General features: G+C 44.1%; 1 protein-coding gene across 3 annotated transcripts; it reads right to left on the bottom strand.

Moving 5' to 3' along the window:
- Nucleotides 1–33728: 33728 nt before the first annotated feature.
- TMEM260 (transmembrane protein 260) lies at nt 33729–68922 on the bottom strand. Of its 3 annotated transcripts, none has more exons than XM_065685059.1 (16): nt 68617–68922; nt 63600–63631; nt 62680–62831; nt 50269–50446; nt 47350–47463; nt 45212–45391; nt 42747–42787; nt 42292–42375; nt 41805–41922; nt 41462–41634; nt 39637–39808; nt 37816–37964; nt 36831–37007; nt 35864–35917; nt 35352–35442; nt 33729–34274 (listed from the first exon to the last, which is right to left on the bottom strand). In XM_065685059.1, exons 1-16 carry the CDS (start codon nt 68894–68896, stop codon nt 34002–34004), a joined length of 2268 nt encoding a protein of 755 aa, XP_065541131.1. In that variant the 5' UTR covers nt 68897–68922; the 3' UTR covers nt 33729–34001. The 3 variants fall into 3 exon arrangements, with proteins under 3 accessions (XP_065541131.1, XP_065541132.1, XP_065541133.1); XM_065685060.1 differs by lacking the exon at nt 68617–68922 and adding an exon at nt 68485–68592; XM_065685061.1 differs by lacking the exons at nt 62680–62831; nt 63600–63631; nt 68617–68922 and adding exons at nt 57105–57175; nt 58810–58914.
- Nucleotides 68923–72089: the final 3167 nt, after the last annotated feature.

Genomic DNA, 72089 nt, shown 5'->3' with positions numbered 1-72089 from the left:
CACCCTCACTTCTGTCAAACAAGATATGTGCTCTGATCTGCCATGACTGCAATTTCATAACTTCAGTAATACACCGCCACACAGCAGTGAGGACGTGTTTTTGCTAAAGTCAACAAACCCAACAGGATACTGTTTTAGGCTTCGTGTTATTTTTCACTGTGGTGTTAAGGCTGTTTGTTTGGTCCTCTCCTAATAAACACATTTATTCATGTTACACAGATTTGAAATTTGATAATTAGGTAAAAGCATGCAACTCTCAAGTGTAGCAGGATCCACAATAAAAAAGTAATAAACGACTGAAATTTCGTTAAGATAAGGACATGCAAAGCTAGAATTAGGACTGTCAAAAAACTAAAACCAGCCTCCTTACCTCCTCTTCTTTCTGAGAAACAACAAAGCAAGAGATGGAAAGAGATAGAAATCTCGAGAATTCAGCTTCTCCACACCATTAATTATGGCAGTTAGAAGAATCAAGCGCTTTGGACAGACTTTGCCTGGATTCAGGAAAGCGCTTTAACATGGGTTTAAGTTTACCCTCTGTTTGGAAAGTACTTAAGTATAGGCTTAACTTCGAGCAGACGTTTAAGTCCCCTTGACTTTAGCATGTGCTCAAGTGCTACCTACAAAGGAAGCATTTTCCTGAAGCAGGAGACCATCTTGGCTTAGGCACTGGATTAGCTGTCAAGAGACAGGAATTTGTTCTTGGCTCTACCCCGGCCACTGACAGGGTGAGCCCAGGCAAAAAACTCCGTGCTTCAGTTTTATCACCTGTAAAATGGAGCTAACTGCAAAATACTCCAATGTTGATGCGTGAAAAGCATTACATTTAAGCACACGTTCATATCATTATACTCAGGGCATTCTTGCACTTTCCTTTCAAACAACTGGTGCTGGCAACTGCTGGACAATGAAGGATCTCAGTTGCACATCCTCCTTATCCTTCCCTATTAATTCAGAACAACAATTACTGTATTGACTGATTTCCACTTCTTATACCCCTTTTAGAAGAATCTTTTTACATATTTTATTTTAGCATTAAAAATTCCATCGAAGTTAAAGGGTTATTAAGTTGTTGGATGCATTTTACACCTTCATACGTGAAGAGAGTTTGGATTTTCATTAGTTAGAGCTAACACCAGTTTTCAATAAAATATTAACCAAACACACACAGTAATAGTTCATGTGGATCTATCCACTACTTCAATAAAATTAACAGACTTAGATATTTACTCTTGCCCCTGCAGTAATATTTTCCCACATTACATTTCAAACAATGAAATGACACTAAATTCATTTAAAACAAATTTATATTGTTGTTATTTTAAACAATACTTAATTTAATTTCAGTGTTTGGCATGCAAAGTTTGAAAATATCAATATTATTGTTTAATATATAAAAAAATAATTCAGCTACAAATTATTAGCATATGCAAGCTTCCCAAATGACTTCCAGGGCTGCTATTTACATTAAACTGAAAATGAGCAAAACCAGCCAGATGTAACTGTGCCATTCAGAGAAGGGGATGCTAAGATTTAAAAGGAAAAAAAACGGCATTCAGTCCCAGTTTCAGTCCTTTCACCTGCCCTTGGTAGCTTGTCCAGGGAAGTGTCACCACGTGTTTGCTGTGGCTGAACTGAGCAGAGGAACAAAAATGTGAAGAGAGAGGTGGAGACAATCCATACATTGCTCACTGCGGAGCTTTTTTGGGGCTGCATTTGTCACCAGCAAACCTCTAAAAATGTGGCAAATTGCATCATTTCCCTCACAGATGGGGAAACTGAGGCACCACAGCTCTTCTTACATGGAGGACACTGGAGATATGGCCACACAGATGGGGGACACAAGCCTGTTCTCACAGCCACAGCCCAGTCCTCACCTCCCTATCCCCATGGCTTCTTGCACAGTAAGGTCTGGCCCCAGTGATGACAAACCAAGAGTGTGGTGCTGGCTACCTTAATGTGTAGATAAATTCCACTTCAGGCAAGTGCCATTTGAAACAGCAAACGTTTCAAAGCCTGTAAACCATGTGGAGAGTCAAGGTAAATAACATGCACACATGTCCCTGAATGCTCCACCAACAGGAAGGAGATGCTCCATCACTTGGAAACAAGCTGCTCCCTGAAAATTGCCAGGATGGCTCTTGCTGAGCTTTCCTGCTAACGACAGCAAATTGGTAGAGCCTGGGAACACCTGCAACAAGCCAGTGACTCAAGACAATCTTTGAGAAAATCACAAAGTATGTTTAGATTTGATCTTTACCTGCGAATGTGATCCTTTAAACCCCTTTTAACAAAGAAGCACTTATTCTTTGAGGATGCTTTCTGCATGTTCAGCACTCAGAGGAGCTCTGATTCAGAATAAAACAAGTGGCTGGAAGAGTGCGTGGGTATTTAGGTAATTATATGTTTGGTAAATTTGTGTTTTAAAACAATGCTGCTTGTCTCCTCCCTTTGCAGAGTGCCAGTTCGCCAGTGTTTCCCGTGGATTGGCAATTAGGTGTAATTAGGTCTTGTGATTTCTACATTTGTCTTCATGTCACAAAATTTACTACTGAAAATGCTCATTTTGATGGTAGGTGTTTTCTAATTGCTTACAGCCTGGAGCAGTAATAGAAACCATTGGCAGCCACAGCACCTGAGTTTCCTGTTGGATCAAGGAGCTACTCGCTGCTCAGCTTTTCAGGAGGATTTTGCTTCTGAAGAAGTCTCAGCCAGTACTTTGTCTGGGTCAGCTGCACTGAAGCCAAAGACGGGGACTTACACCTGCCTGCTGGCTGACGTGTCAAATCAACTAGTAACCTGGGAGGAGGGTGGGAAGTTACAGACCAAATTCCATAGCTGCTAAAAATTTAGAGAGGAGATATTGAGCTCTTTTTCCCAGAATAACGTCAGTGTTAGAGGAATAATCTACAAAACTTTTGGAATTCACATCTGTGAATGTTACTTGGTCCCATACAAGACATTTTTGAGCAGTTTGTAGAAGGGACAGGTATGGTGTGCGCTTCCAAGGTGGAAAGGACAGGAAGCAATGGGATTAAGAGCCAAAGGAAAATATGAATTAGCCATTAGGAAAAATCTCTGCAGGGTGAGAATTGTGAAGCAGTGAACTAGGCTGGTGGTGGTATAGTTTCTTCTAAACTGAAGATCTTTAAGAATGGATAGGGAAATAGCTAGCAGGAGTAATTTTAGTTTTGTTGGGTATTGGGTCTGGGAGATCGCCTAAATAGCTTCCTAAAAGCCTTCTGAGCCTTATTCTTTGGCTCATTCTTATGAGTACCACAGATCTTTCTCAGCCCACCATTGTTTCAGTCTGGGTGCATTTGTCATGTAAGTCGTATGGGCACCAGTCCCCACTCCTGGCTGGATCTTCTAAGTTCTTAAATGCATTCCCCTGAAGAGTGCATAGCAGAAGGGCGCATTTGACAAGCACAATTTGAGATAAGCAGCCCTGAGGAGTTTTAGGACACTGAAGAAAGAAAATAATCTTCTGGTTTCTTCTTTGCACAAAAAAGATTTAAAATAACTCCATCCCCTCTGGTCTGCAGAAAGAGACACTCTAAACCAGATAATCTCCAGCTCTTAGACAGAATGTTTTCTCTGTTCATCTGGAAGATCTTTGCAAGGAGGTCAGCAGTGTGATCCTGTTTTGCTGATGCAGACAGGTGTGCAGATCTGAGTTGTGGCCATGCTACCAAGTTAGCAGAGACGGGAGCTGTTTGTCTGTTCAGAGGCAGGTCTAGGCTGTGCTCACACCTTCTTGCGAATGGAGAGCACGACACCTCCAGCCTCTGCATCTGTGTGGGCACACCAGCTGGGCCCCAGCAGAGCTAAGCTTGCCATGTCTAAGTCCATCAGCAGACACCATAAGACCAGCTCTTTCTTAGCACACCTCAGGTGCTTTGTGCCTCACTGACTGCTTGGCAACATGGACGAGAGGCATGAGCGGGTCACAAAATACAGTGATCTACTCTTAGTCCTCTTCCTCACTATGTGTAGACATATAACTAGCAACTGGCTTATGTTCACCCCACAGGTCACAGGGTGAAGCAGAAGCAGAGCTAAAGACATCACCTGGTTGTCCTGATGCTTTCCAGCCATGTGTCTTTGCCTGGAGCAAGCACACATATGAATGACGATGCATGTGTTTGTGCACATTCCACCTGCAGAGACTGCAGCTCCTTGTCTAGCAAATGCTGCTTGACAAAACTGTTCCCTGTCACTCTCTTTTATTAAATATTTGCTACAACACTAGCTCAATGCTTTTCTCAAAGTCCACAATCTTGGATTTAGGATTGACAATAGAGAAGAAGCACAGAGTGTATGTGTGCACAGGGATAACTCCTAAAAATTCAAAGTCTGATGGCCCTGACATCACATGAGACTTTGTTTCTTCAGTTAAGCTTTGTGAAGAAAAAAAAAATGCCTAAAAACTATCTTGTTTATTTTTGTCTGGAACTGCAGGGCAGATGAGTTTTCCAGAAGGGATAGAAGGCTGCCATTGATTTTATTATTGAGTCAGTTTTAATGAGTCACAGTATTTTTGGAAGGCTTTTAAGATTACTGTAAAGTGCTTAGTTACAGTGGCTACAGGTGCCAAGGCAGGAAAGGCAACAACAAAAAAACGCACAGCAGCTGTATTGCTACACTTCTCAGAACTGGGATCAGCAGAACGACACACATGGAAAATGCAAAAGAAAATAGGAGAAGATGTAAGAGGTAAGTCCGCATGGTCAGTTGCTATGCTACAGCAAAATGCATTTTATTTAAGGGACTGTCCAATGCCCCTTAGCCACTAGTTGGAAAGGGCCTCTGACAGACTGTGGATTGCCAAGACATTCAGTGAACTGCATGTTTGCCTTTCAAGCTGTCCTTTGGTTGCAAGTCATTTGCTCCCATAGCTGTCAAGCTCTACCACTGCCATCCTGTGTTGAATGAAACTGGAAACATCTCATTTAGCAGATGAGAGAAGAGAAGGTAGAGAAGGGAGAAAGAGGTGGCATGAAGAGAAAAAAAAAATGTATTTTTTGTTGTAACTGGAACAAATTCCCTTTTTTTTCGCCTGCACCCTTCTGAAATACATAGGGCACAGCATTCAAAGAGCTCACAGACATTATCTTGTAAGGCAAAAAAATATTCATGTTTTCTACTAAAAAGAATGTACTAAGAAGTACATTCTGAAGATCTGGGGATGCAAATCAAACAACCTCAAAAATGCAGGGATAGAGAAAATGTTTCCAGTTATCATATAATGTGCCAGCTAGATTTTCAGATATTTCCAATGATAACTGCACTCAGAGTTAAGCAGAAACAGCAACCATGATCTCAGTGAACCAGCTCTGACTAGGATCCACTGAACATGCACACATCTGCCTTTTCCTTGGCATACCAAGTGACTGAATACACAGCTGGACACTTGCATATGCAAATACTGGTTTGTATGTGCAGATAGCTGTGTGCAGCCCAGAAATCAGTTCTGACTTTGGAGGCCCATTTCAGCCTCCTCCTGCTGCCCTACCCCCTTCACCAGATGGGCACACACAGAATATTCTCCAGGCTGCAACAACAGCATCACAAAGGGTCACCACCGACTTCACAGCATCTTCCAGCATCCTCAGCAACCACATTGCTTGCCCTGGAGATGCCACATAGCAACGTGGGCACCAGACACCCTGCGTCTGCAAACAGGCATGCACGAGAAAGGCAGGGAGAGCAAAGGAAACTACTTATTGTCTCCGGTGGAGTGGAGTCACAGCAGATCCAGTCCTGCGTCTGCTCTTCATGCGTGACTGGCATGAGTCCCACCGCTAAGTCCTTGGCTGACGGCCATGTGCAGAGTGGCAGGCACCTGTCCCTGCTGGGAGACCTGGCGACCCCGACCTGCCCTAATGGTTAGTTCTTTTCTAACATCACGTCTACTTGAATTTACCTCAGGATTTCCCCCCTCTGGGTGCCAGGGAGCTAGGCTGATGCCAACTGCTTCACCATGGATAAAGCAAGGAGTGTTCCCAAGCTGCATTTGGGCACCCTTGAAGCATTCAGCTGTACTCTCCTCACCGGAACAGATGGGGCACATGAAGGTGTTAGTGTCTTCCACCACATCAGCAAAATACCCCAGCACTGGGATAAAGTCAGGAGGGAAAAACAAATCCCAGCGGGGCTCCCTCTCCACTGTCCTTAAAATGCAGTTTGAAACGTGCTGAGGAGCTTGCCTGGCCCCATGCTCCCAGCTTGGGGGTGGCAATGGGCCTAAGATCTCTCCCCCACATCCTTCATACAAGGACATTATCCTGTACCCACAGCTCTGAGAGCTATGGGCTGTGTTTTTGTTCATTCTCTTTGGGAAGCCTGTTCCATCTTTTCCCTGTCAGCTCTTTTACTCCTGCAGCAGCGCCTTGCAAATACAGATCAAAACCATTCACAAGTGGCTCTGCTGGAAAGGAGAACATGGAATTTCGTTGCACAGGAGACAAAACGGAGACCAGCCAGAAAGGGTTTTATTTGCAGAAAGTTTAGGGCAGAGATAGGGCTAGGACATGGATGTCCTTATCCTGCAGCCTGTTTCTTACATAAAACTCCACTTTCTTCAGCGTTACAAATGTGAGTGGAAATATTTTCAAAGCGTGGAGAATTTTTGAGTGATCTCCCATTATTTCAGCTTTATTTATGGTCTCTTGTCCCAGTATAGGCACATTTCACTTATCCGGCTGAAGAAAAAGAACAGAAGCTTTTGCTTTCTGACAAATAATCTGCATTGGAAATTGGCAAGCTCTGTGCACCTCATCCTCAGTTTTGGTGGCATGAAGTTCATCAGACAGAAAGAATGACAAACGGGGCTGAAGAGACCTTATTCTGCATGGTTGCCTCTTGCCAGTTAAAATGGAGCTGTACTGTGTGCAACAGGTGTCTGCTCTGTGACGAGGAAGACAGGGTGGCTGAAGCAGAGCACCTCAGCTCTACTGCCTTGTTTCAGGCACTCAGTGGCTCTCAAGCTGCCTTTCTCTTCAAGCAACCATGGGCCACAGGTTTCTTTTGTCTGTCGCGCTCCCCCTGACCTCAGATATTCCTGGACCAAGCGCTCATCTGCAAGAGGGATACAGTACCTGCCAGCTGGAAGCTTTACATCATCAGGCTCCACTGCAAAAGAAATAACATGAGGAAAACTAAAGATCCAGATCCTCTCTCTTAGAAATCAATGCTCGTTTTGTATTTAGGTTCACAGAGGTTCAGAAGCCAGCATAACCAGGCTGGAAAATAGAAAGGACTGAGCAAAAAGTGTTTTGTGCTAGGGCCACAGACCAAGACTGAAGTCAGTAATATTCTCAGGCATGTTCATCTGTAAAAACAGGCTAAAAACAGCCTACCAACAGTGAGATGAAGGAAAAGGCATCATTTAGGGCAGTGGCAACTCATTAACCCAAATGACCTGCATCTCTGGTGAGCACTGACCCAAGGACTTGCAAATTTACCTCCACTACCCAATAAACTGTCGCTGCCCAGCTTCTCTAATTAAAATAGTCCTGGATTTGCAGGACCTACCCAGAGAATAAACTGGAATTTATCAGATTAGCTAAGCCAGATCATACGTAGAGCATACAGGCTGGCCAACAGCCTACTTTGGACCAGATTAACCAGCTAAAATAATTAGGGATTTTTTGCAAAGTCTGCTCCTAAAGACTGGTATTAAAGAAATGCACCAAAGGCTGAGCATATATTGCAGCCCATTCCTTTTTACCCTATTTAGTTCTTAGCTTGTGTTCTTTGGCAATTGCTGGGAATCATCTTTTTATCTTTCACTAACCAGGGAAAAAATATTCTCTCTCTGCAGCTCCTTCAGGTGATCTGTGTCAGTGGGAACTGGTGAATCTCTGAAAGGGTAAGGAGGCTATGTTCAATGTATCCTTTACTCCAAAACTCTGTTCCCCCTATTCCTGTGCTCTGGTCCCTGAATCGTCAGCCTTGTGTAATGAGGAATGATTAGAGGGGAGTCTGTGGACTGACTGAGAGCAGAGCTGCGTCTTGTCCTGGTCATGTAAGACGTCCCTGCTGGAAAAGGATGAGGAGGTAAGAAAGTCTTGCAGCCTGAAAAAGACAGAACCCTGGGGGCTACATGTGAAACGCAGGTCTTTCTCCTGATCTCCTCGGGGTAACGTGGTGTACTGGTGCATCCCCCACCCGCTCTCACCCAGTTACGTGCACGGGAGCCAGCAGCGACATTCTGGCAGATGTTTCTTCAGTGCAATATGGGCTTTGCTGCCACTCAGGCAAAACAGGTTTTGCTACCAGAGCCAAAGGATTGCAGCCACGGGGAGGAGAAGGAGGAGGAGCAGAGCCAGGAGGCACCTGAGAGCTGGATTTCCTACTCTTCCCCCTTCTCACTCTCCCTTAGCAGCCTCTGCCCAATCCAGACAGCAGAGCCATGGACATCTTGTTCCCCTCTGTGGGCGCAACCACCCACTTGGCTTGTGCCTGGAGCAGGCCTTGGGCATTCTCAGCACTGCTTTGAACCTATATACAGTCACTTCAGAGGGGAATCAAGCCTGAAGCCTTCTGGGACGTTTATACAAGGCTCTGCTTTTCTGTGTCATTGGTTTCAGCCTTTCCCTTTTCCTTCAACATTTACAGATTTTTTTCCACTACACAGAAGTCATATTTAAAAAAAAAAGTGTAAAACATCCTAAAAGGAATCCAGGAACACTGCATTTCTGCTGACCTCAGCTGTGAGATGTACCAGCATTCACTCACCTCCGTTCTCCTTATCAAGGATCTGTCTGAGCACAGCCAACACCGGAACAGAAGGCAGCAGGTGACAAGTGGGGAAATAAGATGCTGCTGTTCTTGAGCCAGTGCTGGTCTGGAGTCATTGTCCCTGAACAGCGAAGCAGTAGAAAGAAGGGTAAGTCATTAAAGGAAAGAAAAAGACCTGTTCCCCCTAGTTTTGACTTTGTCAAGGACACCAGGAGATTCCTGTTTTGTTATAAACTGAAGAGAGAAAAAACACCCAACAGTCAGTCTTTTCATAGAAAAGAGCCACACCTTCATCAAAGCTGTGACCGGTTCTGTCAGTGGCTCCTATATCATCACATCTCTGCCTACCCTGTAGGTCGCTCCTCCTTCACTTGTCACTCAAATGTACTGGTTTGAAAAACATGAAAACTCCATGCCTCTCTCACCAGCTGAAAGCACACTTCCTTTCTCAGGAGCACACATCCATCCGAGCTCAGAGCTGCAGGTTTATTTCAGCTGTGGCATTTGCAGCCCTGTATGTACAACCTAACTTTTCTGCACCCGTAATAGCCACTTCAAAACAATTCTGCACTTCCAGGCTAACGTAAGGGAATCTGTTGCTTGCTGCTGGTTAGAGGATATGACCTCAGGCAAGCAAACTAAATGCTAACTGGCCTGCAAATGAATCTTTGCACGTGCATCTGCTTTTTGGGCAGAGGGACAGCTGCCACAGCAGGGGAGAACTGCTCAGACCCAGCATTTAGCCTTGGCTGCAGGGACCTGGCTCCTGAATTTCCACATCTGAAATTTCTACTGATGTAAATGAGGGAGCTCCATATACCAAACAGTACAAATCTGAGCAGTAAGGTTTTTCTCCTGGGTGTTCAAAGAGCCCATGCAGCTTTAGCTATGTTCTGCCAAAGAATACTCAGAGGACTCACTATAGGTTCCAGGGCTGAACCCCGAATCTTTCAATGAAGTTAGTATTCACTCTCTTTTCTAGAAGTGAGTCCAGAAGCTGACCTAAGACACCCGCAGTGGGGCTATTATATAACAATGGAGGCCATGTAGTTTATGTAAAAACACTTAACACCACAGCTGTTTCCCTCCCCTACACCCTCAGCAAAATTTTCCTTCCCTCTCCCGTTTAAATACCTGGGTTTTGATCATTTCACAGGGTTGGCAAAACAAGCACAATGGAAATAATGTTTGCTCGGATCTGTTATTGAGTGTGTGTATGTGTGTGTATGAATTTTTGGCAGAATCAGTGTTTGCAAGAAGCAGATGAAACTTTCGCTTTCAAGAACCACTGACAGCCAGGAATTGCTGCCTGCTAGCAAATCTCTACTTACCGAGGGAGATCATGTCATTGTTAGCCAGGTAGAGGGGCCGGAGACAGAAATCTAGAGAGCTTCCTTGTTAGGCTATAAATTAAATAGTTGCTTAGCAATAACTCTAAGACAGTAAATCTCTGTGTGTGAACTCACTTCAAGATAAAATCCAAACTTGGTTTGCCCTGCTCATACAGCATAGATGCATATGCATCCTGGAAGCTACATAACCCAGTAATATTTTATTCACATCACACTCCAAGGAGCTCACTGACTGGAATTCAATAGAAACTGTTCTCTGTGTGAAAGTAATTTCAGAAAGTAATCTAGTTTATGGAAATGAAAGGCATCAAAACACAAAAAACACTGTTTCTGTACAAGTGCTTTGCTTCAAATATTTGACATGGAAATTTATATAATCCCTCTGGGGCACATGGGTTTCACGAGTGTTAACATCTTTTGAAATGAATTTCACAAATGTTTATTTGGAATACCAGGCATACAAATAATTTAGAATATCAAGGCATCTTTTGAATCAGACTTAATGATACAGATCTCACATGGCTGCAAAGGTTAAAAGGTATGAATTTTAATTGGGTGTATGGAAGATGTCATTTTCAATCATTGCACTGCACTGCCAAAGCTATCACTTTTCCATTCTAAGCTTCCTGCTACTTCCTCCTCAACTCCTTCTATTACTTAAAGCCCAAAATGAAACATTTTTCAGATTTTATTTGTGTGCTGGCCATGTATTAAATACAGAGGTTTGCTGCCTATCTTGGTTTATACTGGACCCCATCACCGCTGTATTGCTACATATCTCAAGCAATAAAGAGGTTGACTTTCTCCAGACAGATAGTGGTATATTGTCATTCCAGTTTTATATAAAGTTAAATGATTAAAGGCAAACAGTGTCGAAGCCATCTACAGCACAAACAGTTGCTAAGACTCTGGTCAAAGTCAGATTTTACAGCTGCTTTCTCTTGCTCCTGCTCCCACTGTGGGCCCTACTTACAATACAGTATAAATCAGACATGAAATTCTTTCACCATTTAAAATCTATATTTTAATTGGTAGATCCACTTCTGGCTTTGGATAATGTGATGGATAAGCCTGAAAAGAAAAACTAGCTGGGTACCTGTTAAGAAATCTTTGTCCATCCTGTGTGGCAAAGGAGCAAGGATCCTGTGGGAAAAGATATCTTGTGATTGAGTAATTAAAAATTATCATAAGCCATAGGCAGCAGGAAGGCAAATTAAGCCTGCAAAGGCAGCATGAGTTCTGAGCGTTCAATATTGCAACTTTAAGATTCATTTTAAGTTTGTTCAGAACCTAGATTTGTAATCAGCTAGATTTTATCCAGGATACTGTTTTTCTGTATATTGCCAAAAAAAAGGAACTGGGGGGGCGGGTGGGAATGAAGGGCAGTTTGTTCATATGGAACGAGGAATTTGGGCCCCTCAGTGGCTCACTCACTGGTAAACCTTAGATATGCTCAGCCTATGTGAGGGAGCTATGTTCTGGGGAAAAACAGCCTTGGGCCAGAGCAGGCACTGTGCAAACCATGCCTTCAGAGAAATGAAGCAGCCAAATTTCAAGAAACCTCTAAAGAACATGCACACTACTGATAATTTGGCCAAACATGGGTGTATTTCAAGAAGGGCATGAAAAACACTTTGTTCACAGGCAGCATACGGCCAATTTCCCTTCTACTCCCAAGTGTGATGATAAAAGCTCAGCAAATGGCTCTGAGATTTTTTCTCTTTTTGCAAGCAAATTTTGTTCCAAGAATCACTATTGTTTTCTTTGAAATGTCCATTGTCAGCAGCAGGAGCAAAATGAGTGTGAGGCAACCATCCAACCACACAAGTCTGAACCTCTGGCAGAAAAAATATACCAGTCTTCTAGGAGGACACATTAAAGATGCCCTGCTGAATTGTCAGGTCTACCTACACCTAAGGTAATTCTGATTTCAAACACATTTTTATGTGCTAGGATTAGTGGCCTGAACTATTTAACAGCAACCTTTCTGGTCAGGCAACTGCCAGTGAGATCAGTGACTTTGCACACTATTTAGGACAAGATAAGAATAAATACATGATTGTGCTTCCTGAGAATAGGTCTCCAGCCTCTGGCAATCTTTGCCTTTGGGATTTATGGAGATACTGGCCATAAACAACAACGACTGAAGCGGACTGACTCCCTGTGAGTGGGAGATGCTGCACAGAACCTCTGATGAAAGGGGAATACAGCAACCTTTGGGGCTGGATTCAACACCTTCACAAGCAGGATTTCCCAATATCATCCTAAAAAACTCTCTTATTTTAGAGGATGCAGATTGGCCACAAAATTCCCATTTTTCTTGCCCTCAGTTTCCCAGCCAAGCCACACGGTGGGTAGCTGGGCCTTGATGCTGCAGCCTGGTGGTGCATGTCTCCTTTCCACGGTGTGTGAGCACACGCTCCCCACTGCCAGCCTTGAAACTCCCCCCTCATTAAGGCAGGCCAGGAGGAACACAAAGCCCTGTGTTTTGCTTGAGTCTCTCCTGTGAATAGGTGGAACAAAAGATAAGCACAGAAAGCAAGAAGAAATGTCCAAACGGGACATCAGTTTCCCTCATGGGAAAGGCTTTCCAAGCACTTCCCTTCCTCTCTGCCCTGCTTGTACGGGAGTGAGCTTTTTGACGAGCAACCAGGACATCCCTTCATCTCTCCACTTGTGTCAATTTTCTTTCCCCCTTCTATTGCATGTATGTCCACCCTTGCAGCCTTGCAACACATGGCAGGCTATACCAGGTCATGAATGGCAAAGGAGGTCAAGCTGGCTTCCAAAACTCCTCCATTAGCAGAGCAGTGGCAGCAGCATCCCTTGAAAGAAAACATCAGCAGGAGATCCTCAGATTCTTTTCCGATAAATGCTTGTGAGTCGTGATATCTTTTCTGTGCTACAAACACCCTTTTCAAAACAACAGAGCAGGGAAGAAAAAGAGCGCAGTACCTTTCACAAAGCTGCTGGATGTGCTGGAAAGCAAGTTCCAGTTGCAGGCTGCAGGGAGTAAAAGACTTTCTCTGCTGTCAGTGAGATGGCAAAATGCACCTCTTACGATGAAATGGCATTGCTGTCCTCCCTTAGGGAAATGAGTCACCTGGTGCTGCTGATGGTTTTCAGTAAGGATTGCTGCATTTGTGGTCAGTAACACATGGAAGAATGGTCCTAAGGACAGTCAAAGCATCAGGGTGACACAGAGTGGAGCGGATGCTCAAAGCAAAGCGAGGCAGAGGCTGGCTGATCCTGCGGTGGCTTCCAATAATTCGTCCCTTAGCTGAGCTGTGTGCTTGGGGTGTGGAGCACCCTTTTTGTTTCCAAGAGCATATTTATTTGTTGACATGAAAGGGAAAAATACCTTTGTATGGCTCTTGGAGAGGGTTTCACCATTTCAGGGTTGTGCTCAACCCCAGCTTTACATTGCACATAGACATTGGTGCCATTTCAATGGTTAGTTCCACTTTTTTTCAAGTCTTCAGTGTGCTGCAACGGCATCTGCCTAAGCATTTGCTGGTCTTACAGGTATCTGAGAACTGCTCAGACCAAACCCATGGGTACAGAGGAGTTCTTCCTGAGTCCTCCTCTTCAGTAAACCTATTAATAACAAAGCAGCATCTGGAAACCAAATGTTTACACAGTGCTCACTGGTCCAGAACGTCTGCTCAGGTAGTAACAGTATAACATGGGATTTAAGTGCCAAGCATGGACTGATGCACTAGCTCTTCTACTGATGGCTGTGTGTGCAAAACACTGATTTTACACAATCTAAAGAATATGGGAACCAGTTCAGAAAGAAATCTTTCAGGCTCAGGGTATAGATGTGTCTGTATATGCTATATATAAACTGTAGGATATAAGCCTCTGGAAAAATCTAGAGCCTTTACGGAGGAAAAGGCCTGCCATGATCCCACAAATAAGTGACTTCAGAGAAGCTGAGAAGCTAACAGGCACAGGAGAAAAGGAACGAGTATCTTCCTACAAGCCTGCAACAGAAAATGTGCATCAGGCAGAGAGGAATGTTTTGAGTTGTCACATCCAAACTCCTGCATGCAGTCATGTCATATGTTCCCTTACTCAAACCAAGTGCCAAGATGCCATCTTGTATTACAGAATGTAGAATAGGCATCCATTGGACTGGCTATGTCAAATACAAAATTTGAAATACTGTAAGTGGTGAAAATGGTCTTTTGCAATCTATGGGATGTTACATTAGAGATGACAGTTCAAGGAAGGGGATCAAACGAATGGTTGCCAGTTTTGTGTCTGTCAAGGACAAGAAAGTAGTGCAGACCACCAAGAGGTCAAGAACATAATATGAAAACCACAGCCCTTCATCTCACTTCCAAAACATGCCACAACTGGGGCACACACTTCACCCATGTTTGCCAGAATACACCAAAAGCCTGAAAACCAGTGTAAATTGCCATGGTCATCAAAACATGACAGCAGCTCCAGGACTTTCTGGGAAGCATCTCCAGCACCAAACAGGAAACTAAAACATCCTAAAACCCATTTAAGGACAAGAAGGGTCCCCTTTAATCATCAAGTCCTTCCCGTCACATTCTCCGGCAACCAAGTCATACAATCCCATTTCACAGGCTGCACAAGCATCAGCTTCAAATAAGATAGAGCACTTGCCCTTGGGCCATTCCCAAATCTCTGTTGTCTGAGAGTCTCAAGCTCTCTTCTGATATCCAGCCTGAATATATTCATCACCAGTTCATGTCTGTATTTGCAGCAGCGCAGTCCATTAAAGCTAGGCAGCCTCACCCCTCTCACAGTCTACAAGCAACCAGAAGCATTCAACATGCATCAAGCCAGGATAAATCATTCTGGCTGTGCCTGTCGCCTTGCTTCATTCCTGTCCCAGGTTCAAAAGAGCCCCTGCTTCTGTTCCCAGTCTCAGACCCAGACAGGGCACCAAAGGAGTTCATGCAAAGGCTGATCTCAAAAAGCAGAAAGCATTGCAAAAAGGAGATTGTGTCTTTCACTGCAGAGATGAAGTTGGGGATGGATAGATGTCCACAAAGCCTGCAGATGTTGGGATGGTTTTACCAGCCAAATGCAGCCTTGAAGATGTTCACCCTTTGCAGAATGTTTCTGCTTCACACAGTACTGGTAATTTTGTGAAACTCTCTTAAGCTGGACCAGGAGATTGCTGCTCTCATTGCAAATGTTTCGGAAACGAGTTTCACTCACAAGCAGTCTGGATAGGTGCTGCTTGTCTTATAATTGGGGCACAAGTTTTTTTGATGCTTGATACAAAGCCCCAGAAAAGCCAGCTGTGCAGGTCAGCAGGAATTTGTATTTCTTCCTTTTATTTTTCTTTTTTTTTTTCTCCTCCTCTTTTGTTGTAGCATTGGAGGCACTGGTTAAAAATAACTATGTTAACCTACTGTGGGAAATGAATGTCTCTCACTCAGCACTTCCAGGCAAAGCCTCTAGCATGCTCTATCCAGAAGTGTTCACCAAGGCTGCAAGCAATTTGGGATCAGCTTGCTCACCTGCAGTGTTCCATGGCACTCTGGATGTAGTCAGGGCAGCATGTAGGCAGGCAGAGCAGTGCTGTGCAACCACAGTAGCTTAGGAGTGAGGCACCCCTGGGACTAGGGGACTCAAGCGGGGAACCTGCCATCAGGACTCATGCCTCTCCCACTCAACCATCCCATTCCTCACTATCTTTTGACTAACAAGAGTCATGGGATAATTAGCCTCCTTTGGTAGAAGCTAACCTTGCTGAACACCATGAACCCTCCAGGTGAACTCCCAAGGTTGGAGAGGAATTTGGGATCAAGTGTAGAAATCAAAGCTGTCTTTCCAAGACCTAGAATGCTACCCTAAACATCTTCCTGCTCTGTGACAGATGTGCCACTGGTCAATTGGCCAAACTAACCAGCAGGAGGGAGCTGGTCCTCAGGGCTTCATCCTTGGGACTATTCAAACAGGAGAAAAACAGGAATCCTGCAGGGCTTTCAATTAAGAAGGTGACCAAAAATCACCAAATTCCTTCCTAGCAATTAACTTTTTTTTATTGCTTCTTGAAGTACCTTTTAGTGGAATTTCAAACCAATTTCAGTATTTGTGCCAGTTTGATCATGCTCACTGCAGTATTTATTTGACTTTGAACAAGGATTGTTGTGAGGAAAGATCACATCTACAGGTTGTCATCTTGTTCACAGAAAAATAAGTTTAAAAGAACTATAATCAGCAGCAAGTGGATTGCTCGTAAAACAATTTTCATTCCAAAATGTAATAATCTATATTGGACATGACATTTATTTGTAAGAAATAAAATAAAAATGGAGTTTGGGAGCTCTCATGTCTATAAAAAGACTACTTTTCCTTGCATTTATAAATATTAATATGGAACGCTAGTGAAGAACAATACATAACAATAATGAAAATCACCAAATCCCATCATTTTTTGACATTGTCATATCAACAGCTTAAGGATTAGCAGGTGAACTTTACATATTGCTTCCAAATAATAATAACAGTAATGATAATAACATCAGAATGAAAAAAAAACCAACAAACCCCCAACCAACTTACTGCATTACATGTTCTTGATGGCTTTCTTCTAACAGTGTTTACAGGATCATTGCCTTGAGCATTTGGATGACATGCTTAAAAAATTAACCTGAAGAAAGCGAGTGTCTTCTTATCTCTTTTCATTCTTGCAAAGCTTTGCTTAGCACCGTCTTTGTTTCCCAGTAACCCCTGACATCAACAGAGTCAAAGGCCTATCAACTAATACCCTAATTTCAGGAGGATTTTATATATACATATATCTATGCGCATCTGCAAATGTTTTGTGCACGTGTGTATGTATATGCATAAAATGAAGCAGTGTTTTAAAAGATAAAGTTGCACCAGGTGTCAATTTTCACACCTCTTAGTAAATAAGCATGGTAAAAAATGATGCCACAATTTCATTGAAAATCCAAGCTATTGAGATCTAATCGCTCCTTAAGCTGTGGCTTTATTCAAATCTGGATCACCAATAGGGCTCAGGATGTAAATGAACTGCAAAGAGAAATAAAGCAAAGGAGAAAAAAAAAATCTATGATAGCCCCTTCCTTCAACCGTTTGATTCTCAAGTCCTTATCAGTCAATTAATGCATACTAAAACTTTAGTGGCAGTCTCAGTTTAACAGACCTAATAGCTACAGCAAGTCCCAAGCATTAGCCAAACAAAACACACTTTCAGCAGCCTTAATATGAGACTGAAAAAAGGTCAAAATAGACAGGCTTTACAGAATAAATCCTGAAGATCCATTCTAATTTCCACTCAAGGATCTTTTAAGCAGTTCTTGGATGCTCTTTATGGTACTTTGATCCAAGCATAGTTTCATTAAAACTTTGTGGCTTGGTATTTTTAAACCTGACAGCTTCACTAAACTAGTTCTCAAAATGTTAGCTAAGCCGCTATGCATAAAACTACTTTACTGTCATGGTTTCTTCTAATATCACCTAAGTACAGGCTGTTGCAATTTGAAAATGAACCTTTTCTACATTCACTAGATCTCAGCTTGGGAGTTTCTGCTTTCACACTGGAAGGCTGTTTCTCAGTATAAAGGGAAGGTGCTGCCTTACCTCCTTCTTCTCCCCCTCCTTGAAACCTAAAACTAAAATTAGCTGCTGTACCTTATTTGTTCTGGAAGCAAGTTACACAGTACTTCTATCCACTGTGGTTTCCAATTGCAGGATTAACACTGGATGCTAAAAAAACACACTCAAAAAATAACAAAACATTAAACGGTGGTTAAAATTCAGTTTAATGATGGCAGGATAAATTCCCTAAAGACCTAGGAAAACAAATGTTACTTCCCTACTTCATAACATGGCATGTTAATAAATCTGATTTAACTGCCACAGATAAAAAACCCTGGGTCTCCAGAGACTGTCCTTTGCTCCCCTGAAAATGAGGATGGCTGAAAGGTTAGGCGACAATTTTCTTCCCTTCGCCTGGTGTTCACAAAAGCCTTGATTTCTCAAGGAGCTTTTGTGGTGAGTTTGCATTACAGTAGTAAAGAGAATTACAGAATGACGGCTCCAGAAGAGGCTGGGCTGAGTTTTTGAGAGAAAATATACACAAAGGATTATTTAAAAAAATAATAATGAAACTGAGGAGTTGGGATTCACACAGGCACCCTGTCCAGCCCTGCTCTGATCTGAGACAAGGGCCAAGATCCCACTAGCATTCATGGAAGCAATTCGGCCAGTGCTGGGTCAAAAAAACCCATCAAAACTTCTCTGGCCCAAAAATTTCTCTGGGCTGTCAGGTGGGAGACTACTTCCCTGTGTGGAGGACATTTAAGGCCAAGACGGACATTTAAGACCAAAACAGGAGCTTATTTGTGTAATCACACATGGAAGTGCAAAGTCTCTTATCTGCATAGTCAGTTCCTGTCCCACATGTGTGTATCATGCTGACATGGGCCTGATGCCAGTTTTAACCACAAACTGATGGTCCTCTAAGGCTGCCCCTAGCATCTGAGCCCAGAATCTAATCTTCCAGCCTCATTTCTGGCCCCACCACCACCAACAAAAGAGGCAGAAGTGAGCATGAAGCCCTTCAGTATCCAAAACCTCATGAGATATTCGTGGATTGGGAAAACAGCTTGTCCCATTGAACATTTCTTGGGCAAGGGTTCCTTCTAGTAGCTAAAGGGGGTCTACAAGAAAGCTGGAGAGGGACTTCTGACAAGGACATGCAGTGAGAGGACAATGGGGAATGCTTTAAACCAAAACAGGGTAGATTTAGATATAGAAGAATTTATTCCCTGTGAAGGTGGTGAGGCCCTGGCACAGGGTGCCCAGAGAAGCTGAGGCTATCCCATCCATGGCAGTGCTCAAGGCCAGGTCGCATGGGTCTTTGAGCAACCTGGCCTAGCGGAAGGTCCCTACCCATCACAGAGGGCTGGAACTGGATGAGCTTTAGGGTACCTTCCAACCCAAACCATTTTTATATGATACTTTTTTATAGGAAAGGCCACTAAATCTTTACTCTTTAATTCCCTCAGATGCTCTCTCTGAAAAACCATGCTGATTACCTATTTTGTGAGCAGACGCTGCTCAGGGGGTTGGGATGAGACTGTCCCACTTCTTCCGTAGTCCCCATCACCTGGCAGAAATGGTTTGGTGGTTTTTCACCGCTTCACACACCTCTGATGGGTCAGCAGAAAATCCTGTCAACTGAACGTCTGACAAAAGCGTCCTGATGTCAGGTATAAAGAATGCCACCTACAGCTTAATGTCTGCAAAAACCCCTCCGACTTCGGGCAAACAATGAACGTTTTTGTCTTCTTAATGCCCGGTATGCAATCGAGTGGAAATGCTACTTCCATCCTTAATCTACAAATGAAATTAAAGTTGTTGAAAGACACATGATAAACCAGGATCCTTTGTTTCTTACAGAAGAGGGGAAAAAATTGAAACCACTAAATATTTTAGCAGATTTACTAAATTTCCAATTAAATCTGGAATTATGGAAGAGCCTGTATCTCTCTCTCACTCCATTTTCTATTTGAATAAAGTAGGTTAGACGTGGCGCTCCCTCCACCCACCCACCAGAGCAGGAATATTAATGAAGCAGATCCATCTCCAGCACGCTGGGCCAGCAGGGATGCTCAGGCATCTCTGGGCCCAAGCATGTGGGAAGGGCTGGTTTATAGGGGAACAGTCTCAGCTACCCGCAGGGAATGGGATATGCTAGGCAAGAGCACCCTCTGCCCGCTGGCAGGAGGGTCTAGCTCTATTAACATGCCCCCCATCCCTCCCCCTTCTTCCTTTTGCTGAGGAAAGGTCACGGGAAGCAGCTTACACAAGCCAGATGAGGTGGAGACCAAATCAGGACCAAGATTATGCGTCAGGGACTTAAAGGCAGGAGCAGAAGAACAGTGCGCAACGCTGGAGCATGCTTTCTGCCTGTTTCTAGCCCTTCCTCTCATCCGAAGAACGTTGGCCATGTCAGATTAAAGATAATGGTGTCCCCTCTCAAGGGTTTCCAGGGCACGTGGCCAAGTTGGCTTGGATTTGGCCAAAAAGGTTTGAGACCTGGACAGCTCTTCCAGGCTGGTCTGGTTCTGTTTGAAGCTGAAGGGAAAAAGGATGCAGTAGTTGGCCCTCATGGGAGACACAACCTCACTGTCCCTTTGTCCACTTGGGGGAAAGATGGGATTTTGGAAAATGTTTCCTGTCACCTGGTGAAACCTGAGCTTCAGAGGAGATTCATGCACCCACTTCCAAGTTCCTCCTCACTGTCCACCAGGACAAATCAGAACATGCCACTTACTTCTCCCAGGTATTCTGTGCTGGGTTGTGTGGCTGCCTGCTCAGCGCACACCTTTGCTGTAACCCTGGGCAGCTCTCGGCACACCAAGCCTTCCTCAGCAGGATCAGAAGACAGTCATGTGGCACAGGAGGGACTCACAAAAATTGCCTTTGCCTCATGACTAGCCATAGATCCCTTACTTTCCTTATGCATTAGCTAAGACTTTCACTCCCTGGACTCTGTGCTTTGCTTCCTTCTGCTTGGTCTCTGCCCTGGTGGCTTGTCGCAGTGCTCAGGGCAGGCACCCCCCTCTTTCTTCTACTCTTAGGCACCATCTTGAACAGGAGGAGGTAGCTTCTTGGTACCACTAAAGCAAAATAATAGAGGAAGATTTGTTTATTGCCTTGTGTAGCAGCTAAAGTTAGTACAAAGCTTTGCCTTGGCACAGAGCAGTTGAGAGTAAGGCCAAAGAAATCAGCAATTGCACTTATTTTCTCCTCTTAAAAACAGCTCAATTGGTCTGTTTCAACTTATTCCTGCTGTCTCTATTCATATCTTTTCTTCTAGGTAGCTGCCAATTGATGCTGCACATTTGTTTTGAGTGGAATATAGCAGCAGGCCTGAGGTCGAACATGTTTTTTTAGTCATATTTCAATATTTAGCTTATACACACATCTGTATTAGGCTTGTTTTTTCACACCCTTGTATACACCAAGAGAGCTAAACAGTGTTATTTGCTTCTGGTCAGAAAATGCAAATTGCAGCTGCAGAAGGGTTTGCCACCTTGTGTGGGATTTCCTACACTGCAGATACCCACTCCTGAGCAGGCAAACTGGGCTCCCTCCAGTGCTGATGGAGAGAAGGGGACCCCCAGCCATGCAATAATTCAGATCTCCCCGGGATTGCTGCCTTGGGATGGGATGAACCACCCAGTGCTGTGCCAACTGCGATGCAGTCTGGTCCCCTTCCAGGAGATGTTTTCCTGGGCTGCTGGGTAGAAAGCAGGTTGACCTGAAAAGGGGATACCACAAGGGCGGATTTGGAGAGCTGCCTCATGCTCTGCTGCTCCCACCCTGGAGATACAGTCAGGAGGCAGGTCAAGATATGTTCCATTTTCTGAAAGACATTAGTAAAGCTGAGAAAGTAGAGACAGCTGTAGGAAATTCAAGGGAAACTTGCAGAGATGTGAAGTTACTTACTGCGGGGGTGTGCTGACCTTCCAGAACCAACTTCCAACCTGAGCTGGACATGACTGGAAACCATGGAAGAGTTTCCATGCTGCACCTCAGGATCAGGGCAGGAGTGGGAGAGCAGTGACATGGGGCCTTCCCAACAGATGGGAGCTGTAAAGTGGTCTGGGGGAGTGTGGGCTAGCAATGACAGCTCAGAGACAAGCCGTGTTAGAGAAATCCTCATCTTCACCATCTCCCAGCATGATGCTCGTGACCTTGGAGGAGACCATAAGGCATGTAACTAATTTTTATTCTTCCTATAATTAGTATGATTTTATATTTTCAGAATTTAGGTCTGAAAATTTAGGGGTGGGTATTTTTAAGAATAAAATACATGACTTCTCATTTTGAATAGGGATAGTTTCCACTTTAAAATGGACCTATAAGGAAGAAGGCTGTGAAACAGAAATTATCCTCCAAAGGAGGCAAATCATTTCATTGCTGGCTGAGTGGAGCATCACAAGGAAATGTTTCAAGAGCAGAAAAAATGACCTAGTCTAATCTAAACCAACTGCCCTCCAAACCAAATAATTTCCAGAATACCTAGTGGGAATTTCTCCTTGCCAGTGCTATGAGAGTGGTAGAAATACCTACTACTATCAACATGACCTGAATACCTCAGTGGGAAATGGACAGCCCAAAACACTGGCACATTCACCTTGGCTAATGCTGGAGGAAGAGCTGCAGAGAGGAGGTCTCCAATGAAGGATGCAGATAGGCTAACGAGAGTGCTTTGCCAGAGCAACGCAGCCAGTGCCATGAGCTTGTGGAGGGCAAACGGCCTCTTCATACCAAGCGAAGGGGACACAAAACCTCTTGTAATGGGTTTAGTCAATCTCCATGGCTTTTATTCCCTCTAAGGGTGTCCTGGGTTCAGCAGTAGCAGTCATTTTTTCTCCTTCTTAGTAGCTGGTGCAGTGCTGTGTTTTTGACTTTCAGCCCGGGAACAGCACTGGTAACACCGATGTTTTTAGTTGCTGCTCAAATGTTTGGTCTGACCAAGGACTTTCTGAGCCTCATGCTCTGCCAGGGAGGAGGGGAAGCCAGGAGGAAGAGGAGACAGGACACCTGACCCAAACTGACCAAAGAGGTATTCCATACCACAGCACGTCATGCCCAGGATGTAATGGGGAGTTTACCCGGAAGGGCTGGGGGGGACTGCAGGGTTGGAGGAGGTATCGGTCAGTTCTCGGCTGGGGGAGCGGGGTGAGTTATTGGTTGGCTGGTGTTGAGGTGTTGTATTCTCTTCCCTTGTTATTTCCTTTATCATCATTATTATTGGTGGTAGCAGTAGTGGTTTGTGTGATACCTTAGTTACTGGGCTGTTCTTATCTCAACCCGTGGGAGCTGCATTCTTTTCGATTCTCCTCTCCGTCCCTCCAGCGGTACAGGGAGGGAAAGAAGTGGGGGAGTGAATGGACGGGCTGTGTGGTTTATGGCTGACTTTGTTTAAACCAGGACACCATTCCTCCGGGAACAGGGGGGAGGGAGGAACGGGAGGGGGTAGTGAGCGAGCAAGACTGCATGTCTGACTGGGTTTTAAACCACAGCAGTTCTTTTTGGTGCACAACGTGGGGCAAGAGGGGTTGAGGTAACAACAGATCTGATCAGAGTGTGTCTAATCGTATTTGTGATAAGCATTCATTGTTTTGGATCTATAGTCACTCATCACAATGCTGATTTATTGGCTCTCAAAGTTGCTTCTCTTGATCTCACACTCTCAGTATATCGTACCTTACTTAGAGCCAGTATTTGCTGCGTTAGTGTTTATCAAGTGTGGGGCTTAGGCTAAGTCTTGTCTCATTGTACTTTATGGTAATGACTTGTAATACAATAGAATTATTGATCATGAAACTGATCTGGCTTATGTACGTGTACATGTCTGCGGCCAGGCATCACCCCACAGGATGGGCATTGACCAAAAAGAACTGCTGTGGTCTAAAACCCAGTCAGACATGCGGTCTTGCTCGCTCTACCCTCATACCCACCCCCCCCACCCCGCCTCCCCTTCTTCCTTCCCCAACACTCCCAGAGGAATGGGGAAGAGAATTGAAAGAATGCAACTCCCACAGGTTGAGCTAAGAGCAGTCCAGTAACTAAGGTATAACACAAACCACTGCTGCTGCCACCAATGATAATAATGATAAGGGAAATAACAAGGGAAGAGAATACAATACCACCCGCTGACCGAGCCCAACTGAGCAGTGAGTGCCCTTCCGGGTAACTCCCCGTTACATCCTGGGCATGACATGCTGAGGCATGGAATACCTCTTTGGTCAGTTTGGGTCAGGTGTCCTGTCTCTGCTTTCTTCTGGCTTCCCCTCCTCCCTGGCAGAGCATGAGACTCAGAAAGTCCTTGGTCAGAGTAAACATTACTGAGCAGCAACTGAAAACATCGGTGTTATCGGCGCTATTCCCAGGCTGAAAGTCGAAACCACAGCACTGCACCAGCTACTAAGGAGAAATAATGACTGCTAGTGCTGAACCCAGGACAAAGGGGAAAAGGAACTACCTGCTAGTGGGATAAGAAAGCCACTGCTGCAAATTTCCAACATATCTGATGAAGCTCCATCAAAAGGGAAAGGCCTTCGCTCCTCCTCAGATCCTGCACCTCCAATTCTGGGGGTCATGGGTCACTCACCCAAGAGCAGCACCCATTGCCTTCCTGCCTCATTAGAGTTGTGGGTTCCCACTTCTCACCAGTCTCAAGCTTGGTAGAAGGTGTAGGAGGCATGTGGGGTCTGAGGGACAACCCTGACAACCCAGCAATGATTGCACAATGGTTTGGGATTGTGAGAGTTCTTGCCTGTTTTTTCCTTGTAGAGATCTACAAGTAGATCTTGGACCCTACCAGCCTGGATCGGGGGACTAAGTGATGTCTTTCCCTAAGAACAGAGTCAGCAGATGTCCAGGACAACTTGCTCCTGCAGTCTTGTAGGCATTACCATGTGTTATGTGATTAAACAGCAGCACTGAGTTTGCAAAGCTGCCAATCCCATACCTTTCATCAGCACTTAATTCACAAAAAAAGAAAAAAGAAAAAAAAAAAAAGTGCTATACCAGCCCTTAAAAGCTTTGGAGCTGCATTTCTCATGGCTGCAATAATACTTACTTACAATATGGACTCTAACTGCTTTTTATGTAACTGCTGCTCTTAATCAGCTCAGTGTTAGCAGCTCTAACCTGCTCTTGCTTGATTTATTTTATTTTCTCTAAAACAAACATAGATTTGCAATCTCTCTGATTTCCCAGCTTTTATGCCACTCCACTGAGGCACTTTAAACATCTCATTTATCTCCCATACGTTGGGAAAGTACAGCCCCCTCCTCTCCAAAACAAACAGCCAAGCAAAAAATCTCCAGCTAAAACCTACACAGTTGGAAAGTGCTGATTTAAACAATAACCCTGAAACAAGATAGTGAAAGACTAGAACATGAACACAGACTTCTTTTTTTTTCTTGCACAGATTGAGCTCTGAGGTTGCATCAAATCTTGACTTGTTCCAAGGCGGCATCTATTTATATGTTGTGAAACTGGAAGGAAGCAGTGTGAAATATATTTTTTCAGTCATTCAAGAAAGACTGCGCTGTTCAATTTGTTCTAGCACACATTTCCCTCTCCTTCCCTTCCTGCCCACTTCATCCCTACTTGTGCAAAGGGAGCTGGAAGCAGTGGGAATAATCTGAATTATCGGGCTTTCCAAAGGAGGTTTGGGGGGGAAGCACGTTAACATTTTTTTCTGATCTGTATCTTCTAAGGAAAAAAATTCTTCCCTAATCAGACAGATGATTTAAGGGTTATGCTTGCTCCTGCTTGATGCGTTTGGTGAATACAAACAAATACATATAAGAAGAGTATCTGCCATTTAGTACTAGTGAAAGTAATGTCCTACTCTGTTTTCCTAATTGCATAAATAATTGAATGCTATAATAGCAGATTTCAGAAAAAAATCCTTGGTTTAGACTTCTTTTACATCTTTTCCCCATCTCTCTCCTGAGAGATTCTTTGTGCTACAGAATGTGAAACTAATTGGAAACTTTCTCCTTCCGGTTACTATTTTGTTATATATAAAGAAGCAACTCACATTTTACCACAAATAAGAGACAATATTCCTCTCCTTATTATTACCTTCAACCTTTTTTTTCTTTTCTTTTTAATTCTGTAATGATGTTTTTATTTATCCACAGAAACCCACGTGAAAATACTGCCGGAAGACCGCAATGCTACAACATGCATCACCTCCCTATAAGAAGTCAAGGTTTGAATTTTTAGTTCAAGATGTCATCCAAATACCGAACCAGTTCACTGTACCTTAAAGAGCAAACCCAGCAATTTAACACAAAGCGGGCAAAACATCAAAGTCTCCTACGCAGGGAGGAATAGTTATAAATCTAAGCTCTCCATTCTAGATCACATCCTCAGATGTAAATAAGCGCACAAGCATGTCGCTACATATTCTTAACAGAAATAATTACAGCCTTACCAGCGCCTGCGAATTCGGCCCCGCACGCATCTTTTATCCGTTGCTCCCTCTGCTGGAAAGAGCACACAAGGCAAGCAATATTATTTCCAATTAATTTTTGGCATCATCACTTGGCATCTGCTTTAGGAATGCAAAGCGTGAAATTTGTAGTAGCAGGTTTAATATTTGATCCAGCCAAAAATATTTTTGCTACAAGGACTTACCTTTGGTAGTGTTTTCCTCCCCGCTTCCCTCCTCCTCCGCTCCGTGTTCATTGCCGCCGAGCCTTGTTTACGGTCCAAACGCAAAAATCTGCCACCGAATGCCATACATGGCAGGAATAATTTCATGCTGTGCAAAATTTGTTTCATTTCACATCCTGTAAGAATAATTACTTAGCATAATGCCACTTAAGCTGTATTTCTAGCTGCAAACATTAAGGAAATGGTAAAAAGCTAGATCCTGGTTGGGAGAAAAAAAGGTATTTAGGGGTCCCCAGGGTTTCTTAAAACTAGTCACTTTTAACACCAGGAACCACAAGAAGAATTAAAATGTTATGAATGATGTCACTGAATTTAAAATCACAATAAACTCCAATATTTTCAATGGTATTCAAGGGCACCCATGTACTGGGGACCTTGATAGGACACTGCCTTCAGAAATAGAGGGCAAAACGCCTGGCCCATATAGCCCATGTTTCTCATGGTTTCTGCAATTATATTTATTTGAAGATGACAGTTACCAAAACAGCTTTAAATAAAATGGCAAGTGAAGCAGCTGAATCTTCCTCATGTCATCAACCCTAATTTTTATGTGATGGAAAATGGGACTCAGTAGGTTTGTAAGAGAGCCAATGTGATGGATGAGCAGGGTGCATTGCCCAAGTATCAGGATAAGTTGTGCAAAAAATACCTTAGCACTTGAGGGCTGTGTGACACACACTGCAAAAGGAGACTCCCACAGGAGAGAAAAAAACCTCATTCTTATCTAGTCAGAATTATTCATGGTTCACTCTTACCTTCTAGCAAACCAGACCAAAGTCTTCAGTCATATGCAAGACTGGTGTGGTCTAATTGAATTAGTTCAATTAAGTTTAAAGATCAAAATTATGATTGTGGATTTAAAAAAACCCAAACCCACAGTTTTCCAGATGCCAAACCACAGCTTGCAATAAGTAGCGATTTCTTGATTTTCCTTTTCCAAATGTTGGCAGGAAATAACCACTTACAGAGAACTTCCCTTGAGAAGTACCTTATCCCCCTCATTTTTGAATCAGCAATACAAATGCTTGTGTATAGCCAGCATCCAAGCTGACCTTCATCTTCCTTGAGACCACAGTGTCTCTTCCTGCCCGACCAGCAAAACCCACTTTTGTTGTAGTTTGATGAACAAGGATTTACTGATAAAATTAACTGATAACCAGTATGTTTGTTTTGGGTTTGTACAACACGACAAAAGGCAAAATCTCAGATTTGTTAGAAGCAGGCTGTGAAGGATTGCTGGAGACTGTCAATCACAGCGTACCATCTCCAACCAGCCCTCCGCCGGCACAAATTCCCCCAGCTCCACTCATCTGAATAAAGTTATTCCAATTTATACTCATTCCTTGCTTTCACTCTGTTTTGAAAAAGCCTTTATTGAAATGTCAAGTTTGAAGATAACACGAGTGTCAAGAGGCAGCAAGGGAGACAAAATAAATTTTAGGGAAAAAATGGCAACAATTTGGGCACAAAAGTCCTTCTTCTGGCCTGAAATAGGCAGCAGATCCTCCCAGGGGAGGCTTTATGAGCAGAGGAGTTCTTGAAATGCCATTTTTTAAAGTGGCTTTGCCGCTAAAGCTAAGGACATGACAAAAACAGGTCACACAAACCTTGCAAAACCATGCTCCTCTTAGGTATTTTTTCCCCAAAGTCCAGCAAGCTGCTGTATCTAACCAGCAGCATTACACTACAACTCTAAAACACCAGGAGCACTCAAACGCTCCCATAGAAGGGACTACACATGGACGCAGTGCCAGTAGTGTCCTCCATCCTCACTGCGTGGCCCTTCACAGCCATGGAGCCAGGCAGCATCTCACAGCCACCTGTCAGGGGCAGATCCAAACCAAACAGCCTTTTGGAGGGTACTGACAATGATGTCTCCATTCCCTACTGCTAGCGGTGCAAGAGCTTTAGCTGCCTGTTTGTTCAAGTAGCACCATGCCAAACTCCTGGTCCTGGAAGTCCCTGGAAAGATGGTGAGAGCTCTGGCATGGGTGGACTATGCCAGGGTACACATATTGGCATCCCAGTGGGAGATGCTATCCTTAATGTAGGCACCTTGTCTCATGAGTCCCCCACATGCAGATGCTGAAGAACAGATCAGTAAGATTTTGTGCTCTAAAATCCCCAGCTTGACGTCTTCCAGGCTGAGGTGGCCAATGACACTGTCACCATGTACAAGATGGTTTTGCAAACTGACAAAAGTTTTTTTCTTTATGTAAAATACGCAATGAGAGACAGGGAGAGAAGAAAGGGCAGTAAGTACCTCCAAATTAATGCAACGTTTACCAAAATCAACATTAAAAACAATTCATAATGCTCCATCCCTGGCAGTGTTCAAGGCCAGGTTGGACGAAGCCTTGGGTGAGATGGTTTAGTGTGAGGTGTCCCTGCCCATGGCAGGGGGGGTTGGAATTTAATGATCTTAAGGCCCTTTCCAACCCTAACTATTTTATGATTCTATGATAAGAGAACATCTAAGTGTCTCCACACTGAAATGTTTCCCATTAATAAATACCACCAGCAAACCCAGGGATGACTAGAGGGCAACCAGAATTGTCCCTAGGCGCATGGAAACCTCAGCACCACTCTGCTTGAACCATGAGCGGTTGCAAGCTGTTGAGAACAATGGTGCCACCTTACAGATCATCTCCCAGGCTGTTTTTGGGAAGCCTAGCCCATGAGCAGGTTTTGGTAATGCACGTGTACACACATAAAGACATGCATTTCAACTGCATTTCAGGATGGATTGCCCTGAGCCTTGTCTGGTTCCCTGACTCTCTTTTAAAGAGCAAATAAAAGTTGCCAACATCCTCATGAAGGACAAGCCTATCAAGTTAGCAGTTGCATCTTTTAATATTTTCCTAAATTTTTAAACACTGCATTGAATCCCAACAGGATTTTGGGGTTTTGTTTTAATGGCAAGGCAAAAATTTGCTGATCCTCCCTGAGGCGAAGTTACTTTCAAGTCAGTGAAAGTTCTTGGCCCGTGATGAAAAGTCTTTGCCAATTAGCGCTCAACAACTTCAATTCATCCCTCCTGGTTCAAGATGAGTAGGAACCTAATAAGGCTGCGATAAAAGGGCAAAAGGCACCGAGTACCCAAAGGGGATTAATGGGCTCTTCCATTTATTTGTCTTCCTAACAGCTGAACTGTTACAAGTATTGATGGTCTTCAAAGGCTTGGGCGCTGGGGTCTCCAATGGCCATCTCCAGCTCCCTGGCCCCGAGGGGTGAGGGCTTCCCCCTGGGCGATGCCAAAACCAACAAAGCCCTGGGGATCAGGTAATGAAACTTCAGCTTCCCCCCTCCCCTCCCTTCTTTGAGATTTATTTACTGGCAGCTGACAAGGGGCAAATTCAGCTGGAATTGTGTAGTCAAGGCCCTGTCAAGCCTTCAGAGGCACCCTTATGTTGAATCACCTTCCTGACTGGCATGTAGCTGAAAAGCCCTCGGCGCTGGTCCTTAACAGCTCCCGACAGCACAAAGGACACTCCAGACAGATGCCTACATGGCATCCTGCAGCATTTTAAAAGAGAATTAGTGGTTTTAATTATGGTCGTTGTATGAAAGGAAACCATGCAAGCTCGGCAGGAGACCTTTGATCAAACCCTTTTGCTAGCACAATGCCGCGGAACTGTGACTATTCCTAGCAAGGGGCCTTTTCTTGCTGAATGACTCACCAGTGATCTTTGAATGCAGACAAGTTCCTTGCCCTCCCTCTTCATTAGCGAGCATTTCTATACAGGCCCTATATAGTATGGGGAGTCTTGGAGCTATACAATGGGGGGGGGGGGGGGGGGAAGAATCCCTACAGATTCTGGCCTCTACTTAGGAAGTGCTGAAGGACTCTGAGTGACTTTATTCATTAAAACAGGTTGCTATTAATTAACTGTCATAATAAAATAAAGAACTATTATTTGCATTTCTTAGTGTGCTCCCTTTAGTAATATGTATAAAAGATGCTTGTAACAAAAATTAATTTATAAGGGAGAAAAAACTCTCAGAAGTCTCTTCCCCCCCTTCACCCTTGCCAATTCTCCATTTTTATTTTTTTTAAGGTCTAGGCAGCAGGAGCCTGACTAATTATTAGGCCCAGTTTTGCAAGAGAACAAATAGAGGTAAAACACAAATATGAAAGTAATTAGGAAAATGCAAAATCCTGTTTACTTGGCAACCGATTCATGCAACTGAGACTAACGAAGAGCAAATCAGCTTTACTTGTTTGATAAACTTCAGGGTGCCACCTAAGAGGAGCTGATAAAAATTAAACTTCTGCCAGCATCCCTCAGCATCGCCTTTTAGTGAACCGGCTCAGAAACGTCCACACAACTGTTTCATCTACAAGCACCAGCAAATCTCATGTGAGCAGATTCAGGGGGAGGAATTCTGTAACTTCCATCACTGTTAAATATTCCATTGCTGTTAAATATTAAACCCTTCATGAGCAGCCTTCACAGGTATCTTTGAGCTGAACAAGTAGCACAGACACCCATATCACACGTGTACACAATTCATACGCACACGGCACACGTGAATAGCACAGTTGCAACCGCTTCTGTTTTGCTCCCTAAAAAAGCATCCCATTCTCACTGCTCTTCACACCTGGGAAGGCTTTCTGCTCACAGGAAAGTTCTCATAGTTTGCATCACTGGTTATTACAATACATGACGATACATTACTTGACGCGGGCTGCAGGGTGGAATACCTTTGTCCAGCCCCTCTTTTCTCCCTCTTTTCTCCCAAGTAGATAGTGGAATCCACAAAAGCTTCCAATTATTTCAAGACCATGCAGCTAAGGAGGAGCATCTAATCAAGATAAAGAAAACCCTCAGCTCAGTATATGTGCTTAAATGGATTTTCAATAATGCAGGTAACAAAAGCATTCAAAAATTGGATTCCTAATGCTTTTCTGCTAGGCTGAAGGACTGACTCTGAGAAAGGAGAAGAAAGTCAGCCCTGAGAAAGCTGCCCTGAGGAATGTATGATATTCCTCTGCTCTGTACAAACACTTATATGGGGATTGAGGAAGAGGAAGAGATTTAAGTGAGGCATGGTCAACCTGAAATGTAGTCAATTACAACACAAAGAGTTAAAATTACACCCCTGAATTGCTCTTCTTTCCCCTCTGCTTTGTGGCTTTGCAAGCCAGAAGCTGTAGTTCTGTTTCTTCTTATTGCTCATTTCTTATCTGCTATTTGTACAGGAATCATTTATAGAAGTAAAAGGGGAATTGCTATGGAAATCAAACTAAGAAAATAAATCAGAATGAGAGGCAGAAAAATAAAAGATGTTATTTTGCAACTGGAGTTAGAGACTCCTAGACAGCAGCTTCAGCTTTATACAGGCAGCATTCCATGAAAATCAGTCTGGGAAAATCAGCACTTGGAGACAACAGAAGCAGCCTACTTTTAAAAGGATTTATTAGGGTTAGTATCCACGTGAGCCTAAATCTGCAACTACATGAACCTCAAATTACAGATCAACAGAGCATCCACATACAACACCCCTTGTTGCTGCACACATCCTAATTTGCTCCTCCAAGCCTCTAGGAAGCTTTCCAGAGGTGCCACTTGATAACATGACACGTACAGAAGCGCTTCTTCCTTCTCCTTAAATTTTACTATGAATCCTAAAATGAAATCCCGGCCTGGCAGCAATTTGTCTGCTATAAAACACTGGGCTGAGATCTCACGTAACCACAGAACAAAGGATGAAAATTTACATGAACACAACTTCCAATAACAATACTAAAGTTTTGGATCTGTTTTAAGCATTTGAAGTATATGTTATAGAATCATAGAATCATAGAATAGTTAGGGTTCGAAAAGACCTCAAGATCATCTAGTTCCAACCCCCCTGCCATGGCCAGGGACACCTCACATTAAACCATCCCACCCAAGGCTTCATCCAACCTGGCCTTGAACACCGCCAGGGATGGAGCACTCACAACCTCCCTGGGCAACCCATTCCAGTGCCTCACCACCCTAACAGGAAAGAATTTCCTCCTTATATCCAATCTAAACTTCCCCTGTTTAAGTTTTAACCCGTTACCCCTTGTCCTGTCACTACAGTCCCTGATGAAGAGTCCCTCCCCAGCATCCCTATAGGCCCCCTTCAGGTCCTGGAAGGCTGCTATGAGGTCTCCACGCAGCCTTCTCTTCTCCACGCTGAACAGCCCCAACTTTCTCAGCCTGTCTTCATACGGGAGGTGCTCCAGTCCCCTGATCATTCTCGTGGCCTCCTCTGGACTTGTTCCAGCAGTTCCATGTCCTTTTTATGTTGAGGACACCAGAACTGCACACAATACTCCAGGTGAGGTCTCACAAGACCAGAGGGGCAGGATCATCTCCTTCGACCTGCTGGTCACGCTCCTTTTGATGCAGCCCAGGATACGGTTGGCTTTCTGGGCTGCGAGCGCACACTGCCAGCTCATGTTCATTTTCTCATCGACCAGCACCCCCAAGTCCTTCTCCGCAGGGCCGCTCTGAATCTCTTCTCTGCCCAACCCGTAGCTGTGCCTGGGACTGCTCCGACCCAGGTGTAGGACCTTGCACTTTGACAACATTTTGGAAAACATGCTATTTTATGCCTTTTTTTTTTTTTTTTTTTGTTGAAAATAAGTAGCTGAGCTCTTGTTAACCAAGTGGCTTGACTTTTGTGGTAGATTAAAAAGCAGGATGGACTCACACTTGATTCTTCTGGTTAAAGCCCCTGACACTCTAAAATTGCAGTTCTGGCAGCATCCCCAGTACCTGTGAGGAAGTGGCAGAGTAAACGAGCAGTACATGCTTGCAGAGGAAGAGGCCACAGCACAAACACCATGAGCTCTGGGGCGTGCAGCATCCCAAGGGAGCCTTATGTCCCCATGCAGGGTGGCAGCATCACAGTCTCTCTGCCTCAGGTGGAGGCAGGCACCAGAAATGCCCACTGCTGTCTAGAGTCACAGTGCTCTGCAAGGGAAAATACACAATTGATTTCTCACTAATGGAAAACTAGAGCAGTAAAGTCTATCACAACATAAAATCCCAGGGCAATAAAAATAACCATTCCTGCAAAGCAAGGGAGGCAGAATGAGCTGAGTTGGTATCTACACACCATCCCATGCCACGAGGACATCAGGTCTGCAGCACCCCTGGGCAACAGGCACAGCCAGGGGACAAAGCACATCTGAAACAGCAAACCATCAGGCTTCCATGAAGGGCACCATCCCACATACTTGTCCTGATGGAAGCCTACCTAACCAAACTGTCCCATAAGCATGAAAACACACCTACAGAGCACAGCTAAAGAAAAATGGCTCAGTAACACTTAAAGGCTAAATACATATTTTGCATCTACAAAAGATGCCACATTCATTAAAAAATTGAAAGCTTCACAGTACATCAGACTTCCAGATTTCTTTTAAGAAGAAAACTCTCCTTTTTGAAAGAGAGTAATTTATTTAGTGATAAGCTGTTTTCCCCACACATAGAACAACACAAACAGTTCATTTGGCAACAGCAATCAAAAGACCAAACAGTTCCTGCAGAAGCAATCACACTTGATTTCCTCTTCACTGACACCTCTGGCGCTTTTTAAAACCATTCTCACGTTGTCAAGGCCTAATTCAGATTTTAAGTCCTGACTTCAAAATTTCGGCACTTCAGCACCCAGGTGGAGGCCCAGGTGCTACCCAGCTCCCCGCCTCACATCTTCTTTCATTTTCCTCAGCCCCTGCAGCTCTTTCTTCAGGTGCTTCACAGCCTGCAGAATATCCTGCCGCTGCGGATCATCCTCCGCTTTCTCAGTGTACAGAAGGAAATGTTTCACAGTGTCAGAGAGCAACACTTCAGGATCCACATCCACCTGATGGAGACGCAACATCCTCTCGCAGGCGATGGCGTAGTTTTTGTGCCAGTTCACTGGGTGATTTGGATGAGAGTTGACAATTTCTTTGTACGACTGTTAAAGGGACAAAAAAAAAAAGCCCAGGGGGGACAAATTAATTGAACGAAGGGGACCAACAGCTCTTAACAGTGCTTTAAAACTGTCTGTAGAGGAACAGATGCTATTTATACGTCCAGCTCCAGAGTCGGAGTGCTTCTGTAACTTACTCTGTGTTTGCCATGCAATGTGCGATAGCGTGAATCAGAAATCCAAGGGAGGGCTGAAATGTTTCCCTTCCTACGGCAGCTGTTTGTTTTGAAACATTACAGATGATCATGATAACCCCACCGCACATTATGCACTTCCCCAAGAGAGGCATTACACCAGGCTGGGGAAAAAGAGAGATCTAATTGCCGTGCCTGCAAAGACATTTACTCAGTATTTCAGGAGATCAGGATGTCTTCCACAGAACTTAGGCAGTCTGTTCACTTGAGTGGGAATATTCATAAACTCAACAGCAGGCACATGCCCAAGGACTTTTCGGAACAGCAAAAAATCACAGCGAAATGGGCAAGAGTTGAAAGGAAACTATTTGTTGACTCTTCACTGGGGTATGAAACACTCCTCCTCTCTGCTAACACACACTGATCATTTTGTGCATCTGCTGGCATCTCGGGCAGTCCAGTATTACCAGAGATACCTTTACCAGCTCATAGGTGCTATTCTTTGGTGTTAAATGCAGCAGAATTAATTTGCAGCAAGAAGACTGTCAGATTTTACACCTCCTGGCTCACATGTGTGACTGTGTAATGACAGAGGAGATCAGTGCAAAGAGGGAACTTCAGGACAAGCAATCTCTTGGCACGGGTTTGAAGCCCAGCACAGACAACATATTTATAGTAAAAGCAGGGTGTTGACTGGTTGGCTTTTGGCATCCTCCGTGACCGAGGGGGCAAGTAGGAATGGATAAAATCCCTGAACAAATCTCTTTGAATCTGCTATGCTCCCAGTTTGGATGAACAAGGAGAAGGCAGATTACAGGACCTATATGGAAACACACTATTTCTATGCAGCTCAGAAATTAAAAAAAAGGGGAGGGGAAAAAAGGATGGAGACTGCAAGGAGCATTCATAGCCAGAATATAAAACTTACGGTGTACGCAAATGTGTAAAGTTGTGATTTAATTTCTGCAGCGACACTGGCAGTTTCAGCAAGTTCAAATATAAAGAAAGCTGTTTTCATCCTAAGAAAAGAAGCAAAACTTCCATATAATAACTGCTTAACATAACTAGCTCACATTACATGGTTATACACATCTTCAACATGCCCGCACGTGGGACAGTACACCAGCATTTCTGTTTAAGTTGGCAGTGATACAAACTTCTCTCTATGATGTATTTTTTCACCTTATGTCCCAACTGCCTTTTGCTCCCTCAAGATACTTCCAGCAGAACCTTTCAGTGAACAAAACCACCACTTTCCTGAAGGACTTGCTGGAGGCCATGCATGCTTCTTCTCATTCTGTCAACCTTTTCCTTCTAAAGCTTGGCACATTTAGATCCAAAAAGGCCATGCACTATCAAGCTACCCACTTTGGCGTGTATTTACATCCCAGTGAGTTGGCATTGCCCACCAGCTGTTGGAAGAGAGCAAAGGAGAATTACCTGGCTTGCCACATCTCCTCATTGGCAACAGCTTCCCAGGAAGAAGGCTTGAAACTAAATGGGATGAGAATAAAATTCAGCCATCAGATCTAAGCCACTGTGTTTCATCCACCACACAATCGACTTGGCAGCTACAGACCTCCCAGGCAGAAAATGACCTGTCATGAAGTCCATGGCTCTGACGGCAGGGAATTCAACTGATCCTGTCATTCATAAAACTTTATTCCTTCTTTTCCATAGAAGAAGCCTGATATACCAGGTGTTTTGCAGCATCCTAGCTATCCTTAAAGTGAGAAATACTTTTTACCATCCATCACTGTTCAACCTATGAGATTTAAAGCACTGAATGTCCCAAGTCCTCATTTTTTTTTTTTTTTGGCTCCTAATCAAAGGCTGCGTGGGGACCTAATAGCAGCCTTCCAGTACCTGAAGGGGGCCTATAGGGATGCTGGGGAGGGACTCATCATCAGGGACTGTAGTGACAGGACAAGGGGTAACGGGTTAAAACTTAAACAGGGGAAGTTTAAATTGGATATAAGGAGGAAACTCTTTCCTGTTAGGGTGGTGAGGCACTGGAATGGGTTGCCCAGGGAGGTTGTGAGTGCTCCACCCCTGGCAGTGTTCAAGGCCAGGTTGGATGAAGCTTTGTGTGGGATGGTTTAGTGTGAGGTGTCCCTGGCCATGGCAGGGGGGCTGGAACTAGATGATCTTGAGGTCCTTTCCAACCCTAACTATTCTATGATTCCATGATTCTATGATTGGAATTGGCCCCAATACTTGACTAGAAATGTCCTCTCTATTTTTAACACTAATAAAAATACCACATGCAGATTCATTGTATGTTCCAGAACACACAACATTATGGTTATTACAAATGTTTAATTTTTCTAACATTGCAAAGGATCTGGTTATGCTGCTGGCAGAAGAATGATGAGCAGGAAGGAGCAGAGTTGCCTCTGCTTCATACCTGCCATAGTCTTCAGTCCAGTTATAGAGATTTCTTGTAAGACGAATCCACTCTCCTGGGTCGAACACAATATTGGAAGGAACCAACTTCTCACACGTACCCCATGGCCAAAGTGAATAGCTCCTTCTCCAGGTTGAGTCACCTTCATGAAGACCTATGCAGACAAACACTTCTTTACTGCCAAAAAAGAACAACAGAGAGAGCAGTCATGAAGCCATGTCAGAGACCATGGGCCACCTCACACGCTTTAGCAAACCACACACACCGCATCAAAAAGGGTATGTCTTTGTGTCAGTCTGCAAAACAGCAAGCAAATACCCCACCTGGCATTGCACACCTTGTGCAGCTAGCACAGAAGACACATCCCCTTCCCTATGCTGGACTTCACAAACAACCAGAAGCCATAGGAGAAGCCTGTTTCTTCCTGACAGCACCTGGCAATGCTCTTCTGCCTACCTACACTTGCAAGGTTCACCCTGGCTAGTCTAAATAAAGATGCTATTCTTATTCATGGCAGTACGAATCCTTTCTCCACTCTTACTAAGCTATTTTTATGACGATTATTCCTGGAATACATTCATTCTATACTAATCAGTTGGCCACAACGTTCACAAAGTAGAAGCAGCAGCAATTTGCTCTCCAACCACCATCATTTTGAGTAGACAGGAAAGCTCATTTTTTTGTAATGAATTGTATCAACAACAACAACAAAAATAATCAGTAAATACTCTCTTCTGATCACCTTCTTATTTTTCCTTCCTAAAACCCAAACCAACCTCAAAACAACATGCAACATTATATCCGGATGGAGTTACCTCTGCACAGATATTTGCTTTAACTGCAAAAATAATCTCACCACCAGGGAGGAAGTCAGTGGAGAAAATTGGTCTTTTGGATGCAATACCAAGCTGTTCTATAAACAATTTCAAGAAAAAAAAAGGCGGAAGATTTTAGGAAAGCTGTTACATATGAAAGAAATGCTTACTGCTTATTTACTTTGAGGAAACGATGGAGATTAAAAGCAAGTGTCCCATCAGGTAATACTCCTTCCACAGGATTCCACCGGTTCCCAGGAAAATAAATGCCAGGTAAATGCTTTGCCAGCTTGGGTAAATACCATTCATAAGTCATCATCTATCAGCAAAAATATTATAATTAAAACAAGTACCAAAGTTTTCATCCATTTTTACATCCAGAAGAAATGGCAGAAGAAATGGTTTCTGCAGAAGTAATGACAAGCCAGGATCTACCTGGCTAGGAAGCACCTCTATGGAAAGGGACCTGGGCGTCCTGGTAGACCAAGCTCAATAGGAGTGAACAGTGTGCAGCTGCAGCAAAGAAATCTAGCAGGATGCTGGGTTACATCAACAAGATGTCATTGTCCCATCTACTCAGTGCTTGTCAGGCCACACCTGGAATACTGTGTTCATTTTGGTTCCCACTACACAAAAAGAGATGTTGACAGGCTGGAGAGGGTCCAGAGAAGGGCCACAAAGATGATCCAAGAACTGGGAAGCCGTGTGAAGAAAGGCTGAGAGGGCTCAGTTTATTCAGCCTAGAGAAAAGAAGGCTCAAGGAGACCTGATCACCATGTTTCAGTATTTGAAGGGTGGCTTCAAAGAAGATGTAAACTCCTTTTTACAAGGGGTCACAGGGAAAAGACGAGGGTACAAGTTACTCCTGGGGATACTCTGGTTGGACATAAAAGGGAAATTTTTCTCAATGAGAACAATCAGCCATTGGAATAATCTCCCCAGGGAAGCGGTAGATTCCCCAGTACTGGATACTGTTAAGATTCAGCTGGCCACGGTGCTGGGGCATGTAGTCTAGGTCACGTTTTTCCTAGGAAGGCTGGGCGAGATGACTCTTGAGGTCCCTTCCAACCTGGTATTCTATGATTCTGTGACTCTATTTGCTCAGTAAAGTCACCTGTCATTTCAGCGATGACCTGGGACCACACCATCAGACTAGGTCACCAGTGATTTCTGATCAGAAGCACATGGTCCTCACCATGGGCAAAACTATAAGAAAACATGAAATAGCTACTGCTGCTAAGACAGACAAGAGGGCTTTGGCTTGGTTAAATATGAGGCACTGGGTTTTGGGTTTCCCAACAAGTTGAAAACCCCTGTTGAAAAGCCAAGTGCAAGAACTGATATGGCAGTGGAAGTGTAGGGGTCTTCTGTAAGTGGGGTTTTTCTTCTGTTTCTCAGGAAAAAAAAAGAGAGAGTACAAACACCATCCAGGGACACACAGCACCTATGTTTTAATATAGGAAACAGAGGCAGAAATATGCAAAACCACCTTTGGGGAACTAAGATAGCAGAGGGGACACAGCGAATGAGCCTCAGCATGGTAAAGTCCCTGAAAGAAATCCCAAAGCTGCATTGCCAATGAGGCAACTGCTGCCCTCCAGGCTGCTCCCAGAAGCCTTCTGCTGCCCTAACATCTGTATTTCAGGCCCACTGCAGAAAACAGCCAGGACAATGCTTCCTCACCAAGGCAAACATAAGCCCTGTGCCACATCTGCATATCTGCCATGGTGAAGGACTTGGGCTTCCCCTTTCCCTGCCCACTATTGCCTCCTTGTTGGCTTTCTTGGGCTTGAATGGGACTTGCACACCACGCTCCATCCCGGAGCTACCTACAAACCTTTAAAAAGCGCCATTTTACTTATTTCTGTATTCATGAGTTTTATTTGAACGAAGAGACACCCTCGCATTAAGAAAGGAGAAAAGTTGAGAACTTCTGCTTCCTATTTTTACATCTGTCTTTTGCCTCTTTTAATATTACTTTCTGTACCTACCTCTTGGTCCACTAGGGTGATATCTGGCCTCATCCCTTCACAATAATGAATATAACGAAGAGCATTCCCAGGTAAGTCTCCTCTTAGCAAGATCACTGCACCCGTTGGCATTGAGGACAGCACATTCCTTGCAAACTTATCAACAACATAGTTGTTGCTCTGATCACAAGTGCTTAAGAGAACAGATAAAAAAATAGTATCTTAAAAAACAGCTATTTGAATGGCTTTACATACCCTCAATTTTATGCACTAGGCACCCACAGGGGAAATCTACACTGCTCAGATCTAGCTGAAAAGCATCATCTCTCTTTGCAGAGAAAATGAAATATAGAAATGAAGCATTTAAATGACAGTTGCCCATAAACAATGAGCCACTACAGTTTTATCAAAATACACTCACTGCACACTTTCCCCTTAATTACGATCTTTTTCCTTGGGCTAAACCTAGACTTACTAGATGATGCTAGAAGGTGATACCCATCCTTTTAATGCTTCTAATTTAGCATTAAAAAAATAAGTTTTTGTAGCATCAGGCAGAAGTAGATTTAGATTACCTGAGATTAGATCCTTTTTGTTACACAGTTTTGTGAATGTACACATTCCAGGTACAGGCCCAAGAAAAGGACACTCCATGACTCCACTCAGGATGTGAACTATGATTGTCTCACCTACACACCAGCCTTTGGGAAAAGATTTGTGCAAAGGAAGGATTCCTGGGTACGATGTCTACACTTTGTTGGTGTCCTGGGTTCAGCAGTAGCAGTAATTTTTTTCTCCTTCTCAGTAGCTGGTGCAGTGCTGTGGTTTTGACTTTCAGCCCGGGAACAGCACTGGTAACACCAATGGTTTTAGTTGCTGCTCAGTAATGTTTACTCTGACCAAGGACTTTCTGAGCCTCATGCTCTGCCAGGGAGGAGGGGAGGCCGGGAGGAAGCAAAGACAGGACACCTGACCCTAACTAATCAAAGAGGTATTCCATACCATAGCATGTCATGCCCGCTATATAAACTGGGGGCAGTTACCCGGAAGGGTGAGAACACTGCTTGGGTCCGGCTGGCTATCGGTTGGCGGGTGGTGAGCAGTTCTGTTCTCTTCCCTTGTTATTTCCCTTATCATTATTATCATTGGTGGTAGCAGTAGCAGTTTGTGTTGTACCTTAGTTACTGGACTGTTCTTATCTCAGCCTGTGGGAGTTACATTCTTTCGATTCTCCTCCCCATCCCTCCCAGAGCAGGGGGAGGAAGTGGGGAAGGGGGTATGGAGTGAGCGAGCTGCATGGCTGACTGGGCTTAAACCACGACAATTGCTTAACCCCTACTTCACTCCTCCTTGGCTCCCAAACCACTGCAGTGTTCAGCACGGTTATGGGATAAGGAAGCCCTTATCTACACTACAGATCAAACTCTTCAAAAAGGAAAAAACATAAGAAAAAGCCCAGGGTGCAAGGAAACCTGAAGCAAAGCAAAGGAAGGAGAAGGTGCTGCTCAGGTCAAATGAATTCTGCAAATCTCCCTAGGAAATAAAGCACAGACTTACGAAGTTTTTTCATTAGAAGATTATGTATCTACAGTTTTCTTCCTTCAACCTACATATACATATACAGCCTGCAACTGGTGCCTGGTGATTTTGAGGGAGATCAAACAAGGGAGTCCTGTAGGCTATGACCATGCAAGCTTAGACACGATGTGAAAGCGCTTTTCCCACTTCAAGACAAGGACAAAAACCCCAGGAGCAGGAGCAGGGGGTTTACAGCAGCACCCCAACCACTCGGCACCCCACAGCCCTACAAGGCTGCACCAAGACATGTGCCCAGAGGATTTGTTACCTGTAATTTGCCCAGACTTGGGAAGTGACAAGAGTGACAGCGGAAAGCCACTCCAGCCACAACAGCACACGGCTGCTCTCCAGCATGGTGCTTCCAACTGAGGCAAGTGTGGCCAGCCCCAGCCCTGCTAGCACAGCCACCACAGCACTGCTCTGCAGCCAGAATCGCTCCACCTAGGACACAAAATCCCAGAGAAACTTTCTGTTTCCTCAGCTATAAGGAAACAGAATAAACAGCTGTATTTCTGCACCTTAGGCAGCTTCAAGACAATGTCTCAGTTAAGTGGTTTTAAGGCTTCTTCCAAAAATTAACACACCAGAGCAGTTTTTGGAGTGCAACTTACCACGCCCATAAACAGAGGTTTCGTAATATCCAGATTTGCTCTCCAAGAGAAGAAGAGGGAATAAAGACAGAGCATTCCAGCAAAGAGACAGATCACGGGTGTTTTCTGCTGCTTTGTCCTATTAAACAAAAATAATAAATAGCACTGTAACGGCACGATAAAAAAGGAGACTAAAGTTGTACGTGCTTGAAAACCACTCTCTCTGCATACCTAAATGCATTTAATACAAGGAGCTGATGAGCCTTTCTTTACCTTTGCAATTTGTGACACTTCTGTTTCCAAAGCAGAAAACCACCAGGATTTCAAGATTTTTAAGCTTGCCATCTCCAAAGCCACAGGGCTACCAGGAGCAGGGATATTTTGATCTTAATTAACAGATGACCACAGCCAATCACTGAAATTTTTGCACCAGCAAAAAGCCAAAGAAAGCTGCCAGTGGAACCAGTAAGAAAGTGCACATCGGAGCATATATTCTCCTCCAACTTACGGCAGTGCTGTGCTCACACAGGCCACGAGCGCCAGGGCAAGGACGGGAAGGGAGAGCTCTGACTTCATCTGTGCCAGCTGAAAACTGAAGAGAAATTAGTGCATATATGCATCATCCCCGAATTGCCCCTTGCACTGAGTTAAAGTGTCAAAAGCAGCAGGGAATAAGCACAACAACATATTCCCATTCTGCATATGATTAAGTCTACCAGAAATAGGAACAAGCTTAGTTTACATGTCAGGATTTTGAATGAAACATCACCAGGAAGGCGGATCCAACTATCTTCCTTCAATAGGGAAGACAGACAGACATGCACACTGTCCCTGTGCCAGACACACATGGTCCCAGCTCTGCACCAAGCAAAGGGAAGGCAGGACAGGAGCCACTTAGGCCAAAATCACAGCAGTGACAACAGGTTTCTCTCCACTAAACGGCATAATCAAGATTTTACTCACGCCAGCATCTCTTTCATACTGGATCCTGTCTCAGACTTGGCCTAGATTAAAAAGAGAGAAAACCAATGAGAATCACACATGCTGCTTGCTGAATCACTGGGGGAATGGAAAGTCTCTTCGTTTTCTGTATGCTGAGCACACAGGGCTCCTCAAAACCCCCTCAGGCGGTACCCCAAGGTGGTCACAGGGACCAGGAATTGTTTAAACAACAAAAAGACAGCAAACTCTACTCAAACCTTCATTGCAAGATTTTCCTCCCACGTCCTTGTTTTACTTTATGTCACTGTGCAGCTTTACCACCTGGATAAGCATTTTTTCAAGGCACTACCAGCCCATTAGCTTGTGACTCAAGCACATCATACGGTCTCCACTATATCACAGAATCATTTAGACTGGAAAAGACCTTTAAGATCATTGAGTCCAACTGTTAACCTAATACTGCCAAATCCACTAAACCATGTCCCTAAGTGCCACATCTACACATCTTTTGAATACCTCCACGGACGGTGACTCCACCGCTTCCCTGGGCAGCCTCTTCCAATGCTTGACAACCCTCTTGGTGAAGATGTTTTTCCTGATATCTGATCTAAAGACCCCCTGGTGCAACTTGAGGCCATTTATTCTCATCCTTTATCTGCATGGTGTAATTATTTTCTGGGACATCTCCCCACAGCCTGAGACAAGCACGTGGCCTTCAACTCCTACTTGCTTACCAGACTTACTCATATCTCCTCTGCCCTGACAGAGGCAGAGCAGAGTGAGATTTGTATGAGATATATGAGAATTTTCATTGCAGACACCTGCAATCCATGGCACAGGTCTAGGAAAGAAGACATTCAGTGGAGGTGAGGAATTACCTTCCTAGGTGGTTGTTGGAAAAGTGGTGGCTACCTGGTACAATATAACTTAAATGGATACAGGAGGTCTGGAAGGAATATTTAATCCAAATAAAAATGCAATAGTTAATTGCATTTAAAATTTAATTTAAAAATAAAAATGAAAGAGAATGGAGAGCCAGCCCACAGCTCCTGAAGCACCCTCTGTTTCTTGCAAAGCCTCACCTTGCTGGAGGCTGATGGCTTCTGGCCCCAGACACATACGTTGCAGGAGGCGACATTTCTGATCCTTGGCTTATAGGTGGAGCCCTCTCCCAAGACCTCTCCGGTTTGTTTTTTTATGACCCTGCTTGCCCTTAAAATGGAGCCATGGGACACAAGGGCTGTCTGCCCATCCAGACAGGCCTCTGGCATCAGCCCAACTGGCATTGGGACCAAACGCCTGCAATTTGCTGCACTTACTGGTCCTGCTTCAGACAGTTCATCGTAAATGTGATTTGTGGTATAGGATTACACGCAGTCCATCATCCCTAAGCCTCCTGAACATCAACTTGAATTCATCACATTTGATGGAGAAAGGAGTTAAGGGATTTGCATGCCTTGGTATTATTGCTCTGCCCAATGGAGTCCCATTCTCAGAAGATGGCTGGGAACAGGACAACAGAGGAAAACTCAGAAGTCCTTCAGAGAGTGGATTTTATCTCTGCAGGAGTTTTGGAAGATTAAGGTAGCAGCAGTGGGAATTATCAAGTCTTTTGCCTCACAACCTACAGCCACCCAACTCTCCGAGAAGGCTGTAATGGAACAGCAATGGTACTGGATGTGTCACATTGGCTGAATGCAGGGGCTCAATTTCTGAGGTTGTGGGGCTTCAGGACCCCAAGGTGTGACACAGTACGAAAACAGTGTATTTTTTCTCTTTTTTTCTCCCAGCCCTCTGCACTGACATTTCTGATACAGGAAGGACAGAACAGGTGCTGGGCACCTGGATAGCCAGAGCCAAACATCTCCGGCGGGGCTGGAGGAGGTAGATATTGACTCTATGCTCTGCAAGCAACCATGCAATATATCCCTCCTTTGGCAAGGGCACAGACCTGTCAATAAATCAGAGGTTTCTGAGACCCCTCAAACCTACCATTCAAATTCAATATTAGTAAGCACAATTTTTTTAAAAGTACAGCAATGAAAACTGCTTGTTAAAGTAGCTGAGTTTCAAATAAAATAATAAAAAAGGACAATTATTTGTCTCAAAACACGAAAAAGACAAAACTGATGTCACCATCTTCCTCTAGCACAGTCTGCTCTTTAAGGACCTAAAAATATGAGACTCCTGTAAAGCTCACGGTAAATAATACAGCTCACCCCATGAAGGCACAGACAATTATTTTCCCATATTCCCAGAATTTTTTCCATCCATTTGGGAATGGGAATTCCCATTCCACCTGGGAATGGCTTTTTCATCCATTCCCAGAAAACCTGACATATCAGAAGGTCAAAAATCAGAAATAAATTTGTAAAAAGAAAACATTTTCCATTTTTTACCCTTCAAGTCATTAATCATCCTAAATATAAAGGTTCTGCTATTGCCTAACCTAAAAGCAAGTAATTTAGAAAATGACCCTTATTTACCAGATTGAATGTCCCATATTCTTCCCTGAGAAAGTGGGTCAAAAATCCTTGAAAAGTCGTCTGGTCTCCCCATGTCCAGCGGGCTTGATTGAGGTAGGACGAAGCCGGCAGATAGAGATAAGGCAGCAAACCAGCCAAGAAGCATAAACCCAACTTCAGCAAATGGCCTAGGGACAATTCCTGCACCAAAATATGTCATATTGCATAACAATGTTTATTTTAGTTTAATCATGCTGGAACTTCAAGAACAGATAAAGAAAAAACATCAAATATATTTACACAGAGCTGATCTCTCAATTTGTAGTAAGTCCCTACAAAATGCTATGTTAAACCTTACGATTTTGTGGATTACTAGGAAACTGCATCAAACTGATCTCCTTTGCATGGCAGGGTGAAATTTAAGTGAAGCAAATAATATTAGCTAGGACTCATGAGTATCATACTCATTGCATCTTTCACATTTAAATCATGGCATGACATGCATAGATGGCTGAAGCACTGCAAGGCTGAGATAACCCACTTTGCAGCGATTAAGAGTTGGCTGGTATTCCATCTGGCAAAAAAAAAAATGTTGCTCTAGTTCAACTACACACATCATCACCATCATCAGGAGTCAGTTTTGCCATTTACTTTATCACGATTACACTGGCTAAATTGGATAGGCCAACTTTTGGGGTGGGATTTTCAAGACTGCCTAAGGGGTCAGGAAGACAAGACTTTCAAAGGGACTTCTATGCCTAACTCCTTTAAGTGCTTTGGAAAATCCCACCCTAGAATATTGCACGCTTGCTTTATCATTAGCCACTGCCCTGTCAATCAAAGCACTTCTTCAGCAGTTGGGGTTATGTGGAAGAGGCACCATTCAGAGCGATGATCTACAGAGCAGAAAAAGTAGCTTCATAACGGTGATGGCCAGAGTTCCTTCAGAAGAAAGCTGGCTCTTTTTTTACTTAAAAAGTCACTGTTTTCTATCCATTATCCGTCTTATTAGGTGGTTTTCCACAGCAGGCACTGGGCTGCCTAAAGTATTTCCCAGGAATGTTACACTGGCACAGGACTGTCCTTGCTGGAAATCACAGAGGTCTCTCTAGACCTCCATGGTTCAAGAAAAAAACCCAAGAACAAAAAAGAAGCTCTGTTCAAAGAACACAAATATATTGCAGAAGTGAGTCTCCACTGTTAGAGGAAATACATAGTCAGAACAAGGTCTGCTGGAGACACTGAAGAGATTTTTGATCAAGCTTGTCTGAGCTGCATCTTTTCTCCTACAGCTTGCATGCTTCACTCCAGACATAGTTACACCCTGTATAACTTGAGAGCAGGACCTCTGGTACGAGATGAAAGGCATGTATTTGACTGCATCAGAGGCTCACTGTTTCGCCAAAGGTCAGTTTTCCTTTGGTCTTCTCCAGCTGGCATGAGCCAGGTACTCTTCACCTGAGAGCTAATCTCTTCTAGGACTCTCAAGTCTTGGCTGCATTAGAGCTGGAGGCCACCAAGCCTGGCACATCCCAACAACATGCTGAAGAGGAGCTCCCCTAGAGACAAAGCCTCTGCACCCTTCTTGCTGTGTTGCTTATTCTGGCTGCATCTTCAGTTATCAACACCAGTCACAAGATGCTCTGCAACAAGTGGACATGGCTTTTGTTTGTTACCAGCAGGGAACCAACATACAGAAACTCATATCCAGATGAGTTGGTGGCATGAGAAAGCCACTGCCAGCAGCTAGGAGAAGCAGCGCACACAGACTGCACATGCCTATGACTTCTCATCGACAGATATTTGTCTGCTTTCCTGTTTGGACATGCTCTTATTTCCTACATGCTGAGCAGTTCTTAGCTCCAAGTATTGGTCTTGTGGTTGCTCACTGGGTGTTTGCAAGCAGCTGGGGCAGACCACTCCTGTGACAGGAGACACAAGCAGGTTACAGATTGCTGGTGTGAGCAAATCCCCTAAACTGTGATCAGTGGCACTGGTATGAGACAGAGAGACTGTAACTTCAGTAGGTCGACTGACTAGTTTAGACAGACCCATGACTGTCCCTGTTTGCACATCAACATAGAACAACACAACTGCTTGGAAAGAAGAACTACTCACTCCCTTACAAAAATAGAGGTATATGTCACCAAAATACATACCATCTTCCTGAAAAGCTGTGAGAGAACCCAAGGCACAATACAAGCGATATAAAGCACTATCGTGTGCTGATTGCACAAACTGAGCCCACAGCAAAAGGCACCAAATTTAGAGATCTGAAAGAAGAAAAAAAACAACAACCCATCACATTCACAATTACTCTTTATAGTTTGCAAAAATATTCAGAGACCAAAACAGCTTCAGTACAGCCCACAGCACCCTCACAGGAGAAAAGCGAGTGTACCAGTGAGCACTGGTCAATCATAACACAGACAGTATAGGCTTTTGTTATTTGCAGGGACATCTCATGTGTTTAACAGAAAACATTCTTTAAGAGTTGTCCAGCTGAACAGTTATGTCTCCACGTACACAGAGATGCTATACAGCACCCTCCCATCATAAAAATGCAATGGGGTTCGACTCCTGACCCCCTGCTGCACAGCAGTTAACTCTGAATGAGGCAATTTGTTTTTTTCAGAAGCCATACACTAAAATAATGCCATTATGTACAGAGATGTCATTTAATGAAATATGAACAACTTTTTCCCCTTCTTCAGGCACAGATGGCTGAAGTCAGGTCTATACAAACTTTCTTAGCAAACAGAATTAAATGTGATAAACCTCATCAGTCTAAAAGCTCATATTAGAGCGAGACCAGAGAAGAGCATGAAGATGCTCAGAGAGCTGGAGCATTTCTCCTATGGAGATAGGCTGGAGTTATTCAGCCTGGAGAAGAAAAGGCTCCAGAAAAACCTTAGAACAGCTTCCAGCACTAAAGGGGCTACAGGAAACCTGGAGAGGGACTTTTGACATGGGCCTGTAGTGACAGGACAAGGGGGAATGACTTTAACCTGACAGAGGGAAGATTTAGATTGGATATTAGGAAAAAATTCCTCCCTGTGAGGGTGCTGAGGCTCTTGCACAGGGTGCCCAGAGAAGCTGTGGCTGCCCCATCCCTGCAGTGTCCAAGGTTGGATGGGGCTTGGAACAACCTGGTCTATTGAAAGTATCGTGACCCATGGCAGGAGGGTTGAACAAGATGATCATTAAGGTCCCTTCCAATGCAAGCCATTCTATGATCTTCAAGTGCCTCTGAAAGGGTTTTCTGATAAAACAGGTATTATATCCAAACTGTGCAACACAGTGCAGGGTATTTCTGATACTCATTGAAGATTATTCACAGGTTCATTATTGGTACCATGGCCATCCCTGGCTGATGCTAAGGAAAGCCTCTCTCTGCCCCATTCTGCCACATGCTCTGCTCTGTCCCACCACAAGACCAGTGCTGAGTCCTCTTCATTCACAGGAGGAAGACAAAGCTACAAGAGCAACTCCATATAGAAAGCTTGGGTCAGTGCCACATACACCTCTGGCCACTGCTCCTCCTCTGAATTTGCCTCCTCCTCCACAGTCACTGGCCGCTTGGTCCATGTTACAACCTGAATTCATGCACAGGGCAGCTCCTTGGTGGGGAAAAAGCCACCCGAGTCCCACAGACATTATTGGACCAGAGCTGCCAACTCATCCTCATCTCCCCAGTCATCCCAAGGAGGATGGCACTTCCATCTATCATCACAGCATCGCCCCTGCTTACTTCAGTCACTGGTGAGGATGGTGTGTGAGATGCAAACACTTGCCTTAGCATGTTGATGAGATCACCTTGTAATTTTTAACAACTGCACAGCCTTCAATGTCGGATGCTGCCCTGCTGTGGAAACACCTGCCATAACTTCATAAAAACATTAGTGGGCTTCAGAGCTGCCCTGCAGGACTCAGAACAACCTCAGCAATTTTTCAAGTCTAGTGACAGACTCTAAGCACATACTTGAAGATATCTGCATGACCATCTGACTTCTGAAAAGCACTGTAAGCTTGATGTTGGCAGCCTGGATTCTTCAGGGCGTGGGATGCCAGACACTTAAAAAACATTTAAACAAGCTCCTTACCTGCTTCTGAAAATCTCATCTGAAAATCCCATGGGAAACTGGGCATATGAAACATGGGAGCAGACTGGAAAATGCCCATTTCCATCTCCATGGAGTTCAGGTTCTTGGGACAGTACTCGCCAGAAAATAAAAAACATCCAGTGGTGAAACAAGGTCCCTACAACCACCCATTAAACATGGTCTTTGAGAACTCACAAGGCTGAGTAAAATACCACTGTGGAGTCCTGAAATTCTAGCCTAGCCCGACAAAAATCCTTTCATTTACACAATTTACAGGAGTCACAGCGGGCAAGCCTGTCGAAGGAGAAGAGATCAGATGCTCAGGCAAAGAAAAGTCGAAAGAACAAGACTGCTGAGTAAGAATGTCATTTGGTTGTGTAGCCTGTTAGTAAAATAGAGAATACAGCACGAAATTTAAAGTCTCTGTATTTAATAATGCCATTATTTTAGGGGCACATTAAATTTCAAAAGAAGAACTCATTGAAAAGTTGGTCATTTCTGTTTTTCAGCAGAAACCTGGGTTTCTGACTGCATGAAGTTTTCTGTAAAATATATCTATTCATCTCCTCCCAGAAAAATCAGTTCTGAAAACAAACATTTGAACACCCACGGCCTAGTTTGAGTCTTTGATGCAGGAAATCAAACTTTGCATTAAAACATTTAGATGAAAGCAATTTTGATTTTCCTGTTTCCAACCTGTGTGTGTTACATGAACCAATCCCAAACCCACTCAACAGGTCCCAGCTCAACCCTTAAGCCAAGCGGGTAGGTTTTACAGTATTTGGCACTTCTGAACAGCCAGGTAGGTCACAGATAGACACCACCCAGCACAGGTGCTGAAACTAGTCCCAAAATTTGGCCTTTTTTATTTAAATAGAACTAACTGAGCATTAAATAAACAGGACGTTAAACAGACATGTGACAACTAATTAAAAAAAAAAAAAAGAATTATTCACTTTGCTTGAGATGTTTTACCTTTGATCTCTCTCTTGCGGTGGATGCCTCTTCAAAATGAGCGGTGAGAGCCATCAGCAGCCCCACAAACAGATTGTTTAAGCTAAAAACCTCTGCTGTGATGGACCACTGCCATGTTAGACGAGAAAATGAAAACACCCCCGCAGCAAGGATTCCTCCAGCATATGAGCCAGAAAGCCTGCAAACACAGATAACATGAAATCTTCTTTTCCAACAAAAAAGCCTACTTTATTGTCCTTTTTTTAAATTTCTTTTTTTAAAACATACCATAGAAGCAGAAATGAAGACTGTCACCCAACACCCTGCCAAAACATTATATGGTTAATATCTTCCTAATAATTTCTTTGCAAAGAATTGCAATTAGGAAGAGGAGGCATTAGCCAACCTCTCTATTTGTAAGCTACCCAACACTAAAGAGTCAGCTTCCTCCACAAATGCCATGAAAACTTTGAATTTGGTTCAGAAACCTCGACGAGTGATGGCCCAGAGGGTCATGGTATGCCGAGCCAGGGAGTCACGCCTATAATGGGATACTCTCTGCTGGATTTGATGCCAGCAAGGGTGCAGCCTTAAATTCATCAAGGCGATGAATAAAGAATGGATTAGAGCTATTCATGATGGACAGCATTAGCAGAGCTGTCCTACGGGGGTATTTAGTGTCTCAGGGGTGGGTGAGGATTGTGATACCTATAGTTCCAGCAGGGAGAGGTGCCTGCCGGGGTCACACACAGGGAAAATGGGTGTCAGCTCCAGCAAGCAGGAGGAAGCAGAGGAGCAGGTGAAGCTTCTGCCATTGGGATGGCTGTGAAAGCTGGGCACCTCTGTGACCCCTGGATGGGATTAGGGCACACACTCCCCAGAGAGCCACTTGCCAAACTTGGCTGGATGCTGCAGCTGGCACAGGGAGCCCACAAGGTGGGACTTAGCCCAGGAAACCTATTATGCCCATTCTGAATCCTGGCTCTGCCTGTTTGGAAGGTCTCCCCTTCAGGAAGTCACCCTGAAAAGATGCCTCGTAGGGCACCAGAACCAGCTCAATTAAGCGTTATCCGAAGATAGAAATAGCTGTGGCTATGGTCAAAGCTCCTCTCCAGAAATTCACTATCCAACTGTAAAACTAAGCTAGGCTCTATAGCGCAAATTGGGTATTTTTTTCTAGTTCTAGTACCCAGGCACACTCACTTCCATTTAGACCTAACATTTCCAGCAGGTTTAAACTGAAAATTATAAACCAGCCAACTTCATCAAGCTACATGTGTAATTTGCTCCTAAATACTGGCCATATCCTCTAGCACAGACAAAGTCCCCAGGTGGATTGTTCTGCCCATTAGTGATCAGAGAGTGGATGTTCACATAGGACTTACTTATCGGATTCTTCACGTAACTCTGAGATAAACAGCAACCAAAGAAACAAAACCTTCAGGCCCTACAGAGATAAGGGAGCTGCTTGCAGAGCACTCTCCAGCAAGGGCTCCTCTCACTGGATATACTTTCTTTCCACCTTCCCAAAATGACCTCAGTACAACCAACCTATTTCTGTAGATGTCAAAAAAAGGACTTGTGCAGTCAGAACAGGAATTTTTAATTCATTAAAAATGGGAAGCAGGGGTCATGGGGAGAAGAGGACTGGGATAAGGACTCAGGAAGACTATGTCTCTATTCATCCTTCTGCCTGATATCAGACAGTCTGGGGCAAGCCACACCACTGCTGCTGCCCCAGGCATCTGAAAAATGGGACTAAGGATTTTTATCTCCTTTGTAAAGCATTTTGAGATGTGCAGCTGCAGGAGAAGGTAGCTAGAGGGCAAGAAGTAATGCTGTTCAGTTAACACTGGAAAAAAAGAAAACAACGCTCAAGTGTCCAAGGCCAGAGTGAGACAAGCACAGAATGACATAGAGCTTCAGCATCTAGATGGTAGGAAGGTGTCTTGAAAAATCAGCTTAAGGGGAAAGTAAGTCTGAAAATTCCCAACTGACAGAAGGTGGAAATGTTTCAGACCAAATCTGTGTCTGCAAAGTACCCTATAAGCTTTTGAAGAAAGGTGATGTGGAACCTCTTCTGCAGGAAATCAGGCAAACCACTAGAATCTACCATTGTGCTCACTGACGCATGCCACCATGGGGGACTCTTCCAACCTCTAAACTTCACTGTGGTTCAACACAGGTCGAGGTATTTGGCACAAAATTCTCCATGGCAAGACCTGACCCGCACTGCATTAACGTAATGTTTCAAAACCCACACAATTGCCTATAGAAAAGGTATTTGCAGGCATGAATGCTGCTCCATTGTTTTTGCCACCAAGCCAGCCCTGAGTCCATATCCTCCAAGGGAGAGATGGGACACATTTGATCTGTCTGGCAAGGTTCTCAGCCTCAAGAGCTCTGATTGTGCTCTCCTCCTCTCTGTTATGAGAAAGATGTGGCACCTGAGCAGGAAAAAGCAAAGATGCAATGGAGTTTGCAGGAATTAAGTCAGAAGTGGTTTCTGCTCCTAAATTAAAAAAAAAAGCAGGAAAGGGCAGCATGGCCATGTGTATTTAAAAACCAAGAGATCCCCTGACACACAAACCCCACTACACAACATCCCCAAGTTTTGACTAAAACCCTTTTAGGCAGCATGAACTTTTAGTTATAAAGAAACAACTTTGTAAATCCCTTTGAAATTCTTGCAAGGAAATAAGGTAAAAAAAGGTAAAGCAACCTTTCCAAAAACCTTCAGATGAAAATCAGCATTTTAGGCAAACATCCCAATCATTTACCAGTTCTCCTTGTCTTTCCCAGAAAAGACCGTACCGTATCATTAGGGTTCAAATAAGATGAAAGAAATCCCATCCTCTCAATAAAAATGTCTCAAACCTGCAATTCAAGTTCTATGAAATAAGGCTTAAGCAAAAGCTACTAAACCCAAAGCTTAAAGCCTTATCCCAGCTATGGGGGAGAGAGGACACCTCCACTCCCCGAGCAGTGCAGGGTCAGGATCCAGCACCAAGAACAGCCCACAGATCTGTTTGTCAACAGAGCTGGCACTGCCTTTAGTTTCCTGTGAAACTTGTGGGAAAGCCAGGCTGCTAAGCTTACTTTGTTAAAGCATGTTGCATGCATGGAGCATTAAGCTCCTACAAGTATCCTAGATGTTAAATAACCAAATGGAAATGTGCTGCATTCTTGAAGAACATCAAGACAGTAGCTTTGGGAAATACAAGCTGGAGACCAAGAGATTTTTGTAGATTCTGCAACCAGCAACAGAAATGATGAGTTTATGAATGAGTTTGCTGGTTCAGAAAGAAACACTCTTCGAAGTGATCAGAGAAGGCATATCCAGATAAGGATGAAGATCAGCTGGCAAAAAAACCCCCACATCCATCAGGTTCATCCAATGCAACAACTCACAGTGTAAAGTAACACTGGCAGCACGAGAAGAAATGAATCTTACGCAACTACGTCAGTGTCATGCTGTGGCTAAATTAAATCAACCCTGCCTTGCCGCTGCGCTAACACGGTTATACTGCTCATTTTGATTGACATGAGGATCTCCATGCACTACTGAACTCTGATATCTGGCAGCCTCTTGGACTTCTCCAGCAGTCACACCGTGATGCATCTCTCTTGCCTTAGCACCAAGATGGCCCCAAACGTACACAGTCCAAGGAGAGGACAAAGCAACTCAGGCATGGACAACAGAGGTTAGCCTCCTATAACACTTCATCTATACTACAACATCTAGGAGGGCTTTATTCCATTGCTTCTGGGAAGCAGGAAGGATAGCATGCTCCCTTCAGTCTTGGAACTGGTATGAGAAACAGCAGATGACTGGAACAAGAGGATCAAGGGGTTGCCAACAATGAAGCCATGGCAGTGGTAATAACCATCCAGTGTTCATCTGTCAGTACAGTGTAGGCACAAAGCTACTCTGCAGTGACTCCCTCAAAAACAGAGGCTTTACGAAGAGCAAAAGGTTGGTAAAACCCTGCTATACGGCTCTGTCCGGTGGAGGGAGGATCCTGGGAAAGTGGGGTCACCTAGAAGAAAGCATTCAAAGTAGTACCCTGCCGTCGGAACAGCTTCAGGATGCAGAAATCAGCTCATGAAAGAAGAAAATAATTGCAGCCAATGCAACAATGGGAAAGTCTTCCTAACTTCTCCCAGGGTATTACAGCTACCACCAGCAGGCCCACTTTGAGGACTGAAGCACCGAGCTTGAATAAAAGCTGCCCTGCAGGCTTGTTTATCTTAAAATACAAACCAAGGGAACAGCTTGTTTGCAAAATCATTAGTCTGGGACAAGATCTGCTCAAAGCATGTGGAACACTTTATCAAGACAACACAAGTGGAAAGAAGGTCCCTTACTATCAGTCAGCCAACTTTTGAACATAAGCAGAAATTCCCATCATCTTAAAATGCACTCAGAAGGGATAGAAACAGTCAGCAAAGGAGAGGCCACACAGTCCTTTGTGAGGAATATTTTCCTATGGCACCCCTAAACATAACAGGAAAAGACTGAAAAAAAAAATAAATATTATTTTGCTTTCCTTCTCAGACACCCAAGCAGAAAAATGTGTGGCTGGGCCTGAGCTCCAAAGACACAAGCAGTTCAAACTCGCCTTAATCAGAAATATTTTAGCTGCAGGTTTTTATTAAGAGTTTACAGCAATGATCAGGAAAACTGAAATTAGGTATTTTAATCTGGTTTTGCAATTACAGTTTTTACCTTATCATTGCTGGCAATCATAGAATCATAGAATAGTTAGGGTTGGAAAGGACCTTAAGATCATCTAGTTCCAACCCCCCTGCCATGGGCAGGCACACTAAACCACACTAAATCACTAAAACACATCAGTTTGCAATCTAGAATTTATCCTCTCCTTAAGTCTGGTAAAACTATCCGTTAGCCCAGAGCACAGGTTATATCTATATGTATTTAACAACAGATAACTTGATCAGCATTTTTACTTTTTATTTAGAAAATCATGCAGACTTTTTATATTTAATAATTTGCAAAAACTTATTAAATTCTCAGTATAAAGCTAAAAATGGCTTGAAATTGGAATTTAGTTAGGATGTTTTCATTATGAGTCCAGTGCATCAAATATTGCATTTAAAGTAGTATGATAAATGGAACTTTTTATATTTGAAGCTGATGCATTAAACACTGGAAACACCTATCTGTACCTAGTGAAATAAGCTGGTTATTTCTGCCCTCTCTTCTCTCAAAAACTTTAATGGTAGCTGATCTCAGACTCACATCTTTTATTTTTAGTCAGTCAAATAAGAAAAAACTCTCCTGCTATTTAAAATCTCCTCTAATATACTAACTAATGGAGTCTTTTAATTTAAGTCTCTCCCTGCACCTGCAGATAATGACCCTGATGTTGGCTGCTAGGGAGCACGTGCACAGGCTCCAGGGACATAACCAACAACTTCTGCTTCTGCCATGCTGGAGCTTCACTTTGCAGTAGCAAAGATGTATTCCTTCAATGTATTTTTATTTCATGGTGTAACAGCCTAGTGCATTAAAGATATAACACTTTGAATTTAGCTTAAGAGGTTTCACTTACTTGATCTATAAAAAACACCAGATTTTTGATGTACACTTAAAAAGAATGGGACTCAGAAGACTCAACAGCTTTCTACAGATAAATTTTAAGTGTGCATGTGGATTAGTGGAGAAATAGAATAACTATTTAAAAAATAAAACACAAAAATCCAAACGTGAGTTTAGGACCTAAGTAATAACAATTATCCCCCAAAACCTCAATTCCTCTAGGTTTGCCTGCCTCCTAGTCACACTCAGTGGACAAAAGGGGGTTTCTCTTACTGTCAGCACTGAAGAGCCTGACACGGTACAGGTACTACGAGGAATAGCAAACCAGATTTTATTCTTCCTCAAGGACCTAGAGCTGAATAGCCACTGAAGCCCTGCATGCAGCCTCCGCTCCCAGAGCTGGAGGAGGAGGTAGGAGAGTGAGCATAGCTTGGCTCACTGGTCCCAGTTGAGTCTTCAAGGCTCTGAGGAAAGAACAGAAACCAAGCAAATGGGCAGGACCTTCATGTCAAACAGGACTTCAGTATCACACAACTTCAGCATTCCCAAGGACCTGCAATGCCTTGGGGTGGGAGTGAGCAGGCAGCATCCTCACCGCTCACTACATGCACTAAATGTCACTTCTGCTCGATACACTCTCACATCCAACTAGGGACTGACATGACTTACTCACCTTTTTCACCTTTTAGTTATTTTAACGAAACACCATAACTTCAAGAGGGGATGGTTCAGCCTGGTTAAGGAGTCATGAACTAGTGAGGATTTTGGCTAAGGGGAGCTGGTTGCACCCACTTGCATATATCCTGCTGGAATGGACATGTCCAGTAATGACACCACCTTTGTAGGTCACTATTGAGTGAGCCTGTCCCATTGGTAAATACGGGCCTGTGAATGTCACCAAGATGTGCAGAAGGCATCCTGCATGCCACCTCTTGTGTCCTCTTGCTGCGAGAATCAAGCTGCCCCTGCAGCAAGGTGCCCTGGGATGGCACTAGGGACCTTAGTAGGTTTGAACACCAGAGATAGGAAGAGCCCCCCCTGTGAGGGCTCAGCAGGAGAATGAGGAACAGGCCTTCCCAACCTCAAACCTTGCACGCTCCTGGATTCCCACCACCGCCACGTCAGAGCAGAGCCTGCCTGCAGCAGCCTCTTCCCAATAAAGTCTGGTAATTAAATTCAATGCCTCCCTGTCAAGCTATTCCAAAGCAGTTCAACGAGTGGAACAACTCATGACAGATTGATAAAATGCATAAACTGCTGCGCTGCTGTAATAAGTATCACTGCGTACTCACACCTTTTTAAATGGTGAGTTGTAAAAACTGTGCTTCCAGCCATTAAAAAATGAGAACTTCTCTCCCTGTGTCACTGCAAGCAGAAAGGATATATTAGTTAGACCCATTATTTGATTCACAATCCTTAGAAAATAGGTACGCCTTTATCCCGGGTGCCTGTAATAACCAGTGCCTACTTCCAGCAGCCAAAAAACCCCAACCCTCAGTAGGAACTGACTTTAGCTATTTAAATGTTTTATAAGTTTTTTTATTTTTTTTGTAATTGCAGAAACTTTTCCTAATCTGACATTTGTTAAAACCCCTTATTAGAAATTATGCAGCTGCAGAAAAAAAAAAAAAAAAAAAGGAAAAAATAGAATAAAATATAAAATAAAATAAAAATGAGCTGGCTTCACAATTACCAAGTCAGCCCATGCAGCCCTTCGCTATTGTACGGAGTGGCATAAACCCCCCGGCGGCCTATCAGCTCCCTGGCAGGCAGGGGGCTGCGCTATTCAAAGCGAGAGATACAAGCTGCAGGGCAAAAACCTGGCAGCTCCCATCTGACCCCCCAATCCCCGGCTGGTGACAGCTCCAAGCTCCATGGCAAATTAGCCCTTCTCACATTACAATTGCAGGAGACAGATTCCATTAGCGGTATCTGAAATTGAGTGGAGAGCTGCTCCGTTATCAGACTTGACTCATAAGCGCCACTATTAATCAGAGCTATGATAGCATTTATATATTTCAAGCTATCTGCCGCCGCTGTGATATTCTGCTACAAAGGGTTGATGGGACTTAGGGAAGGGAACAATGGAGCTTTCTGGGAAAAGCAGAGTAAATCAAGAAAGTCTGTGACTTCCGCACATTCTGAAGGGATTGCGGTTTACATAAATTTTCTCCCAATTGGAGATTGAGCTCTTCCTCATCTTACACATGGGATTTAGTTGTCACTCAATGGTAACAGCTGTGAAAAGGTGAAGCGGCCCACCGCTCAGAATATTGCCTCCGCTTTTAAAGCAATTAACCCATGAACAGGAGGATACCTGGTGATATCAAAGGGATTAAGCCAGGCAGTGCATTATTAACATTTCCTTGAACTAATTCTAACTCTGACTAGCTGTCAGAAAAGACTCTTCAGTCTTTAAAAAAAAAAAAAAAAAAGAAAAAAAAGAGGAATTTTTGCCCTGCTTTCCCCCCCTTCAAAACGAAGAGTTATTGCAGCCTAATGTGCCTCCTTTAGAGCAAAATTCAAATTAACAGATTTGGTAATGTCTTCAAACAGACTGAACTAAGTGCCAGTTTATTATGGGGACAAGGGGAAAAAAATATAAAATATATATGATCAATTAGCCAGAGATCATGGTAGATATTCCTCTAAAAGGAAATTAACACTTGAGTACCTTCCTTTCATCTCTTCCTCCTAAAACTTTGGAACTACTTGTTACTAAGCACAGCTGCTTCTGAAACAGCCAAGATCTTCACACTGCTACAGAGGTGATAATCTGTAATCTGGAAAAAATGCCCTGTAAGGATGTTCCTCCTTCCCCAAAGCCTGATTTTGAATTTCCCACTGCAGTCAAGTGGGCACCATCATGCCAGGCAGGAGTGCTCCTCTCCCATCCCTCCATCTTCCCCAAACCGTCACCCAAGAAAAGGAGCCAAACTGGGGATGGCTCCTGCTCCAGCAAACCCAGGAACCCCACAGGATATGGAATATTCCCCCACCTGCTGCAGGCAGCAGACCCTCTGGGGATGGCCATGAAGGTGACACATCCTCCTGGTGCCCCAGCATGCCTGGTCTTTCTCAGGGACCTTCCCATGACAGCTCCAGGACACACATCACCGGAGCAAGAAACTTCAGAGGCATCAGAATGGTCAATTGCTGTTTCCAAAACATTTTGATGACTTCAAAATGATGAAGTCATTTTAATGATTTTGTTATACAACACGCTTAACACTTGCTTTTGTTGGCACTGGGAGAAGAGTTGGCTCCAGTTTTCACATACATCCACAGTGTGTTGCTTGGAAGGTCTGGGGGGACAGGGAATATATACATATATAAATATATATATATATTAGTCCAAAACTCCACATGATACCCAGAACAGCAACCAAAGAGGTATGAACAGCTTAATTTAATGCAATAATTTCCTCCCTCTCAAAACCCCATGTGCAACTCAGCCAGAATAAAGCTGGCAAAAATTTACTATAAGTACGGGCAATGACACCACCTATTCCACTACTGCCCCTGCAATAAATTAGCTTTGTGTATTTAGACACAGCAAAACAGCCAAGCTACAAAAGGTATACATTGAGAAAAAAACCCAACACATTAAAGCTGTGGAAAGCATCTTATTTCTCTTTGCAACAGAGAATGCAAAGAATGCATCATCTGTGCAGAAAATGACACCTTGGCAATCATATTACAAGAAGATAATTGGTTTACTTTGTAAACTTGCTATGCTTTGCCTCCCACAGTAAAACAAAACAGTTAAAGAAACAATCCTATAGTTGCACTTGCTGTGTCCTAAAAACATAAAGCAGCTTCCCCCTCTTTCAAAGCAAAGATGAATTATTTGCCTTAGTTACAAGCAGTCCGAGAAAACTCTTTGTAAATGCCATTTTATGATAATTACAAGCAATTTATTAAGACTGTGCAGAGGGGGGGGAAAAAAGACCCATATTTGAGAACTAATTCAAAGGAGTAAACTGCTCGTTCAGCGATAGTCTGGATTACTTATAAAAGGGCTTTTTGCATCAATGCCGTTAGACATAACTTTGTTTTAAGAAGCACAATCCAGGCTTAAAAAAATAATATAATGAAATTAATAATATAATAAAATTAATAAACAAACAAGATGCTGGGGTTCCTTCCTATCAATTCCAGCAGTGCCTATACAGAGCATCCCACCAGCCATCACCTGGCAGAGAAGAAATCTGTTTCAGGAATAAATTTGATCGAATCTCACACACGCCGTAACATCCCAAACACCACCCAGCCTTGGAGGAAACTGCGACTCTTTCCTTACGCAGCAAAGAAATTGTCCTGTCTTCCCAAGGAATAAACTCAGGAAATGCCTCTTAAACAAAAAGAGTCAATGGGTGGAAAAAAAAGGGGAGAGATTTACTGTACCGGGATGCTGGGATGCCCAGAAAAAGCCCTGCGAGGGTAAACAGCAACCCTTCCCGGCTGGTGGGGAAAGAAGAAAGGTTTTAGAGGTTAAGTTCAGGTCAGACAACAAATGAAATTGTAACAACCTAACTGACATTGTACAATGTCTCCTTCCACTAGATCAATAGGGCAGCGTCAGCCCCATTACCATAGAGATGGCTTCCTCCCGGCTGAAGGGTGGCTATTGTTTGAAGAGAAAGATTTGCCACTTGAACCGTGTTGCTCCCAAAGGATGTGTACTTCATCAATTATTTGTACTCCTAACATCTACATATTTTCATATTAGCATCCGCATTTCATACGGCAAGAGGAGCAGGTGCTTATTTTTCCTTTGGTACCTCACAAGAGTCATCCCATCAGCTAAATTTTAATTAAAACACAAAAATGTGGGGGAGATGTCACAGACCAGTTTAGATCCTTTGCGAGTACGCACAAGCCCGGCTAAAACTGAAACACGTCGTTTTCAGATAGTTGCAGCTTTCACACAGACGGTGCCAGTAAAGACTTTCAGAGAGATTTTTCTGTTTTTTCACGTAGATGGTAATAGAAAGCAAATATTTTTTTTCTGCATGAAGTGTCATAAAAAATAAATCAATTTTAAGGTGCCTAAAAGAAAAAATGCAACACTGCAATTTGGAAATAAAACTGGCCCGCAATACCTTACAATTAATTAAAAAAAAAAAAAAATAAATCGCTGCTAGGCTGATCCTGTCAGCGCCTTCTACCTATGAAATAATTTTCTGTAAGTCCTAATAGTTTCTATCATCTCTCAGCTCCCAGTTTTCCGCTCTTTCGTGCATGTTCCAAGTTTGACGGAAGCCACATCTTCCAAATCCAATTAAACAATAACAAAAAAACCCCTCTGAACCTCTGGAAGTGTAAAAATAATTCCACAATTTTGCCCATCATTTCCCTCCTGTATTCTTGTTTCTCTAATGCGACGACTGCTTAATTTCACAGGCACAAAATGGGCACGTAAGGAACAGTCACACGCACTGCAGTTAAACTAAAAAGCAGGGCAGATCTTCACAGTAACTGTAATAACATGAATAACTATCATTAAAAAAATAAATAATCAGAACCCAATATTCAAAACCTTTAGCAACTCCTTGCGGGAATTTTTGATATAATCAAAAGGAGTTGTGATCCGAAGCTGCGCCTGGCACTGTGCATGGGAGGGCAGCACCACTTCCCGCTCCCCAAATACACTGTAAAATACAGGATATTAAATTAAATAACACTGACTTAATTACATGTATTACCCAACAGTAAAAGCAATCACTTTAAATGCCTATAGAAATATCTATGAATTAAGTAATTCCAATAGGTGTGCTTTGGAGCTGATGCAGTGCTACGTGAAAGGAGATGTGCAAAAAGCAACTTCTCTTCAGTAGAGAAAGATGCACCCAGAGAGATGCACACTGTGAACCGAAGTCTGAGTGAGCTCCGGGCTCTCAGGCTGTGCAGGATCTGGCCCCCCAATTTGTTCCTGCTTTTATTTCCAGGTTGTTCTCACTCTCTGGGAAGGTTTCCCCAAGGGGTGATGCAGCTCTGGAAACGGGTGGGAGAAAAGGGCTTCTGTCAAAATAATCTCAGTGAGGAAGCATCCCGTCTCATCCCAAAGCACCCTGATAACATTTCAGATTTCACTGTTTGCTGCTTCAAAATGTGCACTATTTTCCCTGCAAAAGAACATCAGAAATTGTTTGTATGGGTTGCGATAATCCTCTCAAATATGGGTCAGGCTGAGGTTAAGAGCAGCCAGAACATGCACATCAAAGACGAGCAGGGTTAACAAAACCCCCAACCATGTGAACATCCTGATTGTTCCCTTTTCTCCCAAGGTTAGAGGTTCGGAGAATACAGATGGGCTCTGGACAGTCCCCTACTACACCGCACCTATGCTGGAGGAAAGCGGCTGGCACTGATGCTCGCCCTGGTTCTTGGGTACCACTGGCAGGCAACTGCCCATCCACCTCCACCAGGAGCTGCAATTAAACCAAGTTCACGGTATCCCGATAGGTGAAGCTCATCCTGTTAATTTAAACAGACCATCTGCATCTTTCGAGAACGACAAACTTCATTAGTGCTGGTTAGTTAAACCGAGTGATGATTTGTGATAATGAGCCTGAACAACCTGTCATGTCTGTGTAAGGGAAAGGGCGCACTTTTTATTATTACTATTATTATTATTTAACAGAAAGAAAAGAAAGAGGGACCTTTTGTGCAGGAAAGAAGGTCAGATTCAGATTAAACTGCTGTTAGGTTGATCAGAGGAACCAATTGCAGCTGGAAAGGGAGGAGGGGAAATGCTAGTCCGAAGGCCAGAGGGAAACACAGGGAGCCTTTGGAAACATCCCGAGCCGACTGGGAAGCACCCTGCCAGCATCACACCAACGAATAAACATCCTCAATGACTTTACCTGAAAACCGTGTAAAAAAGCAAAGAGGCGGCAGCTGCTCCCAACAAGCTGCAGAGAAGATTGACTCGGAAGGCAGAGGAGCCGACAGGCAGCAGTACCATCGCCAGCTTGGCTAGCAGCGTGAACAGGGGGTAGCCGGGAGGGTGGGCAACCTATGGACAGATCGATAAAGGGTTGAAAAGGGGTGAAATGCCACAAAATCAAAAGGAGAGCAGCACACTGGGGTCCAGCGGCAGGAGCCAGGGACCTCTGAGTGCTGTCTCTCCCCGACCCATCCTCTTGTACCAATTTTACTCCACAAATATTTTTCCTTAGTGGATTTGGCTCCACGCCTCACCCATAATAATGAGGAAGCGAGAAAAGGAGGTGCCACGTTTCATTAGCGTGCCTTAAAGGGCTCCTTGTTTGGGTTCACAGTATATTAGGGTCATTCAAAAGGCAGCTGGTTTTTTTTTTTTCCTTTTTTCTTCTTTTTTCCTTTTTTTTTTCCTTTTTTTTCAAAAAAAGCAGCTTCTCAACTATTTTATTGGTTAGCAAGTTGAAAGACCACACTGCTATCGGATTACCACCGCGCTGACAGTCCTAAGGTCTTGCCTAAAGGGATCATGCACCATAATAAAGTTTATTAAATAATAAAACTTATTAAAATTGTTAACCCGATTTATTTTATTCTCCCCAGCTTATACAAAATTTGGGTTGATAATAAGCCAGCTACTGTATATACAGTAAAGCCTTTGCTTTATAATTTAGTTTAATTGGATTTAAAACTTGAAGTAAATTGTCGCGTGCTGTACTTATAAGTTAGTAAAAACTGTGGTTTGAAAATAAATTAATCTACTTTACTCCATGCTTAATTAAACTTCCTTAATTCCTAAAACTGTTAATGAGAGCATTGATTAAACAATAAAACTAATACTTACTCCAAGCTCATATGCGGCTGTGATCAGCTCCCCTGTGAAAAAATAATGTAAAACCAATAATTACTATTAGGAAATGACACTCCTCCAAAGTTTTCAAAATCCAAATGCTTGCATTGGGGTTTTGCATTAATTTGACTGGATAAAACTGTAAATCTGTAGAGATTTAACAGCATGAAATTTTCTAAGAATATTTTCTCCCTCTGATGTCACTGCACAAAATATCTTTTGTATGTTTTCGCGAGACTTTCATGAACAGATAAGTGAACGTATAGGTAGGTTTGGGTAAAGAATAGCCTGAGATACTCAAAAGGCAGACATTTGTGCGTGTGTATTTTTAATTTAAAAACAATTGACTCAGTAACTTTCAAGCACTACGGTTTGCAACGCTTAAGAAAACCCCCATAGCTTTATAGTTTCAAAGAGGGAAAATGTCATCATTGATCGTGCAAGTCTGCATCTGTGTATTTGGGAACGCTGCTCTTCCTTGATGCTAAAAGCAATTCTTGCAGCTTCTGCTTCACAAGTAACTCTTTTACCTGTCAGTAGCTGCTGCATCCAGCAGCTGCTCCCATTAGAAACACCACTGAGGTTTAGCACTTCGTTTGTATCTTATGGCAGAATAGATAATTGCTACAAAAAGACCTATGATAGCATAACAGTTAATAATACTTGGCATTTTTAGAGCACTTGACACTGAAGCATTTTGCAACACTCCTGAACAGTGTATATGAAATATATTCAATAAGCACAACACATTCAGGGATGAGCCAAAAGGCAAAAAAGTTAAAAACTACTGCTGGTTTTGCCTCTTTCCCTCACATTTCATGATTCTATTTTGCAGAGCCTGGCCTTACTGGTCCTGCCAATTTTGCAAGTACCAAGGTTGTGGTAGCTCTGTCCCATTGTTAGATGGTAAATATACAAAGTGAAGGGTGCCTTGGCTTTACATGATAATTTAAAAATACTTTAAATGTCTACACATTATTATGTCATTACCATCCAATGAAAAGGAGGAGGATTGTACAAATGGCAGCTTTAAATCTTGGCATTACAGCAAACAACATATTTTAGAAAGAAGATGCAAGTCAACCTACCGCTGCTGTTGGCAAGTTACAGCTACCGCCCCGCACTATGCCCTGCAACCTTCTGCACAAAAGCCTTTCAGATGTGGATTTTACCACACTTCCAAAGGCCACCTATTTTTATTGCTAATTTATTTGAGGAAACTTTCAACCTACTGCAAGATGGCCCTGAAAAAGCGGATGCAATGGGAAAAGCATCCATCCCTAACTGAGCCTTTTAGTGTTCAGCAGCTCCAATGTTCCTAGGGCATGGTGAGGTTGGGAAGCCATCAATCCCCCTGCACACAGCAAAAGATGATGCTAGTAAAGGAAACCCTAAACTCGGCACCGTTGGGGTTTCCTGGCATGCTAGCATACACTGCTCTGTGAGCAGCTCATGGTGAATGTCATCGCATTGTGGGAATGCTGCTCCCAAGCCAAGCATGGCTTCACCTTCATTTAAGTCCTCCTGGGATATATCTGCATGTGCACCTAAAATGGCTGAACAGTAAGTTCAAGTTCATGCATGTTGCTATGATATTTGTTCATATCACAGGCAAGAATAACTCCAAAGCAATGTAGACACACACCAAACAGAAAGCTGCAGAAAAAAGGACTGCTGGTGGATGCCATTGCCAGGTTTTGAAAGCCAACAGCACAATTTTGCCTCCCAAGAATTAAGGGGAAAAACGTAAGAAAGCCTGCAAAAATAAGCTCCCAGACTGTAAGCCTGTTGAATTCCACTGGGAAAACCAAGAGTAGCTCAACACCCACCACTTCAGATAAGGTTAATTCTCCATATCCCACCCACATACCTGGGTATCACTTACAGCCTCCTCAGGCTATGTAAGTACAGAGTGCTATTACTAAATGACAAAAATAAATTATTAAATTGCCCAGAGAAGCTGTGGCTGCCCCATCCCTGGCAGTGTTCAAGGCCAGGCTGGATGGAGCTTGGAGCAACCTGGTCTAGTGGAAGGTGTCTCTGCCCATGGCAGGGGGTTGGAACTGGATGGCCTTTAAGGTCCAGTCCAACCCACACCATTCTGTGATTCTATGACAAAACACACAGAGGAAGACTACAGCATCCACAAATTTGATTTCAGTGTATTTCTTGTAAGAGAAAATGACTGTCAGCATCTTTATATGCTGATTCAAATTGAGGAGTTTATTCCTGCATAATCTTGGCGTAAATATGTTTCAGACTGTTCAGCTTGATTCCACAATAAAGGTATTCAACAGGCCCAACACTGCCTGAAAACTGATTTAACCCCATCAAGGTTGGCAGCTAATGTCTAAAACATCAGAGAGAAATTTTAGCTTTTTTTTTTATCTTTTATTTGATCCCTTTATAAGCTGTTTAAACACCTGCAGATGTTTCCAAACTAGAATTCATTCTCTCATTTCTTTGTTACGATACTAAGTAAGATGAGAAAGCTGCCAATGAAAATACCTATTGCTTTTACACTTTTGGATTACTGCAAACTTCAGGAACAATTAAAAAGTATACAGATAGCTTAAAAATAAAATAAAATAATAGGCTCCCTGCCTGAAAGCTGATAGACCAAATCCTTAAGCACCTCTTTACTCACACAAGTAGCTTCAGTGCTTTTGAAGGCGCAAGTTTGAGCTCTGTGCTCAGGCGCAGGCAAGTTAATCGCCTTGAGCAGGGCTGTGCAGAGAACTTCCAGGGGACTCCAGCCAGGCAGCAGCGCTGGAGCATCCCGTGGACCATGAGAAACCAGGGGAATAAACCGAAAAAGCCTTTACACAATGCAACAGGGTGGCTGCTGGCTGGGACAAGCACAAGAGGACAGTGGGGACGAGCCCATCTGTTCAGCTCCAGTAAAGACATACAACTCAGGCAGCTGAATTAGGAAAAAATGTGGAGGCAAAAAAAACCCCACCACAAGTAAGGAGAGACAGAGAGTGAGGTCATGGGGCTAACTGAGGGACACCACCCTAAAAAATTTCCTTTAACATAATTCCCAATAACATGAGTTGCTGGAAGCCTGTTAAAGCATCCAGTCCCCAGTCTGGGCACTCCCAGGGCATCTCTCTGCTGTGCCCGTTTGTAGCACACATCTAGTTTGTGTGCTTTGATAACTCTGACAAAAGTTATTAACAGAGGGGTGAAGCAAGCTGCACATATATACACTGCTTTCTATACACACTGCTGCTGTGTGAGGAAGAACCAGGATGCCTTTGGAAATTAGGGAAAGAGCCATCCTCGTCCTGCCTCCAAAATGAGATAAAATAACCACAATAAACCAGGGAAAGCAGGGTGAACCCATGCCTGCCCTGCTTGGCTGCTCACTGTATCTACCAGGACAACTCACATCAAGCAAGGCACAAATCCTGTCATTGATTTATCATCTCATAAGGAGAACCCACATCTCACTTTGTAAAGGGTGTTAATGGTTATTTGCATCCTGGAGGCAAAACCCAAGCTCAAGGACAATTAAAAACCAGGTTCCTGAGGCTTCACGCAGCACATACAGTTCAGAGCACTCACACCCTGCACATTCATAAACAAGGCTTTCCCATCAGAGAGTACTTTAAAAGATAAAATGGGACTAACTGTAAATATATTTATCATTGCATATTAACCGATAAAAGCAGGAGGAGGAAAGCCAGCCTCTTTATAAACTCAGGAGCTGAAATAAAAGCCATTGGGGTTCATACTAGCCAGCCTAAGCAATTGTGCTTGCACACTTCATCTGGAACATGGGACACAAGCTCTGTGGAGAAAAGCTTTAAAGATAAATTCTTTTAACACAGCTCTGACAACAGGGTCCCTCTGATCCAAACACGGGAACAGGGAAAATGGACAAGGCTGCACCTTCAAGAGCCAACTAACCAGGACAAGCTTGGTGTAATGCAAACACAGCTCTGTTACCTTTAAATCAAATAACCCCCAATTGAATCACTGCTCAACTTTACATGTGTATAAAGAGCTACGCTGAATACGCACTGCCTTAAACCCAGCTAGACAAAACCACTCTGTGCTTACCAAGCAGTAGTGTCTTTCATGCAGCTCTAAACAAAAACTAACAGATTTTAAAGAGCTGCAGTTAAAATATGGGCTATCTCTCTCTCCACACATACCAAAGCTGTAAAATATATGCAGCCATTAAAAGCCCACTTATTTATATGGAATTTATTGTGCAGCTTAGGTCTGAAATCAGCACTGGCCAAGAAGCAAGAGTTAAACCAGACCCACTCAGTGCTCTTCTGGGATATGAAACAAAAGTGTACCAGGTACCTACTCCATTAAAGAGAGGAAGCTGCAGCCTGAGCAGTGATACACATCTGGCAGGATGGCACATGTGCCTTCTGACACCACCAACTGTGCCCAGGGCCCTGACTCTTAACTCCTTTGCTGTAAGGCTCAAATTCATCAAACTATTTGCTGCAAAGCAAACGGCGAGGGAGAGGAGTGGGTCCACATGGGGTGGCCAGAGGGCACCAGTCCCCCAGGATGCGCCCCCGAAGTGTGCCTGCGACGCACCAGCCTCGGCGGAAGGCGCACCCCATGAGGGAAGTGGCAATGCCCCAGCCTCTAGGGCTGCGCCCTCCATTATAAGGTGCCCATAATGCACCAGCCCCTGTAGGGCATCATGGCTCAAATGCGCCACCCCTCACGGGGTGAGCACCCCAGAGTGACTGCAACCTACCAGTGCCTATGAGGGGGTGCAACCTTATGGCATGAGCAATTCTACGGGGTGACAACGACACAGCAGCCCCCATGGAGAGAAACCCTACGGGATGACAGCAGCCCTATGTGCTAACAGCGATGCACCAGCCCCTATGGAGTGACCAACCCTGTGTGTTAACAGCGATGCGCTAGCCCGTAAGAGCTCAGCCCTCCCATACATCCGAAGCGTGACCGCGGTGCACCAGCCCCTACGGGGGCGAGGGTCCCCATGGCGCCACCTCCGCGCTGGGTACGTTACCCGCATCCCCGCCGGGCAGGGCAGGCGGCAGCGTGGCCATGTAGAGAGCCGCCACGGCAGCGCCCAACGCACCGGCACCGGCCCCCGCGGCCATGTGCGCCGCAGAGCCTTCCGGGTCCGGCCGCGCGGGCCTGGCGGGCCATGCCATTCCACCGACCCGCGGGGGGAGCGGCCCCGCGCCGCTCGCCTTCCCACTCCTCCCGGGCTGCTTCGCGGGAGCGCCCGCCACCAACGGAGCTCGGAGAGGGAAAAAGCGAGGCCGTGAGCTAGATGGGGCCATTCAGAGCCACCTCTTGCCCTGCTCCTCCACTCCCTCCGCTGTCAGTAGTTGGTACAGCCGAAGAGGGCGGGATGGAGGAATGCACCCCTCGGTAAAGGCGGCCGGGCGGGACCACTGCACGCGGGGGGGGGGGGGGCGAAACCACTGCGGAGCGGCGGGGGAGCGGGGAACGGGGAGTGGGGAGCGGGTTTCCTCGCCTGTCCGAGGTAGTCTCCCCAGCGGGACCTGGGGATGAGGTCTCCTGTGAACCTTCTTTTCTCCAGGCTGAACAAACCGAGCCCTCTCAGCCTTTCTTCACACGGCTTCCCAGTCCTTGGGTCATCTTTGTGGTCCTCTCGACTCTCTCTTGCCTGTCCTCACCTTTTTATGTAGTGGGAACCAAAATGAAGACAGTATTCCAGGTGTGGCCTGACAAGCACTGAGTAGATGGGACGATGACATCTTTATCTCTGCTGGTGATGTCCCTGTTGATGTAACCCAGCATCCTGCTAGATCTCTTTGCTGCAGCTGCATACTGTGCACTCCTACTAAGTTTGTTGTCCACCAGGACCCCCAGGTCCCTTTCCACAGAGCTGCTCCCCAGCTGGGTAGATCCCAGCTTGTGCTGCATTCTTGGATTGTATTTAGCCAGGTGCAAAACTTACACTTGTCCTTGTTGAACTTCATAAGGCTCTTGTTAGCCCAATCTTCCAGCCTGCCTAGGTTGTCTTGCGGGGTGACTCTCCCTTCCAAAGCATCCATTTCCCACTTAGTATGGTACCATCTGCAAACTTCATCCAGGGTACATTTGATCTCATCATCCAGATCACTTATGAAGACATAGAATCATAGAGGCGTAGAGTAGTTAGGGTTGGAAAGGACCTTAAGATCATCAACTTCCACCCCCTGCCCGCCATGGGCAGGGACACCTCACACTAAACCATGTCATCCAAATCTCTGTCCAACCTGGCCTTGAACACCGCCAGGGATGGAGCATTCACAACTTCCCTGGGCAACCCATTCCAGTGTCTCACCACCCCCACAGTAAAGAGTTTCTTCCTTATATCCAATCTAAACTTCCCCTGTTTAAGTTTTAACCCATTACCCCTTGTCCCATCAGTACAGTCACTAACGAAGAGTCCATCTCCAGCATCCCTAAAACCCCCTTCAGGTACTGGAAGGCTGCTATGAGGTCTCCACGCAGCCTTCTCTTCTCCAGGCTGAACAGCCCCAACTTTCTCAGCCTATCTTCATCCAGGAGGTGCTCCAGTCCCCTGATCATCCTCGTGGCCTCCTCTGGACTTGTTCCAACAGTTCCATGTCCTTTTTATGTTGAGGACACCAGAACTGCACACAATACTCCAGGTGAGGTCTCACAAGAGCAGAGTAGAGGGGCAGGATCACCTCCTTTGACCTGCTGGTCACACTCCTTTTGATGCAGCCCAGGATACGGTTGGCTTTCTGGGCTGCGAGCGCACACTGAGGCCAGCTCATGTTCATTTTCTCATCAACCAACACCCCCAAGTCCTTCTCCTCAGGGCTGCTCTGAATCTATTCTCTGCCCACCCTGTAGCTGTGCCTGGGATTGCCCCAGCCCATGCAATGTTGTGAAATGTATTTTAATCACGACGCTCCCAGCTGGGCTCAGTGCCTTTTGCCCGCTCTTGGTCAGGTGAGCAGCTCCTTTTCAGCTGCTGGAGCCAGTGCCAGCGGGGTGGGTGCTGTGTGGGGTACAAGGCCCACCCATGGGCACAGGCTGCAGCCACCTCGCCATGCTCTGGCTGCCTCACAGCTCCATGTGCAGGTGTGGCAGTACACAGATAATACAGGTTAATGCCCTGAATGGGGTTACACGAGACGCTGGGGAGGAAAAGGATTGAAGGTGTCAGTGTTTAGAATATTAAAAGCGGTGATTCCCGCTGTGGGAGTAGTTAAGGAAGGCAAATAGCATCCTGAGACCTATCGATAGAAGACTAAAACACATCCGTGGAAATCATTATAGGATTGTACAAAAGAGCGGAGAGGCCGTACCTGGAGAATTGAGACAGATTATAGAAAGGCTTTTGAATACAAATGAAAAAGGTATAGAAGAGGGTAACTAGGATAATAAACAGCCTTATGGATTAGATCTAAGTGGAGACGTTAGAAAATTAGGTTTGCATTTATTAAAAAAAGAGCACGATTAAGGGTTGACCCGACTGAAAAAGTGCACATATTCTGGGGACTGGAGAAGCTGGTGCTGAAGGAACATTTTGAAACAGCTGGCACAAAAATCCCGAAAGGGCACGAGCCAAACCCAAGAAAGGTATTAAGGGAATTTAGGGAAGGTCTTTTTACATGCTTCAGCCAGTATGTACAGAGTTGGTAAAAGAAGCTGAAGTTGCGACCCACTCAGAAGCTAATCAATCAGGTTGCTTGAAGGAACTGGTGTTTGAGGGTATAAACACCGGCTGAATACCAGCTGGGCGCACGTGGCTGCCTTCCATCCAGAAGGCAACCACTTGCCTCTGCGGTGACCAAGTGAGCTTCAATAAACTCAACTCGTTGGCAGGTTTCTGCCGTTATTGGCTGAGGTTCACTGAGGAGAAGAAAAAGATATGTTGCAATCCTCCGCCAGCCATTGTCACTATGGTAATGAGAGGGGTCATTGTTCCCCGCACCCGTTGGGGATGGTAAAATGTAATTTTAGCAGCAAAGTGCGCAGTCTGTGTGTGAAAGCAGGCTGGGAGCAAGGCTCTTTATCCGACGTGTGGCTTTCTTCTTTGCAGTATTTTTCTTTCTTTGTATTTAACTTGGAAAAAGCAACCGAAGACAAATGTTAACCATGACTAATTACAATTATATTGATGGGGGAGGTAGCAATTTAAAGGCAAATATCGAAATGTGGAAGAATGGCTGGTAATAATATGGTGAGGACAAACTGTTCTTTAATTGTCCTGCAAGTTGTTTTATATCTTTGTCATGCAGAAACTGAAACTTTTAGGGTGCCAGTGACAAAGTACTTTTCTGTAATATGGTAGGGCAGGCTCACAACAGCCTTTATATTACTGAATAACTACCACCGGTTTCAAAGGCCAGGATTACAGACACACTTTATGTTGGCACAAATGCTTTGGAGAGTGCATTTACATTTTTCTTCTGCAAGCAGAAATCTATTAATTCATGAGATTTGACTCCCCCTTCTGCTCCAGGCATGACCCAGGGTTCTGACCAA

Source organism: Lathamus discolor, chromosome 6 (genome assembly GCF_037157495.1).
Source record: "Lathamus discolor isolate bLatDis1 chromosome 6, bLatDis1.hap1, whole genome shotgun sequence".
NCBI lineage: Eukaryota > Metazoa > Chordata > Aves > Psittaciformes > Psittacidae > Lathamus > Lathamus discolor.
This window is presented reverse-complemented; position numbering and strand designations above follow the sequence as displayed.

Coding starts and splice junctions, on each gene's coding strand:
- TMEM260 (XM_065685059.1), bottom strand. CDS start 68,896: ATGGCCCCATCTAGCTCACGGCCTCGCTTTTTCCCTCTCCGAGCTCCG. Junction 37,965..39,636: donor TCACCCTAGTGGACCAAGAG/GTAGGTACAGAA, acceptor TTTTGCTGATAG/ATGATGACTTATGAATGGTA. Junction 34,275..35,351: donor TTTACACATTTGCGTACACC/GTAAGTTTTATA, acceptor TCCCTTTAACAG/TCGTACAAAGAAATTGTCAA.